The sequence below is a fragment of the Populus alba genome, chromosome 4 (assembly GCF_005239225.2).
Source record: "Populus alba chromosome 4, ASM523922v2, whole genome shotgun sequence".
Classification (NCBI taxonomy): domain Eukaryota; kingdom Viridiplantae; phylum Streptophyta; class Magnoliopsida; order Malpighiales; family Salicaceae; genus Populus; species Populus alba.
The window spans coordinates 10,851,202-10,923,290 of record NC_133287.1 but is presented as its reverse complement, the minus strand read 5'-3'; the positions used below and the strand labels follow the sequence as shown (position 1 = coordinate 10,923,290).

Here is a 72,089-nt window from a genome sequence, read left to right as displayed (position 1 = left end):
AATATCACTTTACCATCTAAATAACGTCACACATATTATTTTAGTATGATTTTAAAAAGGTATTCAATCAAATTCTTACTTAGTTTTTATAGATTTAAAATTGAAATATCCTCTATTAATTATATTTTAGTCGTTAATATCACACATGATTAATTATATATGCTAATTTAGATGAAAGAAGAGTTACCAAAAATATATATAAAAGAAACTCACTATTTTATAATAACAAGATTAACTACAAAACTATTAAGAACCCATCCTGTTATATACTATGAGATTCGATCATTTCTTTGGGTGATGCATGTTCATCGTGTTTTAAGAGAATAAAATATATGCATTGATTGGTTCGCTAATTTGTGGCCATGCTTTTCCCTTTCCCTTGAGCTTGCATATTTCGTCTTTTTTTTTTTTTTTTTTTTTTTTTTTAAAATTGCAAATTTCATTGTTTTATTTCACAGTTTTTGTGATGATTCGATGTACAAATGATCAACACACAACACTCATTTAAAAGAATAAGAACAAATCATTTTGATTTCTTTACAGGAGACGAGGAGATTTTATTAACAGATCATATAGCTAGCGAACAGATTAGCGGTGTGGTTGACGACAAAAGAGATAGAATACAGGCCAGCAAAAGGAAGAGTAAATATAAAGACGAATAAGAACATAAACAAGAACATTCATACTTGGTATTTCAGCAAGACCATCAACAGAAAATCTTCTTCAGACACTAATTTACTGGGGAGCATGGCCGATAATACACACGACTGTTCACATTACTGATAAACCAGAAACTAATGAGGATTTAATCATAATTTCTTTGTCGTGAAGATAACACCTGAATCTAAATCCGATGTGTTCTAATTCCCACTAAACTGTTTTAGAGTGGCAAGGAACATGCTTAGCAGAGACCTGGTACTGCTGTCAAGATAAATACCTAACTCATAGCTAGGGCAAGAGGTAACTAAGCAATGGAATTCAAGAACTCCAGAAACAGGACAGGTATATATCACCCCATAATACCGTATATAATACTCGATCTTGCCATGCTAAAGAGGGTAAAATGAAAAAAAAGAGAGAAAAGTAACAATCCAGAAACCTTTTCCTTTAGAGGCAGAAGGAAATCAAGCAAGAGAACAACGCTCTCTTTGTCTATATATAGTGTTCCAAAATTCATTTTACAGCGATGGTTTCTGCACCTCTTTGGTTATAATCAGCATCTGAATGATCACCAAATAAATTAATAGCCCGTGATGATTACTTCTCTCCACAAAATCTTCATTGAAATCACAATGTTCTTAATTTCCATGGTACGCACGTGAGATTAAGCTCTTGTTTATCATAGATTATTCTCAAATAACATAATTTCACCATAGACTACAATGATTTAATTTCAATTTTTAACATGAGAGATCCCATTAGTCTCTTTTTTTTCTTCTCTTCTCTTCCCTTCTTCCCAGAATCTCATTATTAAATTCTAGCCATGCACAATTTACACTACGAAAGTAAAATTCTTGTCGATCTGCATTCCATAAGTAAAGGACCAAAAAAAAATCGTCTTAACTACCGAATTATAACAGAATATGAACACTATATTATATATATTCATTCATTATAACAGAATACACCAATTAAGTACTCTCTAGATAAGAAAACATTCATTAATCTTAATTTGTTGGCTGCACCAGAAAGCTATTTTCGGCATAGGGTCACCCACAGCTAGATTTTATCTGCTTAAGTAGAAAACAATATGGTATTTTTGGGAGATGTTGATAACTACCTATATATTTTGCTACCCTTTCCTACAGAGTTAGATTGGCTATATAATGCCTTTTCTCTAAAATGTCTTCTCCGTCATCACATAGGAAAAAAAACTGGAATATATAAAACTGTAGCTAGATTTTGTTTGGGATTGTGGTGTGAGTTCTTGCATGCCCCGGTTCTCATCTACATACCGTTTCTCAAGCTCCCTTGAAGATGCCCTAATCCTAGGAGAGCTGGCTGAGAATAATACCTTAGCAAAGACAAGACCTAATATAATGGTGAGTTGTTTAATTGGACAGATAGTGTTTTAGTGTACAACACAATTTGATAAAAGTTTCGAGAAAATGATACATGATAAAAATATTTAGAAAACAACACAATTTCAATATACAACCACAATTTGAAATATTGGTTTTGTAATTGGAAATAATGGTTGTTTACTCAAGAAATTAAAAGTGAAATTAATTAACATACACAAAATTTAACATAAAATTATATGAAGATTCAATGGTTAAGACAAAATATTTAAGATTTAATAATCAAGAAATAAAAGGAGAAACAAGCTGATATGGTATAAGAGAGAAACGAGGGAAGAAAAAAAAGAGAAAAAAATGGAATAATCGGAGATACATTGAGACTCCTGTTTTTTACACACCTGATACTATTAAAAATATCTCGATGAGAAAATTCTAATTACACCATGAAAAACCACCAAATTAGATTATACTTGGTTAGTGATTTTGTTTTGGGTTAATTTTGGATTAAGATACTTTAAGATTTGGTTACCCCAAACAAAATCACTAACAAATTATAATATTGTTCGGTGGTCTTCTATGGTACGGTTAGAATTGTCTTGCCGAGATTTTTTTAATGATATCAAATATGTAAAAAACAAGGTTTCGGTGTGTCTTCGATGACTCATTCTTTCTTTCCTTTCCTTTTCTTCCCTCATTTCTCTATCATACCATATTAAATTATCTCTCCTCTCTTATTTTTTGATCATTGAATCTTGAATCTCATATGTTGACTATCAAATTTTTATAGAATTTTATATTGATTTTTGTATATATTAATTAATTTCACTTTTGATTTCCTGAGTAAACAACTTCTATTTCTAATAGGAATCGTTACAAAATCATTATTTAAAATCATGGTTACATTTAAGCTGTCTTATTTTTCAAATATTTTTATAACAAGTATTAGTTTTTAAAAAACTTTTACCTGGCCATGTTAAAATGGTAAAATACCCTCCTAGTCTCTCCCTCAATTTTGAGGACCACGTACAGATCTTTTCAGTTCATTGGATATAAGCAACTTTCACGAGCTCCTTTGATCATCTAAAGCTGCTACTCCTTCCATTATCTTGTTGGATCCTGTGCAAAGCTGACACTTATACTAGCACAATCATGTCTCATTCACTCACACAAGCAAATTAATTTTTTCTTTTTCGTTCTTTGAAATTACACAAGCTTAATTCAAAACCTATTTTTGGTTTGACTCTTTGCTAGTTTTTCCAGTGTTCATATCAGACTTCTATAAATAGCCTATCATTCTCTATTGATCTTTGTTTTCTCCAAGGTTTAATTTTCTTGCTTCAAAATTATGCTCATGGACTCTGAGTTAACAAGTATTTATGTATTTGTTGAGAAATCCGGTGTCAAAACTGCATTAACTTCATGAGATTGCAGACTCGAAAGTACTGAAGACTCCAAATCTTGTTGAAGCAAATAATGTTCATGGCTTTGGCATACAAAAAGTTGAATATCACATAAAGCATATAAGCTTAAGGTGTAAATAACCATCCTCTACAGCTTCCTCTTTGCACTTCATGCTAGATTGATCAACACAGCATATATAAGCTTTTATTAACTAAAATTCAGATGCAACATCAAATGTAACACATAATTATTAGGTCCATGACCTGTACAAATTGCTATCACTATGATCAATCAACTGAAAATCAAATTATTAAGATTATGTGGTTGTCTCACAAGTATCAAGCCATTCGTTCGACATAAAACACTCTCCTAGGACTGATGATCCAGACACCAAGATGCAAAAATGTGAAATCATACATGAGATTGTGACTATGAGTACCATTAGAAAAACTGTCTGCAAATAAACACACAGGACAGGTAGAAGTGTTCTAGTATAAGTTTTTAATAGAACAATACCTTTTCCTCTCGCCTGGGACACTAAATCAAACTGAAGCTTTCCTTGTTTTAGGAAGAAGGGCCATGTATTCTTCTTCTGCAATCCTTGCACTGCTTTCATGTCATTTACAAGGAAATTGGGGGTCCTTGTCCGGTGGACTTTCACTATTGTGAGAGTGGAGAACCCTAGGAGTCACACTGAAATACTGGGAAGGTCTCATGGATTGGCTTATAGGGTATGGACTTGGGGTAAGGGAGTTTGGTAAGAGATTTTGAGTGCTTGGGGTCAACCATTGAAAGTGGTTGATTTGTCTCGGATCAATCTCCATGGAAGCTGTGGCATGTGAAGGGAAATAAGACTGTGTTGTCCCAGGTGGACACACTAAAATTTGAGAGCCAGATGATAAAGACAAGGCAGATGACAATGGCACGACATTTAGGTTGTGTACATCTCCTGTTTGTGTTGCAAATCCATGGTTTCCCATATGAGATAATGGAAAACTTTGAGGTTCTAAATGAAAGAAAGAACCATAAGGCATGGCATTATTTGTCAAACCTGGTAAGGAAGAATGACTAGCTCTTTGTAAGAAACTGCTAGATAAAGCTTGCGCAGTATTCCCTTCAATACTGCCATCCTCCTTATCTTCTTCATCTCTCTTTGCCCAATTTTCTTTCTCATTCACTGGATCTGTCACAACCTCTTTCGACTTAGCCCTCGAAATTGCATCAGCATTCCAGAAAATCGGTCTAGTAAATCCACTTGTATCCTCCCAATCGATGCCGTTGTTCATCTTAAACACTTCTTTGCTAGACCGTGAGGCGCCAACTTCATTAGAAGAACCTAGCATTGCTTGATGATTCAGGGAAAAGTTCCCTGGTGGCATTGGGAGTGGAGGGAGTTCATCAATTTCATGCTTGGCTGCATTAAGCAACCAATCAACTACCTTGCTTGGTTGATTAAGGCCAAGTCTATCTTGAAGATCATACAACTGAATAGCAGTGGGAACCGAAAGCCTAACTCTCCTATCTCTCAACCCTCTAATGGTGCAAACTTTGCTATGCCTGTCTTTTCCTCCAAAAGCACGCGACACTCGCACAATTCTTGGATCCTTCAACCTTAACCATGGTGCTGAGCTAGATGAAGCCTTAGAAATCTTGCCATCATTTGAATCCTCTTCCTTTTTTGTTGGAGAATCCACTTGCTTTGAACTAGTAATCATCTTATGCCTCTCATCATCGGTAGTGCATACGAAATTGAACAAGCAAGTTGAACTCCTTAAATAACTGGAGGTTTGCACAGACTCCTTGTAGTGTCAAAGAAACCTTGCTGCATAAAGTTTCTTTGTGCTGCGGCTTCTCATGCTGATTCAGATCCATAAAAGGAAGAAAATGAGCAGTCAGATTAACATAACCACACAGCACAAGATCGGTCCAAACTGCAGTTTCCCTTAAAGAAAGAGTAAGTGGTTAAAGAAGATCGAAAAAACATTAAAAAAAAAAATAATCAAAACAAGCTATCTCTGCACAAGTAGAGGGGAATCTCTAGAAAAACAGTCAACAAAATAACATATAGAGTAAATATATATCAGAAACATTTTAAGAATTCCTTCGCAAGAATTCTTAACTAGCCATTTTTTTGTTCTGGAAGGTTTCAGTTGTGAAGAGAAGACAACAATATTCAGTATCATAATATTCTCTTACAATATTGTGCTCATCGAAGAGGTAATCCGAAGCTGAAAACAAGTAACTAGCTAGTATTGCATGAATAAATCAAGAAAAGAAGTATTTTTAAAGGAAGGGAAGGGTTTTAGTAGTCATAGCTAGGCATGCACCTAAGTTTGGGATTAGTTGCAGCACTTACAGTGTGAAGAAAGGTAATGAAGTCTGCACCAAGGTTGCCTGTGTCTGTATATATCTTACGCAATTTGGTATCAATATCTGGAAATACTTTTCCTTTGTTTCGATCACAGAGAATAAACTTATTGGAGAAGGTACGCCATTTTAGAAAGCTAGGAATTCAACCGACCATGCTCCAAGGAAGACGTAAAGATAAAGCAATGGCATCAGTGGAGCCGCGTGTCATATACCCCCCCCCTCGGGTCAAATAAATTATGCTAGTCCATATCTTATCATTTCGTTTGTCACGCATGTTGAGCAATCATTGTCTCAATGAATGGTCATTAGGACTAATTAATTTTCCCTTGGCTAGCTTGGGTAAAAATTTAGAGTGTCAATTTGTGGAAAACACCATGTTAAAATGTTGCGCAAACACATTGCATAAATTGAGTTGGGGACCATGCTGCTGCTGGACGTTTCGAAAAGCGGTGAGTTGTGCTTTATGGGCAACCACAAATAAAGGTTTTGTGGCTGAGTTCTGGTCACATGGGTCGATCGATATCAATGCATGCCTAGCTAGTACCGAGTATACATAATGATTCTAAAGGGAGCCAGAACTGGAAACAGCAGCTTCAAATTAGCTAGCGAGCTCATATCTGCTTCTCGTCTGATACAATATTATACACGGCAGCCCAGTTCCAAACCCCGGCACGTTTCTAACACTAATTTAAGTAGGAGTGATGACTTTGGTTGGTCTTTGAGGAAATTTGCCAGCAGTCCTGGAAGATGTCGTCCTATGATCCATCACCTAATAAAACAAGTTAAATGTCTCAATATAAGACATCTTGTCATCAATTCATGAGATTATGAGTTAGGGTAGAAAAGAATTCAAGGACAAAAAGAAATCCACTAAGATGAGAAGTGTATTCCTGGGCATTAAAAATTGTGGTCTACAGTACTCTTAGAGGCTTGTCATGTTGACGTAAATGACAGCTACACAAGAAGGTTGAGAGAGAGGGGGGCCGTATAGCTACCTTATAGGTGAGGGACCAACATCAAAACTCCCACTGAGATGAGGACCACACACAACTTTCTGCAGAGAGATATGCATGGAGCAAGTTGAAGTGTTGAACTTGAAACCAAACAGCTGACACTGCGTTAGAAACTCTCTTTTGATGGATAAAAGCCGACTTGTTAGATGGAAATTGAAACGTATTCAAGTTTATTTTTCTTTCCTTGACAGGGATATAAGGCCACGCTTTCTTCGTTTCACCTTCTTCATTGATAAGGCATGTGTGGAACCCAGTTTCTAATTAAACCCTAGCCGGAATTCACAGTGTTTGTGCTGACCGTGGACTTTTGCTTCGACCAATGCGTGGCTATTTCATCTTCTTCATCACCACAGCCTTCGTGTGTGGATGGCTTCCTGATGGAAATCTCTTTCAAGAAAACAAGACAAAATACATATATATAATTAAATTCAAGCCAAACTTTGAATTGCGAATCCATTAATATTGTCACGTTGGCTCAAGAACAATAAAGAAGCAGATTGTTTTCAACCCAGACTATGAAAATCTTGGAGCCTAAACACCTGTGAAGTTGAATAAATGAAGTTAATCTGGATGAAAAATAAGACTAAAAAAAAGTGTACATTCCTCTTGAAAATATGTATATGCTTCTTTAGCGACATGCATCCCCTAGCTACCCAACAAGCAATTGTCAATCCAGAGAGAGAGAGAGAGAGAGAGAGAGAGGCCCTTCACTGCTTGTGTTACAGGAGATAGGGATGGATGAGAAAACTTTTAGGGTTTTAATCTCTTAGCATCTCTCTCTAAACAAGCAGTGGCGGTGGAAGAACCGTAGAAAGGTTTCTGTACACAGTTCTGACTGACTGACCCAAAGGTTAAGTTATTGACAAATTAATGGTCCTCAGATCACAGACACAAACCACTGGTCAGATTAAGGTTGGTAACATATTTTTCATCTTTTTCACTATTAATTTACCCTCACCATCCCAATTCTTGAAGACAGACAAGTATGGTGACAAGCTTTTTTTTTTCTTTTTTGCCCAAACAGAGACATGCATAGCACACCATTTAACAAAAAATAAAAATAAAAAATGGCTGATTATTTCTTGCGTTTTTATCATTTTTTTTTCACATAAGAGAATAGGCTTTGATCACATGTAATATTATTGTTTCAATTGATTTTCAAGTTATGATTATTATTCTAGTTTTACAGCTGTTCTTGGATTTGTTTATAAATTAATTTAGATTAAGGTTTATTTTTTCAAATAATTTTAAAGACACCCCTTTGTATGATGTATATAGAAGTATATAGATTTTTATCGATATTAATCTCAAAATTTAGCCACTTCGCCAACAATTTGAGTTAACATATCATGATAGGTATCAACCAAATTATAGATATCAAACAAATTTACATTACTCATGACATTCGGTTTCATCAACATGTTTTTTTATTTCACAATTTTAAATGTATATCATCATTACCTATGCCTTCGTCTACATAACTCTTAATTACATCATTGCTTTTCTTGATATATTTCTTGAATTCATCTTTACACAAACTAGTCTTGCTAGTTTGTATCCACATGCATCTTTGTCTAATGATCATTCTTCAGGTTTAGATTCTACTTTGTTAGATTCACAGATCTCTACCTCTTTTGATATTGATACATGGATTATTTTAGTTTCCAACTTCCCTTTCTAGTATCTTGACATTATCTTCATCTGGATTAGATTTGGTTACTGACCTTTCATAATATTATCTTTAACAGGTCTTAATTCCAAATCAAACCTCTACTATTCCAACCCCCTCTAATGTTCAATGATCCTTATCCAAGAAAGCATAAATCAACAAACATGAGCTTATCTTTGGCTTTTAAAGTCACTTTACGGGTAACACCCATTTCTGCTAATGAACTCTTAACTTTTCAAGAAGCAAACAAATATGTGTCATGGCATCAAGTCATACATGCTCAAATTCATGCTTTACATTTAATTGTACATGGTTATTAGTTTCATTTCAACTTTCTATGAATGTTGTTAGTAGTTGTTGGGTGTATAAGATTAAGTGTCGTGCTAATAGTAGTGTTGAGAGATGCCAAGCTCACTTAGTTGCTAAAGGGTTCACTTAACACGAGGGTATTGATTATTCAGAAACTTTCAGTCTCGTGTTTAAGCCCACTAATGTTTGGTTAACTCTTACTATTGTAGTATCTAAAGGTTGGCAAATCAACCAACTAGATGTTCAAATTACTTTCTTAAATAAGATTAAAAAAAAAAAAAAAAAAAAGAGGTTTGTATGGAGCAACCTTCAGGTTTTATTAATCCTACTATTTCCTCTCATATATATCAACTTTATAAATCTTTGTATAACATTTTGAGTGATTATCTCCTCTTTTTTAGTTTCTATACCTCCAAAGTTGATACATCATTATTCATTTTGGTTGTTGGTAGTGATATCTTTTAACTACTTGTTTATGTAGATAATATTTGATTTATTGGAAGTAATTCAGTCTTACTTAAATTTTGATTACTTTACCGAGCTTAGTGTTCAAGCTTTAGGATTAAGGTGTTACTTATTACTTCTTGATGATTGAAGTTATCCCTATTTGTATGAGTCTCATACTTAGTCAACATAAGTATGCTCTTGATATTTTTCATAAAGTTATGTCATCTTGTAAACTTGTTGATGTTCCTGCTTCTTCATCAAAACTAGATATAATGTCTAGTGATTTTTCTTTTCTGATCCAACAAGATTTAGACAAATTATTGGTGTTCTTTAATATCTAACCTTTATTGGGTTGGATATATCTTATGTTGTGAAAAAGGTATGTCAGTTTATATATGCTTTTACTTTTTTTCATTGGGCTACAGTTAAACGTATTATGTGTTATTTGAAAGCTACAATCTCTTATAGTTTACATATCACTCATTGTTCCTCTTTGTCATTTTAAGGCTTTACTGATGCTGATTGGGCTAGTGGTGTCGATGATCATAAGTTGAATGTTGGTTACCTTGTGTATTTAGGCAACACTCTTATTTCATAGAAATTTGAAAAGCAATGCCCTGTTGCTTGTTGTTTTTCTAAAGCTGAATACAAGGCTTTCACTTATGGTACTGTTGAGATTTTATAGCTTTGTTTTTTTTTGTTAGACCTATGGTTTTCTCATGCTTCTGTTATTATATTTTGGTGAGACAATTATGGTGCTATCTATTTATCTACAATTCTTATTTTACATTGTAAGAACCTGATATTTTAACAACCTTATAAGGCTTGAACCCATAAAAAACATGGTAATATATATAAAGTTTCAGTAGTCTTTCAATATTTTTATAAATGTACATAATTTATTACAATTCTTATTGAAATTTACATCCACATTAACTATTTATAAGGTTTTTTTTCTTTCTAAAAATACAAATATGCTTTCTGTATAATACTAGGTAGCTTAGTGACCCTAAAAAATAGATATCCTCAAAGGAATTTACCTATGACATACACAAAATTACAAAATAAATCATATTACACATTTGCATCTTCTTAATTACCAACATTTAACAGTTATATGATCAAAATCAATTTCATAATTTTTTTTTGTAAAAACGTTGATCTTATATCAATTTCCAATATCTTACATTTTTCATTATTCCCCGATAAATTTTCTTCTCATCATTTTATTTATCACATTATCATCCTTGTATCACTAAATAATTTACTCCTTATAGTGTTAAAATTGACTAGTCTCCTTCAAACAATTTCATACAATGTCTCTTTTCACATCAAGGTTATTTCATAACTATTTTCACTTTATGAATATATTCAATTTATATTTATATATATTAATATTAATACTAATATTTCATCACTCATGGAATTTATCTTATAATTAATTTCCTTAACACATATTAATCATATGTAATTAACTCATTGCATAAGCATGTCTAATTCACATCGTTATTTAATTCTCAATATATTTAATTCATGTCGTCATTTTACGATCCTAGCATTTATTTCATCTATGATATACTGTACTTTAGTCTATGTAACACCCTTGTCATATTGAGAAATTTCTTTAATTCATTATTCATTTTACTTATTTCATGTCCATTTCTATTATTTATAATTTATCACATAGTTTTCTATTACTTTTATACTTACAAGATATGTTCAACTTATCTTTCTTTTTTGTTAGACTTTTATAGGGCTAAATGAATACCCAATCATTAACGTATCAACACGCAAACTCATATATACCTTGCTCAATTGCATGTTATTGTTAATATGAAATACATGATCTGCTAATCGATTGATTATTTGTTATTATTTTTTATATATATATTTACCACATCAATTACTAAATTGCTAATTTATTATTTTACTTTTAACCTTACAAATCAATACAATTAGCACAATTTAAGAACATGACAATGTTCTCTCTAGCCCAAACTGGAGGCACATGCCTTCCATTGATAATAACAACAATAATACTATATAATTTAATTATCATTATAATTCTAACAATTATAAAAGCATATAAAATTAAATAATTAAAAAGGTAAGGGAGGGTCAATCCCTTAACATTTATTATTATTATTAGGATAAATAGAAAGGTATGGGATAGTTAAATCTTGTCAGTGCTGAATTATAGGATGCATAGTTATGTAAATTGTATGTACCTTGTATAGCTTTATAGTTTTGATTTTGTGTAGTGTGCTATACTTATTTATAGCCCTCCTTGTATAAATAGAAAACATAGAATCACAATTGTTAAGCTTTCTATTATTCTCAAAATTCTATCTATCATGTTTTCATTTTGTAATATTTATATAGTTGTAGCTTTGGAAGCCAACACATATGTACCAAAACAAAGGCTTATGCTTATTACTAGGAATTCATGTTGAATATTGCTTTTCTCTATCCTTCAAGTCTATCAAGGAATTAGAAGAATCTAAGAAATAATATATCCAAACTCATTGGGCAAAATAAAATTTAGGTAACTAACTTGTGGAAGTTGAAAGGAAGAAAATAGAGAGTATAAGAGAAAGAGTTTTCGATTTATTGTTTATAATGATAATAGTAATAATTAACCGTTGCTGTTAATTTGTATTTATATTTATATTTCATGGCAGAGAGTATGTGTAGCTTACCTTCGATCTCTGCCCATCTTTGCATTATTCACTGCCTGAGCGCCTGCATTAATTTCTGCAGTGCTCACTGTTTTTTTTGTTGTTCTTTTTTCCTTTTCACCTTTCTTGTCTATCGTGGCCTTCCCTATCCTTTTTCTTTCATGGGCTAACAAACAACATTACTATACATAACTACATGACAGAAAGAAACAGCAATCCCAAGAAATAAACAAAAGAAAGGAAAAGCAGGGCCATTCAATGGAGATATTGAACAAAATAAAAGTGAGGGCACACGCTATATCCAGACCGGAATCCAGTAGACCAGAGACAGATAAGAACTACATATGGGTGCTAATATCTAGCAATCAGAAGCCTTCCTAACCTCTTCCTGTGCCACAAATCAGAGATAAATTATGACAGAAACGTTGATAAACATGAAGAGAGTGATGGAGATGGTGAGCAGCAGGTGCAGTTCCTGCAGGCCACCTTCTCTAGTCAAAGTTTGGGCACAATAGCTATTATCTACACATGTAAGAATGTTGTAACCAGCTTGTTCATGAAAAATGCATCGGGCCAATATAGCTATCATGTATAAGCAGTTGTTTTGAATAAAGTCAAGCCACCATCTTTTGCTCTTTCGGTACAAGAATGAAGCAAGTGCATCTTCCACTCCATTGACTGCAGCTATGGAAAAAAAGAGAACCAGGAAAAATAAGCATTGCGTCTTTTAGTCATTTCATTGAGTGGACGAGTTGTTGAACTAATTGAGAAAGCATACGCATGCTTGAATACCAAAACAATGAAAAAAAGAAGAGAGGAGACACTTGAAAAAGACTCCGAGCGCGCATGTTTGTCACCTTTTAGAAGGAACATAGATGCTTGTGTTGTCATTCAATGTTGTCTTATATTGAGATGGATGCCCGGAAGAATTTAGCTTTAGCCCCGTTTACAGGCTATATATGGATAAGGTAGATTTCAATACAAGGTTGTACTACTCGTCAAATCAATTTCAAATTTTATTTTTGTTTTCCCACAAAGTGAATTCTCGAGCTAATTCTTACATATTAAAATTAAGTTCATCTCTCCGATATAGTTGAGAACATACTACTATGGACGTTTAGCCTGAAGGGTGGATCTTCTTGGTGGATTCACAGGCACACTGGGGGGTTATGGTTGTTTCTACCTTCTTTAATTATTCTTAAAGAATTTTGAAAACAAATGAAATGATATATATTTCTTAAGAGAGGTGAAGCTTTTTTTTTTTAAAGAAGGAGGGTATCTGACCAGTTTATATGTATTTTAGCTAATATTTTTATGTGTATGTTGACTAATCTCTTGAAATCCTGAAATTAACAACCAAAAAAATTTCAAATGATTCTCAAACTAAAAACCTTTAAAAAACATTAAAAGTTGAGATGAAGCTCTTTGTTTCTTCTGGCAAGAGAAGGGAGTCAATGTAAGGGTTAGGGTCATTTCAAACCCATCCAAGGTCTGAAAATGAGGTTAAGGAGATGTGTTGAAAAAAGGTTGAAGCCTGAAGGAAAGAAGCCCAGATGCAAGCAAGTCGGCAACTGATTTCCAAAATAAACACTGCTGATTGGTGACAGACCACCACCGATCGTCGACCAGCAGAATCCTTTGGTGGTGTAAATTAGCGATGGCGACAACCAAGAGGCAGCTATTCCCGCAGTCATCTCCAAGTAAATATTTCAAGATTTGATGCATCTTCTCCATCAAGACTGGATGATCCCTTCATGATCATTTCAAGTTCTAAGAGCCTTTTCTTGGCTCTGTCACCAGGACAGTACTCATGTTCCCATACAAGAACTTGCGTATCTCAAGTTTGCCAGAAGAATATTGTAAAAAAACAATAAAAAGTTATGTATTAAAACATACATCTGATCCCTAATTATTATTACACCCTTGAGGCTGAAATTAGATGCTACAACTACCTCTGTCAGGTTGACTGAGAAATTTATGAAAAGTTTTATGTTCAGTTCTCCTTAAGGCTGAAATCAGACGCTACAACTACCTCTGTCAGGTTAACTGAGAAATTTATAAAAAGTTTTATGTTCATTAATCTCTCCGATTAGATCAAAGACAGTATTTGTGACGGAATAAAAGATTCGCCACAATTACAACGAGATTGCTGACATATTAAAGATTAGACTCACTTGGGCTCTACTGCATGAGGCCAGATAAAATATATAAGTGTTGTTAATATATTTTCTAACATTATCAAAAATCTTAACCATAAATATTGAAAAGTTCATGTGTATGTCTAATAAAATAAATAGAGAATCAAAGACACCAATAAATATTAAAATAATTGTTAACGCTATCTAAAAACTAAAACTAAGTAAAAAAAGATAAGAGACAAATGTAAATTATCTTATTTCTAGCCATGGAAAGCTCTTCAAAAAACAATTATTTAATAATATAGAAATAAAATTATTTTTTGCAATAAAAAATAATAATTTAAATTTCATAAAAATAACATAGTATAATTACTACTTCTATTATATATTAATATATTTTTTAACAAAAAAATAGTTTTTTGAGCTATGTCATTTATTCAATGAAAACCAAAAGTAATTAGAATAAAAAAATTGAAAAAATAAGAATAAGAAAAATATCTCTTTAATGAAAACTCTTCATCTTCTTAATATGCTCACTTTTTTTATATACCTTTTTCCACCATAATATTGTTTGTTAAATAATAGCTTATCAAAACCATAAAAAACATGTTTTTAATAATAAAAAAAAATGTTTTAATAACTTTGACGTGAATGTATTAAAAAAAGACATTAACATTCTGCTATCGCCTTGCCACGTGAACTTTTTTTAGTCTAGTTTTTTAATTAATCAATGATAAAAAAAAAAAAAAAAAAAGACATTCACATTAAAGCTAATAAATTAAATCATGGAGGAAAAACATATCATTTTTTATTTAAGTGATTTTTTTTGTTGTTTGGACAAAAGAAAATTATTTTTCTATAAATAGCGAAGCTTATTAAATAAAACATAAATATCATATATTTTTTTTTTGCTAAAACCATAATGATTTGAGTTTCATTTTCATAAAATATCCATTACAATAAACTTTAAAAAAGTCTTCATAGTAGGTTAACATATAATAATTAACGTAATTATTGCTAACATTACAAGAAAATGCTATAATTTTATTTAGAAAAATAAATTCCAAATAGAATGGTTTCTAATGAAATAATCAAGCAAGGCTATAATCATATTAAAAAAATAAAAAACTAAAAGGTATTTAATATAATAATATCATAAATATAATTTTAATTATTTCATTTTATTGGAACTGTAATTAATTTTTATTTTTTAAAAAAAAAAAGCCTTATAAAAAGAGCCCATACACTTAAACCTAAAAGTGTCAATTATTGGGCCAAACATGTGTAGGCATATAAGGTTAAACCCCACATCTAGCCATATATATATATATATATATGTTTGTTAAATTGGGTGAATGTCACATTGTTTTTCCTTTTAAAAAAAATTCTGTGTGAAATCAGAAAAAAAAAAATCATCATTTAGTTTTATGGTATCTAAAATCCTAATTGATCTTTAGATATTTTGTTTAAGGGATTGGTTATACTTAAAAAAAAAATTAAAATTACCCCAAAATATCTTAATTAAGATAAGTTGCTTCATGTTTATTTTTAATAATAAAACAATATCTATTATGCATACATGCTAAGATCTTAGTTAAAATCAAGGTTGTCAATTTCGTTCCGTTCCGCCCGGAATGGCCGAAACATTTCATACCAATTCAAAAAACGAAACAAAACGAAACAAATTTCATCTCATTTTAAATCTCGGCCCGTTCCGGAAATTCCGGCCGAAACGTTCCGGTTTCATTCCGGTTGTTCCGTTTCGGCCAAAAAATATTATTTTTAAAAAATTAATATATGGTTTATATTATTTTAAGTTAAAGATCTATTTAATCTTTACTATTTAAAAATATTTTAAATTTTAAAATTATATTTGTTTGGCATTATGTTTGTATTGCATAATTTATAATTAATTTATCTTGAATTTGAATTATGTTTGTGGAATATATATATATATATATATAAACAGTACAACCCCGAAACGGCACGCCGAAACACTCCGAAACTGAAACATTTCGTTCCAATTGAAAAAACGAAACACCTATCGAAACGGAATTGACAACCTTGGTTAAAATGGTATATGTGTTTTGGTTATTAAAATATGAGACCATTCAAACCTAGGATTATGATTTAGGACCTAGGCTTTGTAATAGATCTAATTCTCACTTTTTAAGTATGGTTGTTGGACTCAGGAGTATGGTTTTTATTAAGTTGAGGTTTGACTTTAAAGACTTAAAAAACTCATTTTTAATAACATTTTATTTTCATGAAAAACCTAAAAAAGCACTTTAGATATCAATAAACCCGTTTTCAACCTCATAGCAACCTATAATCATGTAAAAAAAAAAAACTCAATAAATAAATCATTATGAAATCTAATATATTTAATAAAACTCTTTTCATCAAATGAAATCTATCGACTCCAATATTGATTTTTTTGTTGCATGAAAATGGCCACCTAAGTACTTTATCTCTTTTTTTTTTTTTTTCATTAACTTTCCATCTCCTCTCTCAAACATAAGGACTTAAACGTGAATATAATGAAGCTTTGGATAAAAACCTTAAAATGTTAAAACTAAAACGACCAAAAAGGAGGTCAACATAGAATATGTGGACTAAATTGTACTTTTTCTAGTGATTTCAAGATAGGTCAAATTATTTTTTTTTATTTCTAAGTATAGTCCTTATTCTTTTAATTGTGTCTTTATCCTATAAATTAAAATCATATCTCATTAAATTGATCTTATCAAGCTCTAAAACCCTATACAAATAGTTCTCAAGCACATGCAAAGTAAAGAAACTATCAACTCACAAAAACCAACACATAAAAGGATGAAATAAAAAAAAATTAATAATTAAAATTAAAAGAATTCATTATTGAAATCCACAATAAATTATGAGAGATACATATGTATTAAAACCATCTCACAATTTAGTTATTAATATATAGTTGTAATTGTATGTAATTATAATGAAACAAGTGAAAAGCCGCACCTATTATATCGATATCCAATGATATCATAATCATCATAGATGTCATTCAGACTTGCGAAATTATCATTTTTCTTTTATGAATAGGATGGAACTTTATTATTAAGGACTAAGAGATATAAAGAAAATAAAAATAAACTTTAGCTAAACATTTGATCTAATGTCGGAGATCAATGCATCCACCGCCACATACTAATCATTTTCCAATTGTCTTGTACATTAAATTTTGAGGAGGATGATTAATAAATGCTACATTTATCTATTATTGGAATTTAATTACTTGGTTCTTTTTATTAGTAATAGGATTAATAAAGTCCTTTTATAATTCATTTCATTAATATTTCGACCATGGAATCCTTAATAATAATAATATAAAGTTAAAAACGGAGGCAATTGAAGTATTTTTGATGAATTTCAATCTCCGGCCTTGAAACTCAATGTGATATGTTTTTACTATGTAAAGTTAATATCTGGCATCAAAGATGTATTTCGTATCCTACCATAGTTCCATCGAGTACAAGGGAATAAGGGATGATAAAAACACATTTTTTTAATGTAAAATCAATTGTTATTGGGTTTTTAAAATTTAATTTAATAATTTTTCCATATAAATAATTAAAAAAATAAAAGTCACTTAGCATCATTGATGTTGAAGACAAAGCCAATAAAAATTAGTTCGAATTTTACAAATTTCATAATCATTAAAGACTTATATGGTCATTAACTTTATAGTCTATAAAATTAGTCGAAGAACACACAAGCTAATTTAGATAAATATATATATATATATATATATATATATATATATATATATTCTTGTACAGAGAGCATAGACAACTGTCAATCAAAAGAACAAAAGTAATAGTGTTTTAAAAGCAACAACGTTAGGCCTAACAAAGCCACAAAACCGGCTGACAAAAAACAAAAGTGAAAATGCAGAGAGGGTTGCCCATTTATCTTTGAAGGTGTTCTGTTCAATCCTGCTTGCCATTTCTTATAGCCTGCAACAAAGAAACGGAGCAAAAGTTAGCTGCAAATGTGAGAAAGTGATGCACAGTATGGTCCTATGAAGCCATGTTAAAGAAAAAAAGCAGCAATGGCTTGTTGAAAAATCCAGGGGAGAAATTAAGCATGCAGCTGCACCATAAATGCAGAGTGACAGTGGCACAGTTACAAATTTAAAAGCCCTCTTTTCCCTATAATGTAAGCTCTGAACTATGTTTTTTTGTTTACTCGACATGCAGGAACAAGCGAAAATTTATGAAAAAAGGGGATCAAAGACCCTTCTCGTTGCACATTCTTTGGTTATCCTTGTGGATAAAAAGGATACAATTTAGATAATGTTTTTTGTTTTTGGTCTCTCGTGATGTAATCTTTCATCAACATGTGTTTCCCTTTACACATACATCTCTTGCAAAAAAAACAACAAAAGTAGCTCTACCTTTTGCATTAAATGAGCTTGATACACAAACACACACACCTGAATCTTACCAACATGTACACGCCATCTTTCCATAAAATTCCAAGGTTTTATCTATGATTTACCGTCTTCATTGGCTCATTTTACGCTGCCTTCTCCATCAGCCAACTCAGGTTTATATATATCCTATTTCATCTATAATAACACACAAGGCTTATCTAGTACGTAGCCATTTCTTCTTCTGTACATGGGGCCATGTAATTTTTCACAGGATAATCAAGATCTTCGCTGGAAAGATGAAGTCATGCAAAATGAGATTCAAGCATTGATACTTGGACCCTTGAACGCCTTTAATCCTCAGAGAAAACATGCATCGACTCTAAATAGGTTTGCAAAATTAAATATAAAGCTGATGGAATAGCTAGTACGAAGATTCAAAGCATGTTTCGTTTCTAATCGATTCACTAAGTTGAAGGAGCTGACTACACAAAGACTTTTATTTCGATAGCCAGATTTACTACAGCTCGGTGATTATTGGTAGTGGCAGCTATTCATAACTGGAATTTACACACTAACTATTTGACCTCCAAAAACATAAAAAAAGGTCGATCTTCCAACATCTTATATTTGTTTTTTTACATGTGCTATGCAAACAGCTTTATTATTTAAAAAAAAAAACAGTAAACACACACAAAACGATGATGAATGTAAGATGTGCAGAATTTTAGAAAGCACATGTTTTTTTGTTTAGAAACAGAGGAAAAACACTTGAGAATAGTTTAGCTTCCATGAAAAAAAAAAAAAAAACATAAAACGCATATCTTAATTATTAAAAAGATTTAACCTTGAGTCTATATCATCACAAACATTTTTTAAATTTAAAAAATCAATATCAGGACTATCTAGGTGGTGGCCCAGTAATAAGAACTTGGGATCAAGAGGTTTACTCTCTCTATGGTCTCAAGTTCGAACCCTAAGTTGCTCATATGATGGTCACTGGAGGCTTATATGGTCGTTAACTTCAGGGCCCGTGGGATTAGTCGAGGTGCATACAAGCTGGCCCAGACACCCACGTTAAACTAACAAAAAAAAAAATCAATATCAATTCAAAGAATAACATCATTATCAAAATCGAAAAGAATATTATTAGGAGAGAAAGTTTCCTTGTATACAATCTCTCCTTTTCACCCATTCGTCACCTTCTTTAATTTCAATTGTATTATAATTTTGTATTTTTGTATACATTATCTTCCCGCAAAGGCCACTACAAGGGTATTTATATGTAAGTGTGTCCATAGTATTCACATCATGCATTCATATACAAATAGATCTTCTTACTTGAAATGATGCACTTTAAAGGCAGCGATGATCTAGTCAAAGAGAACATAACATAGAAAAAAAAAAGGGTGGATTTCTCTCATGGCATGTAAGATACTATCTTAAAGATAGTATGGCTATTCGACCAGTTGAAACTTGCATTAAATATGAAGCAGAGGCTGCTAAGGAAATCAAAAAGAATTACAATCATAAAAATAAAAATTAAATTCAATAAAAAAAAATTAAAATCAAATAATTAGAGATTAAATTAAAAAATATATTTTAATTAAAAAAATATTAAAAATAAAATATATAAAAATTAAAAGAACGAGGATCAATTATAAATAAAAAAACATAAAAAATAAAATTAAAAACAAATAAAATTAAAACCAAATAAATTAAATTAAATTCGATACAATAAAAAAAAATAAAAATCACTTTGCAACTTTCCTAGGCTAATATATTTTTTTAAAATAAAAAAATAATAATAATTTTACAGAGCTCCGTCATGCCGCGGATATTGGCACATGTCAACCGACTGTGTGGAGGGCTGCATGACTCTTCAAACACCGTTGTTGAAGATCACCAACGGCCACCAGAAAATGCCTCACGCACTGCTCAAAAGGCGCAAGGTGGCTGAGGTGCGCATGATTGAAGGGCGAGGCGGCTGAGGAGCGCATGATTGAGTGGGTATAGATCGTGGGTTTGAATGCTATTGGCAATAATATATCGTTCCTGTCTAATTCTTCTGAGTCAGGCCCTTTTATGTCCTATTCTCTTCTTCTTTTTTCTTTTTTTTTTTGGAGATCAAGATTTGTTTTACACTTTTGCTTATTTTTTTAGTTTAGATATAATTTTTAAATACTAATATAAAATTTCAATAAAATTTTATTTTTATTCTTAAAATTTTTAAATAGATTTTTTAATATAATTTTATCATATTTGTGATATTTTTAACTTTTAATCACATATAAAAAGCAAAATATATTATTTTAATATTTTTTAAAATTATTTTAACAATCATAAAATATTTATTTTTTTTAACAGAAACAATAATTTTAGTTAAAATCCTTGCATTCATTAATAAAAATAAAAATATATATTAATAAAAAATTTGATTTTTTTTTTTAAATTAGTATATTTTAGAATTTAATAATAATGCTAAAAAACTTGTTGCGTTGACATACATAGTTGCGAACGTTTTCACCGATCACCCTTTTGATTGTACCGCTTTCTAGGGCTCCGTTTGTTTGCAGGAAAGTGAATTCCTTTTGGAAAGTGAATTCCGGGGAAAGTGAATTCCTGGAAAGTGAATTCCGGGAAAGTATTTTCCGATGTTTGGTAGTGTTATGGAAAATGAACTGGAAAACACTTTCCAATGTTTGTTTGTGTTATGGAAAATGAACTGGAAAATAATTTATTAATGAATTAATTTTTTTTCAGGTTTATCTAATATATATAAAATATTTAATATAAATATTTAATCACTTACAATAAAAAAAATGAAATCTAAAAAGTATAATGATGAATTTTTTTTAGTATATCCTATATTTATATATAGCTTATTTTATAAAATATAACTATATATATCATATTATATTATAGAGAAATAAGATTGTGAAATTTTTTTTTACGTAAAACCTATTAATATATTATTTTTTCAATTTTAAAAGCTTAAAATAAGTTTTTTTTTCCATATAAAGAAAGCCAAATTAGTTTTATGGTAAGAGTTATATATTTAGGTTTTATACATACAAAAATATTTTTATGGGTTTTTGGATAAATATTTTTTTTGTACGGGTAAAGACAATTATCTCTTTAATATCCCTTTAATATATATCAAATAAACATCAAGATATAAATATAAATATCTAACATCAAACATAGTTATGCATAAATATTAAGTTTCGATGTCATATACATACATATTAGTTCAAATTACAAACATAAACATGCTAGACTGAATTAAACAAGTAAACATACTCGTTAAATAACAAACATAGTCTGAACTCAAATTTTAAACATAGTCAAACCATCTTAGCAAGCAGGCCTGTAGCAGTGTTGGTTCACAAAATTTTGAACCCAAATTTTCCTCAAATTAGCATTTTTTTGCTATAAATGCTTTTGCCAACATTTCATTTTGGACCAAATGATCAAATGCATCCCCAAGAGTGATCTCATCAAAGCCTTCAATTTTCATCACTTCCGTATATAGTGCATTAACATCAAGTTGATTTTTGCTGAGGCTTTGAATTGCAAATGCTACATCTCCAATCTGTTTAGACAACTTTTCAATACCATCATCTTCATAGGTGCGATTTCTCTTCCTATGTTGCCTCTTTTGTGTACTAGAGGAAGATGTTTCTTTTCCCTTATAACTTTCTTCATATTCACCTTCATTTTCAATTGAAATTGATTGCTCTTCAGTGTTCTCTTCCAAGTTGACATCAGCATATGATTTCGCATAATTTCCGATTGCCATGTCTTTTCCAACAACAATTGCCATTGCCTCGTACATATCAAGTTTTTTGTTGAGAAACTTGTCATGATTGGGATGTGCCTGTTCATAAAGTTTAGAAAATGCAATTTTTTAGTTCATTGTATAACATTTTAGAAACAAAAGTAAATATAAAAATTACAAAGCGTATAAAAATTTATCATACCTTAACTTCTTCATCATATACATCTTTCGAAACTGTAATCATCTTTAAACAATCATCCCAGCCAAAGCCACTTTTATTTTTAAGTTTGGTTATTATTCCCCATTCTTTTTTCACAGTCTTGAGATGATTGTCCACATGCTTAGGCTCGCATTGGACGTTGAACTTTTGACTGATTTCTGTAGCCACCTTAACAAAAGATTCTGCTTTAAAGGTGGAAGAAGGTTTGCTTCCTTTAAGTGCCTCCTCAGCTAATATCTCAAGCAACATGTGAGACATAGGCTTAGACCATGTGAAGTGCTTGCCCTTGCATTTTTCGTTCTGCGTGGAACTCATTTCTACAAAAAAGAAATTATAAATTTATACAAAATAAAATCATACAATATTTAGATTTAATAAATTTCATATAAAAACTACAATTACTAATTAAAAGAGAAATTATTATAAAGTCAAAATCTACTCCAAATACATAACAAAGATAACACAAACTCAAGCAATACATAATAAAAACAAACACATAATTAACACTCAATTAATTATTTCTTTGAGTGTTATAGTCATTCCACATGGTTGATGCAATCATTTCTCTTTTTGTTATCCACTCCCTATTCTCTTCCCTTTCCTCCCGTTGACTTAAGTTGATTGTTCGTCTAATTGGTTCACTATCCGAACATATTTCTTCCATAATAAAGTCATAAGGATCAACCCCCATTATATGATTATGAATAATACAACATGCAAGCACAACATCTACTTGTGTTTCATAGGACCAAAAAGATTTTCCATCAATTGATCTAAAACGACTCTTCAAAATACCAAACCCTCGCTCAATAGCGGTTCTCAATGAAGAGTGTCGAAGATTAAATAACTCCTTTTCATTTTCTGGTGCACGTTCTGTAAACTCATTCAAGTGATATCGAACTCCACGAAAAGGAGAAATGATTCCTTTTCGAATACCGTAACCAGCATCACCAAGATAATATTTCCCTACAAATTTAAAAAAAATAAAACCTATTACTATCTTTATCTGATAAGACATTTTATATATTTATTGCATATAATAAAATAATTTATTATATACCTTCTGGAATTTTTAGACCACTAGGTCTTGATAATGCATCACCTAGAACCCGTGAATCATGTGCACTTCCTTCCCAACCAGCTAAAACATATATAAACTTCAAATCAAAAGTTATAGCTGCTAAAACATTTTGTGTTGTTCCTTCTTTTCGACCTCGAAACTTTCCTTGAATCTCAACAGGAACATTTGCAGGAACATGGGTACCATCAATTGCTCCCACACAATCCTATATAAACATGAAAAAATGATTTATAAACTTTTCTTGTAGATGTAATTAATTAATGTATAAAAATATTGGTATTGTTCTCATACCTTAAAATAAGGATAGAATCTTCGATTATTCATTATCTCAGCTGGAACTGTATCCTCTGGATCTTTAATAAGGTGCTTGTATAGCTTAAGAATTGCTTTTAAAACAATTCTAAAGTAACGATGGATAGTTTCAACAGACCTATAATATATACCACTAATAACCCGAAATCTTTGGTTTTGGCCTATAATTTGTAAGAACACAATTACTTGCTCCCTAATAGACACATTTTGAGTTGATCGTAATAGATTACGATTTATGAGAACATCACACAATCTATATAAGACAACAGGTTTCATACGAATTTGTTCAATACAATGTCGATCACCTCGATTCAAAATGCTGTCAATATAGAATTCTCGTTGAGCAATTGCATTTATACGTGGTTCTCTTGGTAAATAAATTCTATTTCTTTCTTCTTCAATAATAGCTACCCCTGTAGCTATCACAGTTACAGTTGCTCCCATGCATGCTACATTAATTATCTTACTATCCATAACATGAAAGTGAAGTTTTCTGATAACAAAACCTAAAAAATATAGGGAAATAAATATTAAAAAAACATATAAAATACTTACACAATAAATACAATAAATTATGCTCAAAGAAGCTAACAATATACAATTCAGAAGTTCACAACGATCAATAACATCAATCATTTTAATTCTAAAAAATACTGTGATTATCGAATAATTAAATAAACATAAGTTTCGAAAATCACATCGTATGTGGCAACACAACACACAATCAAGTTCATGGCTAGGTTCAATTCTATTCTATTTTGATTTGTTATTTATAATCATGGAGATTGTTGAGTTTAGGCACTAATAGGTAGGTAAAGCTGGTCCATAACATTTGTATGATAAAAAAACTAATCAATCCAATCATTAGTCACAAATTAAGGAGATTTTATTGTTAATATCTATTTGTAGAGGAAAAATACCTATATTAGGCTCCGTTTGTTTGCAGGAAAGTGAATTCCTTTTGGAAAGTGAATTCCGGGGAAAGTGAATTCCTGGAAAGTGAATTCCGGGAAAGTATTTTCCGATGTTTGGTAGTGTTATGGAAAATGAACTGGAAAACACTTTTCCAGTGTTTGTTTGTGTTATGGAAAATGAACTGGAAAATAATTTATTAATGAATTAATTTTTTTTTCAGGTTTATCTAATATATATAAAATATTTAATATAAATATTTAATCACTTACAATAAAAAAAATGAAATCTAAAAAGTATAATGATGAATTTTTTTTAGTATATCCTATATTTATATATAGCTTATTTTATAAAATATAACTATATATATCATATTATATTATAGAGAAATAAGATTGTGAAATTTTTTTTACGTAAAACCTATTAATATATTATTTTTTCAATTTTAAAAGCTTAAAATAAGTTTTTTTTTCCATATAAAGAAAGCCAAATTAGTTTATGGTAAGAGTTATATATTTAGGTTTTATACATACAAAAATATTTTTATGGGTTTTTGGATAAATATTTTTTTTGTACGGGTAAAGACAATTATCTCTTTAATATCCCTTTAATATATATCAAATAAACATCAAGATATAAATATAAATATCTAACATCAAACATAGTTATGCATAAATATTAAGTTTCGATGTCATATACATACATATTAGTTCAAATTACAAACATAAACATGCTAGACTGAATTAAACAAGTAAACATACTCGTTAAATAACAAACATAGTCTGAACTCAAATTTTAAACATAGTCAAACCATCTTAGCAAGCAGGCCTGTAGCAGTGTTGGTTCACAAAATTTTGAACCCAAATTTTCCTCAAATTAGCATTTTTTGCCATAAATGCTTTTGCCAACATTTCATTTTGGACCAAATGATCAAATGCATCCCCAAGAGTGATCTCATCAAAGCCTTCAATTTTCATCACTTCCGTATATAGTGCATTAACATCAAGTTGATTTTTGCTGAGGCTTTGAATTGCAAATGCTACATCTCCAATCTGTTTAGACAACTTTTCAATACCATCATCTTCATAGGTGCGATTTCTCTTCCTATGTTGCCTCTTTTGTGTACTAGAGGAAGATGTTTCTTTTCCCTTATAACTTTCTTCATATTCACCTTCATTTTCAATTGAAATTGATTGCTCTTCAGTGTTCTCTTCCAAGTTGACATCAGCATATGATTTCGCATAATTTCCGATTGCCATGTCTTTTCCAACAACAATTGCCATTGCCTCGTACATATCAAGTTTTTTGTTGAGAAACTTGTCATGATTGGGATGTGCCTGTTCATAAAGTTTAGAAAATGCAATTTTTTAGTTCATTGTATAACATTTTAGAAACAAAAGTAAATATAAAAATTACAAAGCGTTATAAAATTTATCATACCTTAACTTCTTCATCATATACATCTTTCGAAACTGTAATCATCTTTAAACAATCATCCCAGCCAAAGCCACTTTTATTTTTAAGTTTGGTTATTATTCCCCATTCTTTTTTTCACAGTCTTGAGATGATTGTCCACATGCTTAGGCTCGCATTGGACGTTGAACTTTTGACTGATTTCTGTAGCCACCTTAACAAAAGATTCTGCTTTAAAGGTGGAAGAAGGTTTGCTTCCTTTAAGTGCCTCCTCAACTAATATCTCAAGCAACATGTGAGACATAGGCTTAGACCATGTGAAGTGCTTGCCCTTGCATTTTTCGTTCTGCGTGGAACTCATTTCTACAAAAAAGAAATTATAAATTTATACAAAATAAAATCATACAATATTTAGATTTAATAAATTTCATATAAAAACTACAATTACTAATTAAAAGAGAAATTATTATAAAGTCAAAATCTACTCCAAATACATAACAAAGATAACACAAACTCAAGCAATACATAATAAAAACAAACACATAATTAACACTCAATTAATTATTTCTTTGAGTGTTATAGTCATTCCACATGGTTGATGCAATCATTTCTCTTTTTGTTATCCACTCCCTATTCTCTTCTCTTTCCTCCCGTTGACTTAAGTTGATTGTTCGTCTAATTGGTTCACTATCCGAACATATTTCTTCCATAATAAAGTCATAAGGATCAACCCCCATTATATGATTATGAATAATACAACATGCAAGCACAAACATCTACTTGTGTTTCATAGGACCAAAAAGATTTTCCATCAATTGATCTAAAACGACTCTTCAAAATACCAAACCCTCGCTCAATAGCGGTTCTCAATGAAGAGTGTCGAAGATTAAATAACTCCTTTTCATTTTCTGGTGCACGTTCTGTAAACTCATTCAAGTGATATCGAACTCCACGAAAAGGAGAAATGATTCCTTTTCGAATACCGTAACCAGCATCACCAAGATAATATTTCCCTACAAATTTAAAAAAAATAAAACCTATTACTATCTTTATCTGATAAGACATTTTATATATTTATTGCATATAATAAAATAATTTATTATATACCTTCTGGAATTTTTAGACCACTAGGTCTTGATAATGCATCACCTAGAACCCGTGAATCATGTGCACTTCCTTCCCAACCAGCTAAAACATATATAAACTTCAAATCAAAAGTTATAGCTGCTAAAACATTTTGTGTTGTTCCTTCTTTTCGACCTCGAAACTTTCCTTGAATCTCAACAGGAACATTTGCAGGAACATGGGTACCATCAATTGCTCCCACACAATCCTATATAAACATGAAAAAATGATTTATAAACTTTCTTGTAGATGTAATTAATTAATGTATAAAAAATATTGGTATTGTTCTCATACCTTAAAATAAGGATAGAATCTTCGATTATTCATTATCTCAGCTGGAACTGTATCCTCTGGATCTTTAATAAGGTGCTTGTATAGCTTAAGAATTGCTTTTAAAACAATTCTAAAGTAACGATGGATAGTTTCAACAGACCTATAATATATACCACTAATAACCCGAAATCTTTGGTTTTGGCCTATAATTTGTAAGAACACAATTACTTGCTCCCTAATAGACACATTTTGAGTTGATCGTAATAGATTACGATTTATGAGAACATCACACAATCTATATAAGACAACAGGTTTCATACGAATTTGTTCAATACAATGTCGATCACCTCGATTCAAAATGCTGTCAATATAGAATTCTCGTTGAGCAATTGCATTTATACGTGGTTCTCTTGGTAAATAAATTCTATTTCTTTCTTCTTCAATAATAGCTACCCTGTAGCTATCACAGTTACAGCTGCTCCCATGCATGCTACATTAATTATCTTACTATCCATAACATGAAAGTGAAGTTTTCTGATAACAAAACCTAAAAATATAGGGAAATAAATATTAAAAAAACATATAAAATACTTACACAATAAATACAATAAATTATGCTCAAAGAAGCTAACAATATACAATTCAGAAGTTCACAACGATCAATAACATCAATCATTTTAATTCTAAAAAATACTGTGATTATCGAATAATTAAATAAACATAAGTTTCGAAAATCACATCGTATGCGGCAACACAACACACAATCAAGTTCATGGCTAGGTTCAATTCTATTCTATTTTGATTTGTTATTTATAATCATGGAGATTGTTGAGTTTAGGCACTAATAGGTAGGTAAAGCTGGTCCATAACATTTGTATGATAAAAAAACTAATCAATCCAATCATTAGTCACAAATTAAGGAGATTTTATTGTTAATATCTATTTGTAGAGGAAAAATACCTATATTTAGAGTTATATTACAGCACAATATAAACAAACTACAACATTGATTTATAAAAAAACCTCAATGTTCTCTCGCCTATCTCTATCTCCCATAAAACTAAACGGTTTCATTCCCCTTCCCCTTCCCATCATTCAGTTTCATTCCCATCATTCGAATTCGGTTTCATTCCCATCATTCAGTTTCATTCCCCCATTCGGTTTCATTCCCCTTCAGTTTCATTCCCCTTCCCATCATTCGGTTTCTCCTCAGTCAGTTTCATTCCCCTGTCATTCCCATTATCATTCGGTTTCTCCTCTGATTCGGTTTCATTCCCATCTCATTCAGCTTCTCGTTCCCCTAGCAATCAGTTTCTCGTTCCCCTGGCTGGCAATCGGTTTCTCATTCCCTTCCCAATTTGGTTTCTCAAATTCCTCATTCCCCTCTGATTCCCCTCATTCCCACTAATTATTTTCGTTCTCTCTCGCCCACACAGATCATTCTCTCTCGCCCATCACAGATCCTTCTCTCTCGGTCGTCTCTCTTCCCCTGTTCTCTCCCGGTTCTCAATCACAGATCCCCTGTTCTCTAAAGAAGCAGGACACCATCACATATTGAAGGGGCAAGGAGCAGGAGGCTACACCTCAAGGATCTGCTCCTCATCCCTCTCTCACCCGACAGTTTTCTCCTACGGTTTGCGTCTCTCTCTTCGTGCTGGATTCGTCACAGTATAGGGATGGTTGGGTGTTGTTGGGGATTTTTATCCTTTCAATAAGCTGCCGAATGGGCATGAAAAATGTGTGTTTTATGGCTTGATTTTGATGATAAATTGGTTGGGGTTTTCTGCAGATCTTGTAGTATTTGTAACGGGAGGAGATGAAGAAGAAAACTAGAGAAAACTGGGTAAATAGAAGAGCTACTAAAGAAAAGAGAAAAGGAAGGAGATATTAAAGGCAGGAATTGAGGATCCGGGAGAGATAGAAATAAAAAGTTTTTTTCGGAACAGATAAACAATCAACAATTTTTTGCTATTATTCTTGCAGATCTAAAAAATATGAAGAAGATAAAAACAAACGGAGAATATACATAAATAATACTGAAATAGGGAATAAATACCTGAAATGGAAGAGTGTGATTCTTCAACGTATGTGGACAGAGATGCAGAGAGGAGAACAAATCTTCTTGCTTTTTTCTGTTTTTGTTTTTGGACAGAGAGGAGAACAACGGAGCCAAAGTTTGGGAAAGTGTTTTCCTTTTGACAAGGAAAGGAAAACACTTTCCTGTGAGGAAAGTTAAATTTTTAGTTGACGGGAATTGCTTTTCCGTTGACTTATTTTCTGCATTGTCCCCAAACACGGGAAAGTGAGGAAAATGAATTCCTGGAATTCATTTTCCTTGAAACAAACAAAGCATAGGAGAGAAAAGAGAAATCTACCAGAACACACTCCTCGTTAACCATCTCATTTTTAAATTACCAAATTTGCCCTCAACACCTAAACATTATTTCAATGCCCAACATAGGACACCACTAACCAATGATTGTAAGGGCAATTCAGGTTGAGAAAGTGAAAGAAAATAAAAATAGATTTTGTTGTCATCGGAGGTGAACCTGTAATTAATCAGAGAGAATTAACAACTGAGGGAGAGAGAGGATTGACAACAAAAGTAAATTGATCTCGTAAGTCTTACTACGAAGTAATCACGTTAATCGATGATTAGAACTGTCTCTCTATAAAATCTCAGAATCTCTGTTTCTGCCTCTTTTTGTCCCTTTTTAGCTTGGTTTTGCGACTTTAGCGACAGATTCTCCCATTCTCGGTACGTCTCTCTGTATGTCTTCGATTGTAAGATGTTTGACTTTTTTTTGTTTGATTGTAAGATCTGTGGGAAGCTGGGGTTCTTTACTTGATTTAAGAATTCCATTTCTTGTTTTTTCTTTTCTTTTCTTTTCTTTTCTCTGTAATTCGAGCTTAATTTGATATGATTTTGATAATTTCCCATTCACCTTTTCATTTATTTTTTCTCTTCTTTTTAAAGTTGAGAGTTGTTCAAATTAGGGCTACGAAATGCACTGGCATGTTAATTAAATTGGGTGAAATCATCAATTAATTGAGTGATTAAGTTATCATGCTTGGAAATGTGAAATCTTGGGATTTATGAAATTCTTGGGAGTAACAATTTGGTAAAATTTCACCGCTTTGTAAAAATTGAAATGGGTTTTTGAAACTGTTTGTGATCTCAGCCATGCATGACTACTTATGGGTGTGCTTTTTTATTCATGGGGTGTTCTTGTTTCTTCAAAATTTAGGGAACTGGGGAAACTACTTAGACATTATAATTTATTTACGGTAGTATTAAGAGCAGTTGTTTATTAAAATATTTAGATGGATCTCACTGTTGGAGAAATTATCGTGGGAAATTCCACTGATGAGACTCACAGCCATGGTTTTAAATGTCAGTTAGGATCGCTATGCTGTGGCGATTGTGGGTTAGGTAATGGTAATGGCTGTTGTGCTGAGTTGTTTTAGTGCGTAGGTTTTACTATAAATGACAATTTTGATACTTTAAAAGAGTAAATACCTTAGTTTTCATGGAACATACGCATGTTACCTTATTACCTGATTATTGGCAACTGAGCTTAATACATGTATAGCTAAGAGATTCTTTCAATTCTCTCCCAGAAGTAATACATCGATAGTTTTCAAATGAAATGGCCACAACATGTTGAGCAATCAACGTCTGTTACTGGCCATCAATGGCTGTTAGAGGTGTTATTCTGAAATCGTTCCTCGTTCACTGAATAGTGGAATCCCACCCCTCTGATTTCCTTTCAAGGCAATTATTTGATTCCATGCTCACAACACATGGATTTTATCAACAATGAGATCTGTAGAGTGTACAGATAGTTGTTCTTGACGCAACTGTTCCTAGCATGCTACTAAAATTTCCATATCAGGTTTTCATAATTTATTTTGAGCAACCCATTGGGTTGTTGATTGTTTCATATGTGTTAGCATTAATGTCATTGCCTGGAGGAGGAGATTTCTATGCATGTATGAGATGTTTCTTTTAAAGCCACTTCTTTTATTAATAATGAACCAGTTGCCTTGAAATGCCATGCTGAAATGTTTGTATTTATGTTCCAGTTCTAAAGCCACCTCAACATGCTAGTGCATATACAACACTGATATATTTGTGTAATTGCTTTCACGTTTCTCTGAATTTCTGTTTTTTTCCATTCCTTTTGAATAGGCAAATGGATGGGTCATCTTACAGAGGCAGCAGTAGTGTGGATATGTATTTACCAAATTATAAGCTTGGTAAAACACTTGGAATCGGTTCCTTTGGCAAGGTGAAAATAGCAGAGCATGCATTGACGCGGCACAAAGTTGCCATCAAGATACTTAACCGCCGTAAGATAAAAAACATGGAGATGGAAGAAAAAGGTATGTATTGCCTGTGACTCTTTTTCTATCAAACAAGTAGATGTGATTGGGTAATCTGCTGTTCCATTAACTTCAATGATGGATGCTCCTATTTGTGATGTGAATGGATGATTTCTTTCCATAGTAACTGTAATAGCATTTATATGACTAAAAGGAGGCCATTTGAAACTTTAAATGAAAAATGCTCTGCTGAGACCATCAAGATTTATATATGAAGTTAGTTAAACATTTTTCTAGGGAGTTTAAGTAACGTTTTGTTCTTTTCCTTGTGGGTGATAGTTTTGTTCAAATTTTCAAGGATTGTTGCAACTCAATTTGATGGGCTTATGCCCTCTGTTGTCTTCCCTTTTGCAGTGAGGAGAGAAATCAAAATCTTGAGATTGTTTATGCATCCTCACATTATACGACTTTATGAGGTTATAGAAACACCGACTGACATATATGTTGTCATGGAGTATGTGAAGTCTGGGGAGCTCTTTGATTATATCGTGGAGAAGGGTAGATTGCAGGAAGATGAGGCACGCAATTTCTTCCAGCAGGTAGTATTGCCTACTAATATGCATCACAAATTGCTTATAATTTATCTTCATTTACAGTATGCCAAATTCTTTCTTGGTGCAGATAATTTCCGGTGTGGAATATTGCCACAGGAATATGGTTGTTCACAGAGACCTTAAGCCTGAGAATTTGTTATTGGATTCTAAATGGAATGTGAAGATAGCTGATTTTGGGCTGAGCAATATAATGCGTGATGGTCATTTTCTAAAGACAAGCTGTGGAAGCCCAAACTATGCTGCCCCAGAGGTATGGAGTTGTGGTATTACTTGTTAATGGATTTATAAACATTTAATTGATAAAAAGAAGACACCCTTCTTTTTCATGTAAAATACAGTTGTCCCTTGTATTGGTTTTAACTTTAAGGTTAATTTCTGCATTATTTGTTGATTTATTTATTTTGTAGGTGATTTCTGGGAAATTGTATGCTGGACCTGAAGTAGATGTATGGAGCTGCGGTGTTATATTGTATGCCCTTCTCTGCGGTACACTACCTTTTGATGATGAAAACATTCCCAACCTCTTTAAGAAAATAAAGGTATTGGGAATTCTTTTCACTAAGATCAGTGCATGCCTAATAATGACCTCTCACTTAATGCTTTTCATGAGTTTAGATCATCAACATCTTTGGAATATGGTCTAAGTAGTTTGTAGACTTATTTCTATTCATTACTTATCTTACAGATCCAGTCATGCATGCTTGGACTTGAATTTTGCATTTCTGCTGACTGCTCTGGATCCCAGAGTTCATTTCTGTTGTTTGAAACTTTTTTCTTAGATTGAAGACCCTGCAATATAATTTGCATGCATGGCTTCAATGGACTTCACTTGTTTTGTTGGTTTTTTTTTTTCCTGGATGGCATGACCATCTTACTTGAGCAGCTAGTTCCCTTCTCATCGTTTTTCTAATAACTTACTGTATAGTAATGTTGTCATTTTGTTAACTTTATTTACTGGTCTTGGAATTACTGATTTTCTAAATTATTAGGTATTCAGATAAAAAAATAACACAATTTAAAGTAAAGAGTATTGGCATGGGTTATAATGTGAAGGGGAAGTGCCCATCTTAAGCTTTTGAGTTGGTTATAAGTTATCTAACATAGTACACTGACTGTCAAGCTGTGACCCATGTCACATTACATGTTCTTTATGGCTTGTTCTGCCATGTAGATTCTCTTGCATTCGGTGGCTCACCTAGCACGTGCCAGAGTTCGATTTAAGAATATAAATCCCGTCTTGATAAGAAAAGTAGTGTGGCCATGGCTAAAAACATTGAGGAGCTTGCCATCTAACAACTTCCGTTAATGGGTGATCATGAGATCTCCAAGACTATGATCATTTTATCATATTGCAGTGGTCCATGGATTTAACCTATTGTGTCCTCTATCTATGTCTTTAGGGTGGGATATACACTCTTCCCAGCCATTTATCACCTGGAGCAAGAGATCTTATCCCTAGGATGCTTGTGGTTGATCCAATGAAGCGAATGACCATTCCTGAAATTCGTCAACATCCATGGTTCCAAGCTCGCCTTCCCCGTTATTTGGCCGTGCCCCCACCAGATACAATGCAACAAGCTAAAAAGGTTGAGTCTCTATTTTTATTGCATATGTATGAAGAGATTTGTCAAGCAATTTATTGAACCATTGACTGTCATTGCTCAGATTGATGAGGAAATTCTCCAAGAAGTGATCAAGATGGGATTTGACAGGAACCAGCTAATTGAATCTCTTCGCAACAGAATGCAAAATGAGGTTTCGTCCTTCTGAAACTCTGTGATTGGTCTATTAAAACTCTTTTTGTATACAATAATCGATATGGTCTCATCACTTCCCATGGATTTTTCAGGCTACTGTTGCTTACTATTTGTTACTGGATAATCGATTTCGTGTTTCCAATGGCTATCTTGGAGCTGAGTTCCAAGAAACTATGGTGCGTTTGGTTTCCCTAGTCTACTTTAGAGAAGAAGAAAATGTTTCCTCATTGTATTTTATGAATAGGGGAAGTCATATTGAGTCAATAATGATTTTTTAAAAGAGACTTGGGACCTCTAAATTTTGGCATGCCATATGTGGGTGTGATGGCTGAGGTGGGATAGTACTCTGTGCACTGCTGTTTCAATCATTTTTTGATCAATGGTTACATTTTTCTCTTAACAAGTTTTCCATTAGATTTGTTTTTCTTCACTTCCTTTTTTCATTTGACCAGGATAAAAACATTGGACCCTTTTTTGTTTCGATAATCATTTTGACCCTTTTTGTTCTGAATTTTTTAGGAATGTGCATTCAATGGAATGCATCAGAATGAACCTTCTTCTCCAGCTGGTGGACACCGCCTTCCAGGATTCATGGATTATCAAGGAATGGGTTTGAAATCACAGTTCCTAGTAGAGAGGAAATGGGCTCTTGGACTCCAGGTTAAGTTTCTTTGCTCTTTAGGTGTTTCCAATGGTAGAATGCTAAGAGCCAATTTCTAGTATGAATCAAGGGGGTTTGATCTGGAAAGAGTCCAAGGTCATATACAAGTGACATGATATTTGAGGAATGTGGAGTTTTACTTGTTTAGCCCTTTTTGTTTGGGAAGTCTAGGCAATTTTCAAGCCATGTAGTTTGTAGAAAATGTGAAATGATGGAGTGAACAGCTTTATTATGACTACCTGTGGTTATGTTACAATTATAATTGATCACATATTCCCCCTACACTTTGACAGTCTCGAGCCCACCCTCGTGAAATAATGACAGAAGTTCTTAGAGCTTTGCAAGAACTGAATGTATCCTGGAAGAAAATTGGTCAGTACAATATGAAGTGCAGGTGGATTACAGGCACTCCTGGTCACCATGAAGGAATGGTTAATGATCCAGTCCACACCAATCATTTCTTTGGGGATGAACCCACCATTATTGAAAATGATGGAGTCACTAATTCACCAAATGTGGTCAAGTTTGAAGTGCAGGTAATGTTAACCATTCTGCTTGCTTCTTTGACTATTGCATTTGTGCACTGCTGATAAAGGATCATTTTTCATTTCAGTAGCTTTGTAGATTATTGTATTGAGCTGATTTCCTGAGTTTGATGGCTAAGATTGAAGGTTTTACTAATATTTGTGCGATTACAATGGTTTTGAACAGCTATACAAAACTCGTGATGAGAAGTACCTGCTGGACTTGCAAAGAGTACAGGGCCCGCAGTTTCTCTTCTTGGATCTTTGTGCAGCTTTTCTTGCCCAGCTCCGGGTCCTGTAGGTAGGCTTTTGAGAGGACCATTGCCCACGGATCTCTTGTCATGCATGTGAATAGGAATTCACTCGTGATGTATATAGCTTCTCGGCCTGAGCCTGTCTTTACCTTTAAAATTTTCCCTTGGTTTTATGTGGGTAATAGTTGTTTGAGGCCAACATCCTGCTGTGCTGTGGGTAAAATCACCAGTAGTCTTTGTTACATAAAGTGGTTTTATCTTAACTAGGGTTTCTCTCAAAGTTATGTGACCAATGAGGAATTTTTCTTTTTATAATTTCTAGGAAAGGATTAACCAAATCTAGCTGTTTTCCATGAAGTTATGACATTATTGTAACAATAACTGTGCATGCAATTATTTTTTCGAAGACTTTGAGGTCCTAGTTTCATCACCCTAACTTCAGTGCAGGATGATGGACAAAACGCCTGAACGAGCATGCAAATTTGGGTGTTTTGCCATGTCCAAGCCTGTAAAGTTGCGAAGTTTTGAAAATAGGGTTTGATTGCACTTGTTAATTCTTTTTTGCCTGCGGGTTATACAGTTCTTGTGCTGCTGCTGTTCCAGTGAAATGCAGCATTCACTTAACAATTTTACCTTCTTCTCGGTGTTTTCTTTTTCTATCCTGTTGCTTTATGTGTTCGGATGACAAGAAATACTTTCTTATAATCATGGTTTGTCAATCCAAATGTTCCATCCTGCCAAAAGAAGATAGTGGAGATCATACAGAATCGGTTTTGGTAATGGCTTTTTGTTTTCGTCAGTTGAAATAATATCATACACTTCATTGCTCTGCTATCTTCTTAGAAAGGGAATCTGCCGAGGAAAAACTAAGATCCATAGGCTTTCCTGAAGGATTCAACTTCATGCTCGTAGCTTCAAATTCTTGCATCTTGATGTCAAAGCCAAATCCTTATTAAAAAGTTGAAATAGCTTCATGTTCAAGTGCTGAAGTCCAGATTCCTGAACTCCTGCGAAACGTTTTCCTTTGCATCTTTAGATTTTTCTTACTAGACAATAAGAACTAGAATTCATGACAGTTATCCCACTAATCCTTTCGAAGTTATTATCACCGGTTAAGAATTAAAAGAGCAAAACGGAGACATGGTATATTTTGCTTACTGAAATCTGAATGATGCGATCAAGCCTCAAATGCTTCATAGCTCTATACATCTGAATTTTCTTTAACTGTTAATGACTTCTGAAATTGATGTAAGATACTTTCTGTTGATGTCCAGAAAGCTAATATTACGTCAAAGAAAATCTGAAGCTCAGCACTTGCCAGAATGGAACGTTGTGTAGTTAATTAGAGCATGAAATGCGTATGGAATGAAGATCCTCGACCATTTAGTTGATGAAACAGATTGGAGGTAGATCAAGAGTGCTTCAAAGAGAATTCCCCATCATTGCTCAAAGAAGAGGAAGAAGAAGACCCCATTTCGATTGAGATTCGCAAGTATTCATCCTGTTTCTGCATCATTTCCATGCTTTCTTCTTTTGATCTGTTCTCCTCTTTCTTCTTGTTAAATGCATTCCGAATTTTAGCTAATTAACCTGAATTTCCTTTCCCCTTGGCATTTCCTGTTCCGAGTTCCAACTTTAAAGAAGCGTTCAGGAATTCCATTAAAAGAGTGAAGAGAACCTGAGAACTTCCTCTCATACTTCATTCTCTTCATGGCTGCTTTCAGAATTGAAGGCTCGTCTGTTTAGCACTCCGGCTCCACTGGCTCTTCAATCTCTTCAGCAATCTCGAAAGGAGAGTTGTAACAATAAAACTCAACATTATCAACAAAATGGAAATCCAGAGCTCTGATATCGGTCACTTCTTACCCTTCTTCTTCTCCTTCACCATCTTCTTCGCCTTCACCACCCAAGTTGCTGCCATCACCGCTAGAGGACTGTGCTACATCATTCCTGTTATAGTCAAAGCCAATTCCTTTCCCCTACCATCTTCTTTCTCTTTAAAGCATGACTCAAGAACTGTAGTCGTGCCACCAATTGCACTTCCATTAGCGATACGTATATTATCGTTGTACATGGTTTAATATTCATGATCATCAAGGAAATCGGAAAATTGGGTGTCTGAGAAATCAGTTGATGGGTTCTCTATATTCCACAACTTGCTTTTCATGCTGATCGTGGGGCTGAGAGGTTGCTGAAGGAGAACAAGAGTTGTTTCTTGCTTTAAGCCTTTGGAGGAGAAGGTTAGTAATCTTTGATAGAAGATCTGGAGTTGTCAAAGTCAAAGAAGTTGGCGAAAAAGGCCAAAAGTATTTTCTTGTATTGGCACTGCGAAACAAGCAAGTGACTTCCATTAAATAAATTTAATTTTTATTTTTGTTAGAGTTTCAAAATTTAATCAGACAAATCTAGTCATTTAAAGTTTATATAAAAATTACCTAATTTTTTTTTAATTTTAAGTAATTGATTCAAAGATAATTTTTTGCAAATCACTTACCATTCAAGTGTCAAGTCTCTAATATTAAATCACATGAACCACCGATAAAAATTCTTTTAAATTTTTTTTTACAAGAGGATTTGCTAAGTTTTTTACGGCTAGCTTTTTTTTTTTTTTAATCTCTCAAGTGTTTTGTACTATACTATTTTCTACCAAAAAACAAAAGATATAGCATTTTATTTATAAAGAAATCTAAAAACCTTATAAATAATAAAATATCAACTTTCCTCTTGAATAATATCACATATAATATTTCAACGTAATTTTAGAGATTTATTCAATCAAGTCTCTACTTGATTTTTCTAGGTCTAGAATTGTAATTCTCTATATAAATTACGTTCTAGTTCTTAATTTCTAAAACTTATTTACAATCAAAGTCGCACTTGATTAATTATTTTATTTTAATTTCTGACCAATTGTTTTTTTTGTGTGTAACCCATTAGGTTTCCTAATAAGTTGATCCAAATATAAATTACAATCATAAATAAAAATAAAAAACAAATTAATTTACTATCAATTTAACAATTGACTGATTTATATTTAAAGATCAAATACAATGTTTAATAATTTGTCATGATTCCCTAAATATTGAGAAAATCATAAATAATTTGATTTAACTTTTTAATGATCAATTTCTTAGTGTAATTATTATCCCCCAATTCTCTAGGAACATGTAGGAATAATATTGTGATGCTATATAAATCTCATAATTATAAACATTATAATTTTTCTCTATAAAGTATTTTTGTTCCTAGAACTTTATCTTTACTCTAGATTCATTAATCATTAGATTCAAATATTTAATGAATATTAAAGTCTTTATTAAGAATTAAATATGTTTACATGAACAAATTCAATATCACATGTAACCAATCGATTGGTTATAAAGCATATATACCAATAATTTTCCACTTGCATTATGCCAATTACACATGTATCAAATATCATATCGCTTTACTTGATGATAATGTTTTTAATGGGATAGTGATTTAATAAGAAGATCTACAAGATTTTTTTCACTGGGTACTCACTCTATCTTTACTTTTTTTTTTTTCTTTCTATGATTCTCTAATAAAATAAAATTGTCTAAGTATATTTTTCTATCATTAATAAGATTTTGGTTTCTTTACCGTGTATAATGGCTCCATTATTATCACAATATAAAGCTATAAGATTAATAATACTAGAAACCACACCTAATTTAATAATAGACTTTTTAATCTAAACAATCTCTTTTATCCCCTCAAATGTAGAGATATATTTAACTTCAGTTATAAAATCTACTTTAATCTCTTATTTAAAACTCTTTCAACTCACCACTATTATTTAAAATAAAATATAACTCAATTAGATTTTGTTTTCAATATCTTATTGAAAACTAGCATTCAAATAATTATTAACTACTAGTTCATCTTCTCTCTTAAGCCTTCGATTGAAGTAGTGATCCACATGATCCCTGTAATTCTTTTCTCATGACAAATACCAACATTGGAAATTTTAAGCTGAATAATTTTTTTATAGTGGATCAAACACTACACAACTCGGAATTATTTGATATCAACTTGTTGACAAACATAACAAAACCAAAAAAGACAACCAATAATAATAAAAAATAAATAAAAAAAGCCCAAGACCAAGATCCCTATGTATCTAAATGAATTGAAAAATGAATCCACAGCCTTGAAAAATGATGTAAAAACAACACATGGGCTACCTTGTTAAGATAAAATAAAATAAAATAAAAACCCACACACGGAGAGTTCAAACTTCAGTACTGTGAAGTAGGGGAGAAGTGTCACTGTCAGAGCTTCTGGCATGCTGAACTGGCCTCAGAGCTGGATCTTGATATGCAGTGACTAATTTATCATAAAACTCGGTCATGCCTGCTTCATTCAGGTCTTTTCTATCTTTTTTTATCAAACACTGCAGAAGCAGAACACATAACATTTAGACATCTGGATGGCAACTACATATACTCTCATAAAGGAAACTATCAGAACTACATATACTCTCATAAAGGAAATTATCAGAACAGAATATGAAATATTGGAGCAGTCAGGATGTGTTGCTATATAGCAATAACTAAGCAACTTTGTCAAACATTAAAGGTCTCATCAAAGAGGAATCCTGTGAGGGAGAATTTAAAAGTCCTATCTTCCAATGTTGAGAAGTGGCGCACTGTAGACTACAACATCCTTGTTAAAATACCTATTCTCTTCATGCATTGTTTCCCTTTCTTGGTTTAATGCCAGGCACAAATTCATCACCATATAAAACGGAAAGCTAGAAAGGTAAACTCAGCACAGGGAACAGAATTCATGCAGGTTCAATCATGATGGTTTAGGGTCGTAACTAATCAAATATCAAGACCTCTAAGAACTTAAAAATGTGTGTTTTGAAGAAAGAAGCCTATCGGTGTCTCTATAAGATATTGCAAGCAAAAAAAGATGAAAATGATTAAACTAGAATGGTTGAGAAGATCAGAGGTTAGTCATGAAATTATTTCGTTTACCATTTAGTCATGAAACCTAATCTCTGCATTGATTCAAACACAGGATTTACATAAGAATTGAAAAGTTGGCATACTTTTAGCACTCAATATGTGACAATTTTTGCAAAATCAACTTAGGAGTTTTTTTTTTTTTTTTAGACAAAAACATGACATAAGGAAACTGAATTAACATAATCACTGTGCCATTCAATTAAAGAAAAACACAGAAAGTACGGAAGGGGATGTTAAAATTTCCCCATCTATAAGACATGAAACATAAACTGGTACTGTAGTTGTGTGATGGAAGTGAAGGGGAAAAAAACCCAAGCAATTGAAGAGAATACCATGAAAGCATTAGTAGAGAATACAAGACTGTTAGAACCAGAAAAATAACAGATGCATACGCCAATGTACCTCAGTAGGATAAGCTTTAAATAAAGGTAGGAACCGGTTCTGGCAGTACGCATTGAAGATAAGAGTGAGAACGGGAAGAGGAATAATTAAACTAGATGCCAAAGGTAGCTTCTTAAGCCCAAATATTCCAATTGCAATAACATGCATCAGTATCAAGGAAAATATTGTCGAATTGTGCACTATAGGCCAAAACATCCCAGCTGTTTCATACTTTGGGGCATACACATTCAACAGCTGCAAAAAAGTAAAAATAAAAATACAACGAAATATATATTAATATAACTTCCTTTAAGAACTCAATTTGGAAATTTTTGATAACACAATATACTAATTAATTTTCACAAATCATGTTTAGACCCAAATGCACTAAAATTTGTAGTCCTGAAGTGTCAATTATATTAAGAATGTAAGATACGATAATACGGGTCCAGCAACGCTGTTAATTTGTCATTGCCTTTCAAAGCCAGAGTTCTGCCAAAACAAAAGTAACCAACTATCGAATATGTTGATTTGACTTTTGAAATAAGGCTCTAATAATCAAGACTTCAAGAGAGAGGCTATAGTTTTATAGCATCATGGTGGATAGGTGAGGGCAAAAGAAAGTGAATTGAACTGCTCAGATATTCACTGCAAGCAAGGTACAGAGCAAATTGCTACTACACTAGCATTACCTTAAGTCACATGTATATTGGCATCTAATTGTTAAATTTCAGAATGTTAGCATCAAATGGAAAAAAGTTAACTTTACATGTCAGCCAAGTCCACATCCAAATTAAAAACCTGGAAGGATCGAAATTCACTTTTGATCCATTTTATAGATAACAGAAATCTAAGGGTTTTCTAATTCAAGATCACATGTCATCATGAAAATTAAGTCTTCAGGAATTGTTAATACTCTTAATGCTGGCTGCATTTGAAGCCTTGATAATCATCTAAATTAATATCTAACATGGAAAAACTAATTAATGAATAAAAAATAAAATAAGAAAGAAATGTTATGCATACCTGGTTGCGAAAGATGATGTATCCAAGGCAAAAGTAAACCAAGAGAAATGGCAGAATTAGGGGAGAGAGGAAAAAGTACGTTATACCCAGAAGTCCAAAGAAGAGAATAGTGGGGATATCATTATAGTAAGGAATTGATGGAACTTCAAATTCATCCCCATCTTTTCCTGAAAATAGTCTTTTCCAAAAACTGCAAACCAGTGGAATCAATCGGAAGAGTTCTGATGATAGATTGGTCCACCCAGAAGTCACAACATATGAAATGAAGAACGATGCCTAATAAAGCCAGAATAAGGAATCCATTATACTTGTGAATGTAACTTGTAGCATAAAGGAATTTAAGGTTTGTTCAAAATCACAAAACTGAGAAGAAACTGCACATATAAGGGAGAAAAGGCAAAAGTTGTAAAAGAATATATAGAACAGAGATGCATTCCCACCTGACCTGGGACAGCTTCAGCTAGCACCCTGGGAATATTTTTGGGCTCAAGGAAGACATTGACTAGATAGAAAGCTGACCCTGACAGTACATTTGCAAAGAAGATGTTCCATATGATAAACCATAGCATCTTGGAACAAGCACTTCTTTCTATTTGACTGCGAGAAATGTATCCTTGAATGGCGGAAAATGTTAACATAATTGGTGGAACAAAAGAAAGAAATAACTGCAGAATGAAACTTGGAAGATATCCTGTAATTACTTGACTGACAACAGTTCTGCAGCTCAAAAAATTGTGCATATTAGTTCCATGTCTTAACAATTAGACTAATCAATGATTTCAAATAACTTAAAAACTTCAAGGAATTTGAAAAACTTGAAATCAGTAATTAGTTCTTTCTAAGCTTCTCTAGATCTGCAACTTCACACAAAACCAACTAGGCACAATCCATCTCTATTTTCTAATCAGATCAAGATGCCTGATAACTATCTGAAGTTGAAGTTAGGAACAAAAACAAAATAAATTACAATCTCTAATTTCACATTAACTTCAATGTGATTGCCAGGAAACTGATACTCAAAATCAATAGATCTGGATTGAAGCTGGAAGGAACAAAACCTTTATTTATGTTGATTATTCATTAAGTTATTGCGAATATTTGCAAGTTTTCTTGGTAAGGACATGCATTGCAAGCATATACTTGATAGGTTCTAAATATATAATGATAGTTTTTCATTAACATTATCATATTACCATGGCCATTTTATAGTTCTGACACAACAATTTTTATTCAAATTTAAAAGTTACTTCCCCGCATAAAATATTCAATGTCTAGCCATTATCTATGTTTTTTGTGGTCCTAAAGTTTTCCTTTATAAAAATTTTCTAGACTAGAAAAAGGGGTCAAGCAGGCTATTAAATGAAAAATCAGGACACCACAGAAACAAAATTATGACATGGTTACAACCTGCTTCCTCTTCAGACATTAAAGCATACAGTTCAACAGTGAATGCCACATCACTAATTATTGTATATAATGCATGCCAAGTTTTAGAGACAAGAAAAAATGTTTTTACATGTATCAGATTTGACCACACAGTTTTTCACCTATATGCATTAGGCCATCAGTAGTGCTTCCCCTATTAATTGAATTCATTAATTCGTATATTCAAATATATCTTAAATCATTTTCTGCATGCTCAAAGTTTTAATGGCAGGTATGCAACTTAACAAGGTAGTTAGAATTTTATAACATATATCTACATAAAATACCCTCAAATAGCCTCAAGGGAACCCCATGATCGGCTTTGGGTGGATTATATCAATGAGAAATTACAATTTTCACTTACAGGCTCAGTATGCCTTTCAGAAAAGGAAACCATTTTTCCAACTGATCCAGATTAGCAAGACCTTGCACTATCACAACTGGAATAAGAAAAAGAACAATTAGAGCAAATGATGCAACAAGCACCACCAATTTGAAGATCCATCTTTTAATGAATGATGCAGAAAAGAAAGCCCAGTGAACATCCTGAGGCTCAGGAGCTCGCTCAGTGACCCATTCTGTGGGATTAACCCCCTGTTGGATGTGTAAGGCTACTGCAGCACCAAACCGTGACTTGAATGAAACAAAAGCGGCTGGAACTTCCTGAAAATTTAGAAGCGTATGAAGTAAGAGCAAAAGGTTGCATAAGATGTCACCTTTGCATTGACATCAAATGCATGAAATGGATCCTGTTACAATAGAACGTGAAGAAGGGTATTTTCCACACTTCCAGAGAACAGATGATCAGAGTTGAACTCAAAACAAATGAGAACTTTCATGTGTCTTGTGCCGTGTTCTATATTCATCCATCTATATGCAACCATACTCTATTACTATTCCCACAAGTTCTTCTGAACAAAAGTGCATTTTATTGGCATGAATAGATGCAGGAGCTTTTTAAGCAATAACATCCCAAATCTAGAGTCTTAGATTATAAATGAAGAGCACATAATGATTTGCTGTTCATCCTATAAACTGAAGTAGCTGCCCAATCTCAAACTCAGTTATTCCAAAAACCATCAAATTCATAATCCACTTTATCCAAAAGCTTCTGAAAGCTAGAACTATACACAGATCACCCTCCTAGAACCCCCTCCACAAGACTGGTAGTGGGAGTCAGCATATATGTTTTTAAAGTTAAGAGATGATTGACACAGAAAACCTGAAAGGTGTTCCCTTGTGTGCCAAGAGTTGCATTAATGGTCAAAGAAAACTTGCGCAGATTAAGTGGACACTATTCTCCACATAAATATAACTAGTACCATTTGAACGTCTCATATAATTATTAAATTCAAATACTGAGAACTGATGCCACTCACCTCTCCAGCCAATAAATTTTGCTCCTTCCTCACATTATCTTCCAAATCTTCCAACTTCTTTTCATAGCGGTCTAAAAGATTAACTTTGCGTCCAGTGAGTCCTAAAAAGCCATCACGTCTAAAGTTTTGCTGAGAATCGTTGTTTGATTTCATGAAGCCAAGCTTTCTATACAATTTGTCCGCATCATTCTACCAAGGATAACACATTTTGTAAACAACAGTAAGAGATTCAAAATGGTGACAATCAGATATATAAACAATGACCGCATATCATGTCAGTAAGGTCAGTCTTCTCCATGTTCCATGAAAATATTGAAATTTACATGATAACAATATATACAAAGCTTTCTAGAACATTTCAAAAGTTATGTTTGTGCATGAAAATAAAACACACAACTTTCATGACCAGTTCCCTTTTCCAAAAGAAGCTGATTTGATGCATTAATGAAAGGATGAACTTTTTTCAGGACAATCAGGCTTGAATTTTCAATTGTAAACATTGTCATCTATTTTAATCTTATGTCAGCCCCCAGTTTTCCAAGGAGGGTATCTTCAGGGATAACTAAGAGAGAATAATTAACAGGTCCAAAAACTGTTAAGCAACACATAAATACAAGAAAAGGCATAATTCAAATAGAAAAAAAAGTTAATAACTATGGTTCTGAAGCGTATGTGACCACAATGGCCTGAAATTAGTTAAGTGGTCTGCATGTTCACCTAGAATGCTTACAATGAGATCTTGAATTTTGCTTGTTCGATGAACCACTGAATGTGAAAGATAAGTAGAAGGATGATACTCAGTGAAAAAACTCTCAACAGTTTCACTAAAGTTTCTTCCAGATGAGGAAGGGATACTGCGGACTAATATTGTAAACTGATGAGGCTGCGGTTTGGATGAATAGAAATAAGCAATCCTTTTTGCTGAAATATAGCTATGCTCCTGCACATTGTGTGATTAACAAGTCAGAAATTCTCTGATTACTTTCATTTTTATGAACCAATAAGCCCGGTGGCTTTTGCAGAAGAAATAATAATAGTGCTTACATAATACAGCAGATAGCAGACAACTCCAGTAAAAATATATGCAGCAGAAAAGTGAACCCATAACCTTGAGAGAAACCAAAACTAATAATCAGGGTAACTTCAACAAAGAATAGCTAAATGATTGTTTGATGCAATAAAGAATCATGCAAACCATGAGAATCTAACAGCAATATTTAGATGAGGCTATTTCAACAAAATGAAATACTCAACTTTACAACCAATATGAAGTCGGTAAAAGCAGTAAAAAAGAAGAAATAAAACTTTAAGACAGCAGGATAAAAGAATAAGAATTTTTATTTAAGGCAAAAGGAGAGCTATGAGAATTGGCACAGAGGTAGGGTGGAATGCAGAAGTATCAAACAATATGTCAGCAGTAACATTTTGTTATATGAAAATAAATTAAAAAGAGCACAATTACAGACTAGAACATATGAAATTAAAATGAAGTTCAATCCATCTCAATGAATTTTTCTTAACAATGCCCATAGTTTGAATGTACTTGGGGCGATGGCCATTTATTGGAGTTCTATCCAACCAAAATAAGTCAATTGCCGACCAAAGTAGAAGTTATCTTCAGAAAAAGTGGCAACTTATGGTCTAAAGTGAGCTGAAATGACCTTTCCAGATCAAATTCAGAAACTTTATTTTCACTATTATGTTGGTACATTCCAGGTCATGTTTAATCCACATCTCAAACCATTATCCCCATTCCCAAATCAGTTAGCATAATGATCTGATTACAGGTCATGACATAATGGAAAAACCAAACCAGCATGATTTATAACAAGTTGCCTAGTACACCTGGATAAATGGTCAATTTTATTCCCTTTATTATTTGCATGGTTCAAACAGCAAAAGAATGGGGTTCCTGCATATCTAATAGCCATTTGAATAAAAAGTAATTATCCCATTTATAGTTGCCAGCTTGCAAGATAATACTCACCGACTACTAAGGGCTTTGGAAGTCTGATTTAGGGAAACTTTCTATGGCTGGGAGTACTACAAATTACTTTTCATCATTGAGGAAAACATAGAAAAGCTCAAGTTTCTGGAAAGATGAACATTTCTGCTGTTCTGGGCTTCCTAGGATTCTATACTGAGCTTCAAATTTAAGAGGGCAAGCTACGAGAGCATTACAAAGAGTAAGCAAAGGGCCAATGAGAAACTTTATCAAATAAGAGGTGATTATCGCATCATAATTTAGTATAACAGTCCGTTAGTAGGTTGCAAGACAGACCTACTCTCAGAAAAAGTCAACTTATACATAGACAGCTTCACTACCTCTGTTAGACAAGCACAAGGAAACAGAACCCGTTAGAAACTTGATGCCATTTCCATATCAGAATTTACACAAACATTTCTTGCAGCAGAATAGGTTATTTTCGATTTTCAGAGTTTTGGGTGTTCCCTGCATCTTAATACCTAGGATGCATTGCTATTAATGAAGTACGAGGTTTTTAAGAGGAAAAGGGGAGATTGATGTTCTTTAGTGATGCCCAGTGTTTGTAATTTATTTGGTCCATTTGAGCTCACTCAAGAGGCTTTTAAGACAGGCTTTTACATGTTCAGCTACCTAGGGATAAAGTAAGTTTCTTGGCTTAAATATGGTGCACCCTCACAGGAACCTTTGGAAAAGAATATCTTTAGCAGACATGCAACGAGGTCAGGAGCTCTTTTGTATTAGTATGATATTTTTCCCTTTCTATGGAGGTTATAAATCCTTGAATTGCACTGCCCTCATTCTCCTCACTTAATATCATTCTTTCTCTATAAAAAAAAGATAAAGAAAAAGAAAATAGACGAAACATTTCTTGCTCACTTGGTTACTCCTGGGGTCCCTCCATGCACAAATTTCAAATTTTCAAAGAGCACAGAGAATGCATTCAGCTAAAAAGGTGAAAAAACAAGAAACTTGAACTGTAAATTGAAAAAAAAAATACGTTGTTACTAGAGATCTTCTCAATGGAACTTTTCTATCAAAAACATTTGATGATAAGTTTAATATCATATGGTTTGATCTTGCACAATTGAGCAATGACATTCTTTTCATCTAGCCAACTAATGATTACCTGTTTGAACCGTCATTGACATTTGATATACTAAATGAATCCAAAGACTTGTTTGGCAAATGACTAAAATCATCACTTAGCTGGTTCCCAAAATAATTAATTGGAAGAAGGATGGAGATTCCAATAACCCCAGCAATGGTGAACACTTTCAAGCTGCATTAAAAGCAGGATATGAAAAAAAGGCTGAATGAAAATAATGCATGAATAGAATCATTAGGCACAGTAATATACTAATTGATTGTGATAGGAATACAGGCTGGGCCTGAATGCATGGCAAAGAAAGTGAGGCTTTTGTTACAAGTGGAGAGAAGAAATGCATAAGTGTAGCTTCAGATAGTATATACCTCATTAAAAAGTACGATTCAAAATAGAAAGCCAGAAAGTCCTGTATGAATTGAATCTCATCACACCTTTATGGACTCTCCTACTGTATCTTGCCACTAATTTTTTTTCTCACAACCAGACGTCGAAACCCCAATCATACATGTAGCCTATCAAATAAAGTTTTCAATAGAGTCCATGACAGATGATTACTTCTGTTAAGTTGAAAGTTGTTCTCTAGAGTCTAGACAATCTAGACATTCTTTTCCAGCTTTGTACTATGCATTCTGCTTAAGTGTAGCCTAATTAATTCCTCTGCTTAGGTTGTAGAATTCATCCTCAGCCAACACAAGTGATAAAAATTTGTTAAGAAAAAAAAACACTAAACTTTACTGATCCTTAACAAGAAATTCACCATCCTTCTGTCTTAATACGAAACTTATAAGATATTCTCTCTTTTGTCTCCGTTATTTCTTTGTTTCATTATTTCCATCAAACCACATACAATTTTTCATCTTGAAATCCACAAACAGGGATCAGTCAGACATCTTTATTTTTTTATTTTATACTACTCCACAATTCATTTGATGATCATTGAGTCTCTCTTATCTATTTTATATATAAAAAAAAAAAAGGTTGTGAATTTTATAGACAATTCACATACAAAAAGGAAACACTCCATCCTTTTCAAACCCTGATTAAAACTTGAAATCTTTTACACAACTAAATGACATTTGATTTCCTTACCTGAAGGTGAAGATCCGAGTGAACACGAGACCATCTAAACCCGAAATTGACAAGATTTGATCTTCAGAAAGCTGCCAAGCATTTCTAACCCAACTAGCAGAAGGCAATAACCTTTCCAAGTCAAAATCATCACTCTCCTGTTGCTGAGATTTCTCTTTATCGACCAAACGGGGTGCATACACGTACAAATTACCAGGTTGCTTCCTCAATATTGAATACAAAGTGAAAAACAGCAAACACAGTCCAAGATTGATTCCAACTGAAGTTAAAAGAGCTGAAAGTATCATTTTTTTTCTTCAAAAGAAGCTCACAAATCACACCATCAAACAATTATAAGAGCTCAAGAATCCATCAAAGAACCTGGAAAAGGTGCTCCAAAGTTGAATCCTCTTAAAAGAAAAAAACTGTACCCAGAATAGTAAAATCGTCATTAAAATTTCAAAAAGGAAGCAAAGGAAAATGCAAACTGTGGAAGATAAATACTCTTTCTGTTATTTTCCCTTCATTTATAAGTCAACTGTCAATAGAAAACATGAAAAATAAGTGGAACAAGAGAAAGAGAAGTGAAACCTGGTTAAGAGGGAGGAAGATGAGAGGGAGTTGCAATGAGTAAGGCAGGACTCGGTGAGACGGTCGAGAGAGGGAAAAGGGACAAGTTGGTTGAAGATCCCAAGTTTTTGACAAGGCTAAATTGCAAAATACCCTGAACTTTGTTTTTTGAAAAAAAAAAAACAAATACCCCTGAGCTAAAAATCTCTGACTTTCTACACTAAACAATATGATTTTTTTTTTTTAATATGAGGGTTTTGTTGGAAAAAAAAATAGATATATAGTATTTTTTTTTCTTTAAAAAATATTTTATTTAAGAAGTTATTACTAATATTGTGATATTAGAAATTCTAACTGATCAATATAGATTCTAATAGTATGGGATTGATTATACGAAAGGAAAGATGTTATCACTCTTTAAATGTTGTACCTAAAGCAAACTGCATTATAGATTTTGTCTAAAATTGCTAAGAATATGTTCTTCTTGTTCTGTTTCTTTTTTATTATTATTATTCTTATCATATTCCTGACTCTAATGTTAGTGAACAGTTCATACGAATATTTCCAACTCTAGCATTGAAAATATTGCGATATTCCTAACTCTAGCGTCAATGAATAATTTCATAAAAAATTGAATTTGAAGAAAAAATTTTCTATGCCATTTTCTTTTTGTTTATCCTTTATTATTATTTTTTCCCCTTTTAGATGGAAATAAAAGAAACATTGTATAACAGATTTTGCATTAACAATAATGATCCATAGATTGAGCACACATCAGAAAAAAAAAAATACAAAACACAAAGAAAAAAAATAAAACAAAGTGTGAGGGGGCACAAATGAATCCAATGATCCCCAAATATTTTCAGAAGTTTCTAATATTTCTGGCCAAATATCAAAATAGAAAAGGAATAAAAAATGGAAAAGGTTTTTTTACCAAACACACCCTTGGCCAAACAACTTGGGCTGGTTGCCAAAAGCCTAGCCAATAGTTCACTAAACTAGAAGCAGGCCGATTTATTTAATTATTTTTAAATTAAAAAAAACCACCATTCAAAAAAAGGAAAAACCAAAAATGTTTTTTTACCAACACACACCCATAAATGCAACATTCAAAACAACTTGGTTGTAAATCCATGAGTTTGGTCGATTATGCTTAAAGAAAATGACAAAAAAAAAGCCTAGACCCGACCCAGGGCTTTTGAGAGGTAAGGATTGTGAAACATGGGTGGCGGCTTCCTTTTTTTACTTGAACCGGTTCGGTTTGGTTTATTCGGTTTTAGCTTTTTAAAACCGAAACCGAACCGAACCGGCTTGTTTTTTAAATTTTCTAATCGTTTTGATCGGTTTTTTTATATTCGGTTTTTTCGGTTATTTTTTTTTCGCGGTTTAATCGGTTTTTTGGTTTTTTTGCTCACCCCTACTAGTAACTGGTTGGTTTTAACCTGCTAGCATGCATAGATCCATACATGTCTGCCATAGTGACTATGTAATTAAAATGCAGGAGAGGGAAAAATGAAAACTTACCTGCTGCTAGACTGTTGTTGCTAACGTCCTGAGCAAAGATTGATGAAGGCGCTTGTTGGTGGGAAAACTATGATTCTTCTTTCTGCTTTTGTTTTCCTCCCCTTTGTTCCTTCTTCTTGTTGCCTTTTGTGTTGTGTGTGTTTTTTTAGGTCTTTTTCTCTCTCGTTCTTTCTTTGTTTTTCTGCTTTTTTTTTTCTAGATTTTTTCCCTCCCCCATTCCTCTCGAGAGCTTTGTATTTATAGGGAACATCCCTAGTTCTCCCTCTGTGTACGGATTTTCTCTTGATAAGCATGGCTGGGAGCCTGGGATGGAGGTGTTGGTTTTTTGCTGGGACTTTGACACCTGAGGTTCGATCCTTATTTTCTTAGGGTAGTAATCTTCATGAAGATAAGATTTGCAATTTGTGTTTGGGTTGGACTAGGATGTCAGCATTCCACAATTTCTTTCCCTTCTTTTTAGACGAATTTGCAACGTTAGAAGAAGAAGGCGAAGAATTGTCAGACGTCATTTTGGTTTAGGATAACCCTTTTTAATTTGGTCCTTGAAAGTTTTGAAATTTTGCATTTAAGCCCTTGATTTTTTTAATTTTAAATTTAAGCCACTTTAAAATTAGATTAAAAAAACAAATGAATCAAAATTAAATTATAACAAAAAATGTGAAAAAAAATACTAGTTTATAAAAGTTATAGGTATGTGATGATAAAAAAAAACACAACTATAACGATCCAAAGCAATGCAAAGGGCTCAAAACTAGAAATAAAGATGAAACTAGCAAATAAAAGATAAGAAAACAAATCTAAAAGATAGAATTTAAGAGCGTGTTTTGGCAGTGTGGTAGCGGTTGCTTTTCAAATAGCTTTTCGTGCCGAAATACATGCAAATGATGTTTTTTTATTTTTTAAAATCATTTTTGACATCAGCACATCAAAACGATCCAAAAGTAAACCAAACTCAATTTTAGTAAAAAAAAAAAAAAAAATTAAAAGAGTTACAACGCAGAAACAAACACTTTAGTATTGTTTGAAATGGTTTATAATAGAACATGGGGCCATTAAAAAACAAAGTAATACTCTAGTTATTTTTTTTAAAAAAAAAGCAAGAGTAAAAAAAGAAAAGAAAAACAGGAACTTATATATTTTAAAGGTTTTTCATTTTTTTTCTTTGTTAGTTTTTCTCTCCTTTCTATATGAAAAAAAGAAAGAAAAATACAATATTTTTCTTTTATATACAAACAACAAGGTAAAACATTAAAATTATTGTATTTTTATAATTTTCATATTTAAGTAGTTATAAATTTATATAAAATAATTGTAACCTTGACATGTTTTTCTTAATTTTTTTCAAAAAATATTCCCCTATATTTTCAATAAATAAATACATATTTTAATTTTTCATAGAAAAAAATGGAAAAGAATATTTTTTTTCTTACCATAGATATTTATTTAGACAGAATGTGGTTGAAAATTATTTTTTTTTTTTTTAAAAAATAATTTTTATATATTTTTAGATTTTTTTAATATACTAATATTAAAAATAATTTTTAAAAAATAATAAAAATATTATTTTAATATATTTTTAAATAAAAATATTTTAAACCACAATCATTATTCTAATTTCAAATTATTGTTTTAATACCTCGAGCTGAAGAGAGGTGCTCATTGGCAGGCGAAAATCTAATTAAACTCACGATTAATCAAAAGAAAATCATAGGGAAAAGAAAAAAAGAAATCAAATTCCAATTTACCATATGATTTTCAATTTACCACGTAAATTTAGTACCTTCCTTTAAAATGCACCTGTAATAGACCAAGAATTGGGCCATATAGAGTTTACTTGTAAAGCCCTAATGACAACTCCAGCACCCTATAAATACCCCACATTCACTTAACATTAGTTCACATGAGTGGCGGCTGCGCTTAGAAACTGGTAAGTTCTTCTAACCTTTTCTCCTCCCCTTCCATCTTTTTGGCTCGATCGCATAGCACTGAAGGTTTAATTTGTTCAGATTTCATATTGCACATGTACTGAGGTCTGGGATCATTGAATTATATTGATTTTCTGACCTAAACCATAATGTGCAAATAATGAACACAAGGGACGCGCTTTGCAGCTTGAAGATTTTCATGTTTTTGCTGCCTGTAATGCCCTGACATTTTTGCAAGCAAACTCAAAACATTAGCTACTCACGAGGAGTCTGAGTTCTTGGGTTGTAGCTTAACTTCAGTTTTTGCAGTTACTTTGTTGCTAAAGATTTTAGATACCAGCTAGAAATATTAGGATAATAAAGTTTGATGCTTTGTGGCGAGTTTGGCCAAAAATAATTAAAAAAATACTGAGAAGAACCCGCATTCTTGTGGTTATTAATCTTTCTCAAGGGTGAGGACAATGTTGAGAGGAATTATTAGAACTTTGCCTGCTTTTATTTTATCCAAGTGGGAGAGTAATATCCCAGAATAATTGCTCAAATTGCTGGTCCGAACACTTTAATCTTTTGAATTAAGAGACTTTAATCAACTTTTATATTCGGAATATTTTTTAGCATCAAGAGTTGAATCCTAAATAGAATTGATCCTTTCGAACTCGTACAAAAATAAATTAGATCCTATTCCCTGTGATTTGTCAAGTAATAGTGAGGATTTGGTAGGTTTTTTTTTTTTTTTTTTGAGGTTTCTTTCTAGTACTGTTGGCAACGGGGTTTTCAGATGAGAAAGAGAACAGTGCTGTAAATCTTTAAGAAATAAGTACATATTTAAGAAATGACCCAAAATAGAGCCTAAAGTAGTGATAAATGATTCCATGGAAAATATGCCCAAATTCAATTTGATCCAAGCAGTTTCGGCTAGAATCCATTATTTCAGTTGAATTAGTACTTCGAAAAGCATCAATAAAAGCTCCAATTATGTGTACTTGCCACAACATTACGAGGAAATATGATGATAAGGAGCTCACATACTACTATAAAATTTAAGATTTTAGGGTGAAGAATCTTAAAATTAAAAGAACAAAATAATAATAATTTTTTAAAAAAACCAACATAGTTTCTTCTACTTTAAATACAAACCATAACTTTAAACAAACACGGTAAAACTTGAATGAATAAATTGATAGATATAACCACTCAATTTATTTTTATATAATAAAGAATTTTTTTAACTTGTACCGGGACCTTTTAATTAAATCAATTTTATATTTAAATATATATTAATTTTCTAATTTCTAACTTAGAAAAAAAATAAGTCATATAACTAGAATCCTCAGTCCCAATTTAGGTATATAAATAAAATGCCAAAATTATTTATAATAAAAGAATCTAAGAGAGGATAATTATTTATTTTGTAATGATTGTCTCTCTAAAGGTATTTATTATAAGACACAAATTGAGAAAGTGATAGAAAGGACACCCTATACTTTGTTTATAGTATCCATCATGTATGTTATATTATTTACAAAACTAGATGTATAAGCATAATGAGTAGATATTGTCGTAACTTATAAATCCCTAGTCTAAAATCAATAAAATTGGTTTAAATAGAGTAATTATAATTGTAATTTGATAAATTTAGGAGAAAAATTTTGTGAGTTGGGTTGAACATTCTCAGTAGATTAAGTTAAATTTCGAATCAGATAAAAATAATAAATTGATAACGTGAAATATTAACTTGAGATAAATCATGTGAATTTCCTGGTTAAGAAAAAAATTAATGATTTGAAAGAGGAAATTTTGGTGATGTTATTTATAAAATAGAAGGAATTTTTAAATAAATCAATCCATGACCCTTGCAAGAGAAGCATTAATTTTCGATATAAACCCTGAACATAATTGTGTTATCATGACTAAAAGTAGTAAAAAATCTAAGAAGAATTTTATGGTAATTATAAATAAGAATCTCTACCAAATTATTCTAAGACCCAAAATGATTTAAGTAAATCATATGACATGTGAAATTCAGATTTTTGATGTGAAATTACCAACTATCTAGTTTAATAATATTGAACATATCTTATAATTTGACTGTTGGATCATACTAAAATATCATGAGGGGTTTTCTGACATACCTTTTTTATCTTGGGTTAAAATTTAAAGACAATTAAAGTTTGAGAAGGTCCTGAAAATAAAGATACAGTGTCGAGTTAGTACAATAAACTAGAATCATGAGGGGATAAAGAAGGGTATAATAGTAATTGACCTAAAAAACCTAATATAACCACTATACCTACTACTGCTCACGCTAAACAGTAGCTAAGAAGAGAGAAAGAGGCTTCACTCTTTCCTCTCTTCAAAATCATTTGAGAAATCCTTTTAAAATTGTGAGATTAGTGCTTGCAAATATGTTTGTAAGTAGAGAAACACACTTATGCTAAAATTAAAAGGCTTGTTTGGAGGAGAGTAGCTTGAGAGACAAGTAAGGGGATGAAGATGAAGAATAATTGAAGAAAAAATTAGTAAGAACTCTTCAAATTGAGCTTGAAATTGTTGATAAAAATGTTCTTCTTTAGTTTTCCTATTTGATTTCATAGTTAGTAAAGAATAATTGAAAAAACTTCAATGTTATGATTCCCGGGTTCTTGAAAATATATAGGAAATGGGGTTTATTTTAAGAAATGTGTTAAAATTGCAATCAAAAGGCATAAACCAAAGAAATGATGGGAAAAATGGAAATATTTTAGGAGAAAACCTTACCAATAGGCCTTGTCAGATTTGAAAGAAAATGAGATGTGGAAGTTTGAGTTACAACTTGTAATAAGAAGTGTTTGAATAGGCTATAATAATAGAATAATGCATTAAAAATGAGTTTTGTTAAGTGAACAAAATAGATATATTCTTGTGCATAATCAAGAATGAATATTTGAAATGCTAGAATGAGAAATTATATGGATATAATGTTAAAATGAAAGATTAAATAGATTGTGAATAAGTTATGTGTATATTTGTGAATGAGATATAGGATATGCATTAAAATGAGAGAAACAATTTGGTAAAATACGACTTGTATAAAGCTGGCCATAAGAACATTTTGTAGGAAACTGATTAGTTGATAAAAATTATTATAGATTGTAGTAACTAATAGGGTGTAATTACTGTTTTGATAATGATAAAAGAACATTAGTTGTTAAGGTTTATTACATGTTTAATTATAAAAGGAGAAAGTGGAAAATGAAGAGTTTATTGTTTTGTTTTGTTGTGTTAATGATGCTAGATTATGTTAGATAATATTGTTTATGTATAAGAATAAGTTGGAAGTTGAAATGGGTTTTTAAAGGATGAAAATCCTTAATGTCCAAAATTTTAGTTGAAAAAGAGGGGCTACAATAATGGGTAGTATTATGATTAGTATTTTCCACTTAATATTATGGTCACTAAAAAACCTAATGATCTGCGAGAATTTGAGTAATAAGATTAATTGTGCAAGGAAAGACACATTATTCCTAGTACACTCTACCTATAATAAGTTGTATTATTGATTGATATTTTTTTTTTAAGTTTTGTTTCTATTCATTAATCCATCTAAGCTTAAAAAAAAGATTGTTTTCAATAAGAAGGTCCCTATCTTATTAAATTAAAACCTAACTATTCTAAAGTCTAAAATTTAATGATGCATATATATATATATATATATATATATAATACTTAGGGATACATTTTACAATGTAATTTTATACCTCAAATATTAAAGTATATAGTTAATTTCTAACATTTTATTTTTTTCAATTCATTTAATTTAATTCCAGGAATATGTATTATGTTGTAAAATTCTTACCTTGAATATTAATTAAACAATTTTTTTTTGTGATGTTTTTTGAAATTTTGGTTAAATCTTAATAAATAATCACGAATTTGTTGTGACACTTATTGATTGATTTTTGTGTTTTTCAAAGTATGATAAAATACATATTTTTGTATTTTGTATAAATAAAAACATATTTTTATAGTTTTTAAATAAGGAATTGTTGGATTTTTTTGTATTTTCTAAAAGTTTAAAGAAAATCATATATATTTAATACAAGGTCAGTATTATATAATGTAAGTTTACAGCTCAGAAATTAAATAAAAAGGTTGAAAAACATGCGAGGGTCACAAATAATTTTAAAATAGTCACTTAATTTTTTCAAAATTTTAAAAAATCATTTCGGTTTATTTAATAAAAAAAATTAATTCTAAAAAAATTATCTTAAGATAGTGTTTTTTTATAAATACATTTTAAAAATATATATTGACTAGTTAAACATGTCCTTAAAATCCTAAAGGTTCATCCTAGTTGCGAGAAAGGAGCTGTACCTAATCCAAAACCAGTACAGGCCTTGTTCAGGAACAAAAAATACGTAGCCCTATTTCTGAAGAAAACCCTAGCCTTAATGGAAAGCATGACAGGCCAAGAGAACAGTCAACCAATTTTTTTTTTTTTTTATATAAAACCTGACATGTATGTAATAAAAACCTCAGTGTCCTTCGTATTTTCCAATAACAAAGACATACTTCTCTCCGATAAAGATCAATCATAGGTAACATTATTAACTAAATCTTTGCGTTAAAGAAGAAGAAGAAGAAGAAATGGATGCAAGTTTAGTCCCTCGTAGATCAGTATAGTAGGCATGTATGTTTCTTCCACTCTTTTATGTTTCAAGATCAATAGGACCACAATTATCAGTGGTCATTAAACGCCAACGTAATGACTATTTTACTCCATTGTTTCCATACATATAAATTACATCAACACAAGTTATACATTTTTTCTAAAAGATGTTGTTGAGTTTTAAATAATTTTGAAAAAAAATTAAAAATTCCAAAAATAACACAAATATCTTAGAAATATATTTTTTAAATTTGTTTTGTTATTTTTCACTATTTTTGAATTAATAAAAAACTATTAATAAAATAAGGTTAAAAATCAAGTTATGACAATTATGGTCTAATCATTCTAGACCTTTCCTCAAACTCATTCACAACATTATCATTTAAAAACAACAATTCCATAATGCATAAATATAGAAGTAATTCAAACAACATTATCTTAACAATCTAATCATAAATATCACTAGCCCCATTAAAGTTGACTAGTCTAAACATTTAATCTTGGTCATCCAAACATGAATATCACTAGTCCTATCAAGGTCAACTAGTCTACACATTTAATTATGATAATCCAAACATGGATGCTACTAGCCTTATCAAATTACTTCTTTCTTGAATTCTGCCCCCTATGCTTTAGGCCTACCTCGATTGCCATTGACCCTTGATTGAGCAGGCCTTCCAAGTCTATTCACAATAACCAAATGTGTTATTGGCTTTGTGCTAACCACTCTTGTCTTGTCCTTGTATTTTTTTAATAGCTTTATAAGGACAGTCTCTCTTGAAATGTCCTATTTCACAGAAGTAGTGACACCCCTAACCAAAAAATTATCAGGCCCTCCATATATGCACCTCCTGCGTGCAAATATAACTCCACCTAGGGATACTGAACAATCCTCTAGGTGCCTCTGCTCACATCATACACAATAAGGATAATTGATAGTCTTTTGAACAACAAAGCCTCTTGTATAATTAACCCTTGGGTGTGTTTACCCTCTAGACAATCCTCTACCCGTTCATTGAGAGAATCCACATGAGGCTCCTCCCTGAATAAAACTCCCTTGTTTCTTTTTAAATTGGCTATATTATCCTTATTTGTCCTTCTTCTAGACATGAGGTCTACTTAAAAAGAATTCACCCTTATTCCTCTTATCGATATCTTCTAAGAAGTAATTTAAGTAATATTATCCTAACAATCTAATCATAGATACCGCTAACCCCATCAAGGTTACCTAGTCTAAACATTTAATCCTTGCCATCCAAACATGGATGCCACTAACCTCGTTAAGGTCAACTAGTCTAAGTAATTTAAGTAATATTATCCTAACAATCTAATCATAGATACCGCTAACCCCCATCAAGGTTACCTAGTCTAAACATTTAATCCTTGGCATCCAAACATGGATGCCACTAACATCGTTAAGGTCAACTAGTCTAAGTAATTTAAGTAATATTATCCTAACAATCTAATCATAGATACTGCTAACCCTCATCAAGGTTACCTAGTCTAAACATTTAATCCTTATCATCCAAACATGGATGCCACTAGCCTCGTCAAGGTCAACTAGTCTACAAACTTAATCCCAGTCATCTAAACATGGATGTCGATAGCTCCATCAAGATCGGCTAATCTAAACACTTAATCTTGGTCATCTAAACATGAATGTCACTAGACCCATCAATGTTAGCTAGTCTACACATTTAATCTCGATCATCCAAACATGTATGTCACTAGACTTCTCTGTTATCATCAAGGTTACCTAGTCTAAACATTTAATCCTTGGCATCCAAACATGGATGCCACTAACATTGTTAAGGTCAACTAGTCTAAGTAATTTAAGTAATATTATCCTAACAATCTAATCATAGATACCGCTAACCCCCATTAAGGTTACCTAGTCTAAACATTTAATCCTTGTCATCCAAACATGGATGCCACTAGCCTCGTCAAGGTCAACTAGTCTACAAACTTAATCTCAGTCATCTAAACATGGATGTCGATAGCTCCATCAAGATCGGCTAATCTAAACACTTAATCTTGGTCATCTAAACATGAATGTCACTAGACCCATTAATGTTAGCTAGTCTACACATTTAATCTCGATCATCCAAACATGTATGTCACTAGACTTCTCTGTTATTGTTATAATTTGAACTTGAAAACGGCCTTTTTAAATCTTAGACTCCATATGAAAGTTTTAGGCCTATGTCTTATCTTTTCATCCATATAAAACAGACCTAAATCTGAGATCTACAACTCTAGATATGACTTAATTACTGAACAATGTTCCAGTTTAGACTAAACCAACATCACTTTTCTTAGCCTCACCCTCTCTTTATCTTCACAATTTCAGTAGTTGAATTCATCAATCAATCCTTTAATTTATGTGATAGGCCTGCATTTAAGATAAACAATTATCATATACTAAGGTATTTTATAGTATCAGACTTGTTATTATAAAACATGCTTTAGTTAAGAAGTTATTGATACTTCAAGTGCAAAATGATGATATAAAACCTTGATAAAAATGCACTTTTAAGTACTAATCATAAATCAATCATAAAAACAACAATTTAACTAGCCAAGATTCATAACTCAAGATTCCTACCACATTAACATGCCCAATATTTCATATATCACAAAATCAATCAAATTGATCATTTGAGATGAGTTTGTTATCTTAGTTAGATGTTTAATTCAAGTGTTAAATGCAAGAATAACCCTAGTTTCCTTCACCCTTCTTTTTCTCCTTCAAAACTCTCCAAAACCCTTATTTTAATCTTTCTTAATTTCTAGCGTTAATATGTTTTTCTCTCTCAAAATCCTCTCTTTTTCACTCCTAACCATCATTTCTCTAACCCCTCAATGTAACAGCCCGACCAACTAAAGGATGTTAAAATAAGAAATTTTACAATAGTTCTACACATTTCCATCGAATATAAGCCTTTATTAACAATTGTATAAGATTTTAGTAAATTTTTCTCTATAACTAGACATACCAAGTTATCAACTACTTCTTCCATATCACAAGTCATTATCATAAATATGGTCTAATTGTCCTGGACCTTATTTCATATCATTACAACTAAGAATAGACCACACCTATTCTTTTAACCCTCATTTTATCATACACCATTCAATAATTACATCATATTCATTCCATAATAGTTTAATTATAACTAAAAGTTGAAAGAGTAATAAATTATATTCCTTTCCTTACATGCATTCATTCTCTCCCTTGTGCCTCCCATATTTTATCCCACAAGACTGGTTGTTGCCTTAAACTAGCCAACAATGAACCCTTTTCCCCTATATCCAATTGAGCTTGCAGTTTCCCCAACTCCAAGAGGTTTATATGATCTCGTATTATTAGTTCATCAACCATTTCCTTACATTTTCTACTCAAGAAATTTGCTACAACATTTGTTTCCCCTCTAGTGATAATCGATTATACAATCATAATCCTTGATTAGTTATTCCTATCTTTTTTGACGCATGTTCAACTCCTTCTACGCCATCAAGTATTTAAGGCTTTTATGATTTGTAAGTATTCACACTTGATTAGTGATGGGGTATTTTTACTTCTCTTTATTCTATTCCTTTCCTTACATACATATACTACAAACCCTTTTAACCCTTTTAAAAAAGCTAACATTAGAGCTGATGTCAACCTTCTTTTAAGTTTTTAAAAACTTTCTTCGCACTCCCCTTTCCATTTGAATTTGACTCCCTTACGGGTCAACTGGGTCATTGGATAGGTTGTCCTTGAAAACCCTTTAATGAATCTTTGATAATACCCTACCAACCCCAAAAAGCTTTGAATCTTTGTCACATTTGTGGGTTGTTTCCTTTTCAACATAGCTTCCACATTTTAGGGTCCATATAAATCCTTTTCGTAGATATAACATGGCCTAAAATCACAACTTCAGCTCATATTTGCTTAACTTTACACATAACTGATTTCTCCTCAACGTTTGTCATACTACCTTTAAATGTTGTTCATACTCTTCTCATGAATGGGAATAAATTAGGATGTAATTGATAAATACTATCATAAACTTATCCAGATACGACTAGAAAACATGGTTCATTAAATCTATAAAATCATTGGGGTGTTTGTCAATACAAACGACATTACAAATAACTTGTAATGCCCATATCAAGTCTTAAAAGTTGTTTTTTTGGATGTCTTGCTCTTTAATTATTAACTTTTAGTGTCCAAACCTCAAATCAATCTTCAAAAACACTTGCCCCCTATTGATCTGATCAAATAAATCATCATTCCTAGGTGACATATACTTGTTCTTGACTGTTATTTTATTCAATTGCTAATAATCTATATATAACCGGAAAGTCCAATCCATCTTCTTCATGAACAATACAGGAGCTCCCAAAGATGAGTTGCTGGGTTGAATAAATCCTTTTCCCAATAACTCTTATAGTTGAGCCTTTAGTTTCACTAATTCAATAAAGGCTATCCTATAAGGAGCTTGTGAGACTATGGTCATAATCGACAAAACTTCTATTGACACCTCAATTTTCCGCTCTAGAGGTAATCTTGGCAAGTCTTTTAGAAACACTTTTGAAAATTCTCGTGCTATTAGAATCTCCGACAAGCTCACTTATTTCTTCTCTATATCTATTACATAAACAAGGTAAACTCACCTTTTTCCAATCAAGTATCCCAAGAGATACCACTTTAGTGTGACAATCTATATTAGAATGATATGTGCTAAGCCAATTCATCCCAAGGATCACATTAAAATCATGTACCTCTAATGGAATTAAGTTTACCCTTAATTTATACTTTCCCATGTTGGAGTACAAATTATTAAGCCCTTATTTAATCTACCAATATGTATTTGCAATTTATTTACAAATTTATATGCTACAAATGAATGCATAACCCATGGGTCTATCAACACATAAACCCTCATAAGCATTTATTAAAGCTATAACTACCACTACCTTGGATAAAGCTTTAGCCACCTGCTGATTTAAATGATACACCTTACCTAGAGCCCTATCTCCTCGACTTCGACCCCGTGCTTTACTTACACTCACACCAGATTAAGTTAGCTATATTTGCTCTTTGGCTGGCCCATCCACGGTGACTAAGTGCTACTAGCTTTGAGTTTGTGCTTGGTTAGGGAAATTCCTTTTAAAGTGCTTATATTCCCTGCATAAATGACACCTATCCTCTAAATACTAACAATCCTTCCATTTATATCCTTCTTACTGACAAATGAAACATCTCTCGGACATCACTTTGCAATCTCCTAGGTGAAAATGGTTGCAAATCTCACATCATGGAAAGGAAAAAGCTTTCCGACTTGTAATTCCCAATGAATTGCTACCCCAAGTCGGCCTAAATCTACTGCCACTAATCCTATGTTCATTCCTATTTGATTGAGCATATCTATTTGAAGATCCTACAATGAAAGGCTATCTCCTCTCCTATAACTCTGAATCTAGGGCTTTTCATTGCCTCCTTTAGGAAAGAGAAGTCTACCTGAACCAAACATAAGTTCATTTCTTTTCATATTCTTTACCCCATCTTTTCTTACAGTGTGGGGCTACTCCTTATTCAACACTACCTTTAGGGTTTGAGCAACCTCTACCAATTCTTTTGTGGTGTGAGGTTGGAAAGTCACCAATCCCTTTCTCAACTCCCGTCAAAGGCCATTCTAAAATCTCTCAATTTGGTGTTGTTTTGTAGATAATAATACACTGGAAAGGTGGAAAGGTATTCAAAATGCCTTTAGTATTGCCCCACAATCATAGTTGTTTTAACCTATAGAACTCTTGTTTCTTTTTTCTTTAATGTTGTCGGGAATAATATATGACTTTAAAATCCCTGTAAAAATCAACCCAAACAAGTGCTTCCCCCACCCTAAAGGTCTTCACTACGGTCTACGAAGTTCGAGAACTGTCAGCCAATAATTATGCCATGCAATTTACTCTCACCTTTTCAAGCACTAGAATTTAGGGAAATGACTCTTCTATCTTTTGAAGCCACAGACTTGCAAATTTTGCGTCTTTATCCCTAAAAAAGACAAATAACTTATATCCTTCATAATCTTTTTGCAGTGGACCAAGGTATAGTAGTCTCCCTACTAGTCGAACCTGTAGTTCCTGTTATACTCGATAGAATCACTCTAACAATTTGCTCAAAATAGATGAGGTCTAATAATACAGGTGGTGCCTCTAGTGGTGCCACAAGTGGAGGTCCCTCTGGCTAAGCTGTCATAAAAGGTGTCTCTTATTATGACATCTCTAATATAAAGGATGAAGAAGCACCCCTTAAGATAAATGGCTCTCTCTATGCCACTTGGGCTTGGCTCTTCGGTGAATGAGATGTAGTGTCATCCATTGAGTCAGCCTCATGATCCTTAACCTCATCACTAGAATTTGTATGTTCTTGTCCTGAAGATGGCCCAACCATCGTCCCTCGACATATATATACCATCCTGGAATCAACATTTAGCTTTCCTTCAATAATTCATATATTCATCATCTTTATACTATTATATTTTATCATGATATCATTCCTAGAACCCTAGCCAGGCTTTGATACGAATATGTAATAGCCCCAGTAACTAGAGGATGTTAAAACATGAAATTTCACAATAGTTGTACACATTTCCATCGAATGCGAGCCTATATATATATAACGCTTACTTACACACGTAGTCATGTTTCTAAATTTATTAACAATTCTACTGAAATTTTGGCAAAGTTTCCTTTATACCTAGACATACCAAGCTATTGAATACTTCCATATCATAAGTTATTATCTTAAATATGGTCCATTTTTCTTGGACCTTATTTCATATTATTACAACTAAGAATAGACCACACTTATTCTTTTAACCCTTATTTTATCATATACCATTCAATAATTACATCATGTTCATCCCACACTAATTTAATTATAAATAAAAGCTAAAAAGAGTAATAAACTCAAATCTTATGCATCCATATTTTGATTTATAAAAAAGCACAATCTAACCACATGTTTTAAACTTTTCTTCCACTATATATATATATATATATATATATATATATCTTATTTATTCTCTATTTAATCCATTTGCTAGCTTGTGTATGTGTGTGTATAGAGAGAGAGAGAGAGAGAGAGATGCCTTGTATAGGTCCTTCAATTCACCCTCCATATCAAACCATCTCAAAGTACACAATCTACCTAGCCCATCTTTGATGATTTATCCAATCAACAATAAAGATATGTCTTCCTCGTCTATTGATGTGGGAAATATTCATACGAGCAGTTAAAAACTTTCAAAAATGCAAAAACTCTTGCAATCCATAAACACATCTATACATTATTCTTTGACCTTCCCTGTATCAACATGCTTTTATAGATAGGACACGATGATGACCTCACATGAATCAAGGTAAAAATAAGATAAATGACAAGATTGCTAACCGTTCGAATACCTTGTTAGTTTGCCAATAAGACCCCTAGGTCTGGATGAATATTTTAAGCATTTGAAATAGTCATTTTCAAGACTCAAAGGATGAGAGAAACAAATACATTCAGTACCCCTAAAGAGCTAATAACCTCCCACCAAAGCTTATTTACATGGATTAATCTCTATATCATATGAACAATAAGTTTATGATATGCATAGATGATTAAGTCTTATTTAGTGGAAGAACCAAAGAGACCAATAAATGTATACATCTCGAGCAGAAATAGGTATGTCCAGCCAAAACTTGGATTGCTTAACTTACCTTCTATGAACCATAAATACATATAATATGTTCATTAAATGAAAACATGCGCTAAAAATTACCTTTGCCTAAGAGACAATGACAATGACAATGACGTCAAAATATTGGCCTAATAGTATCATATCCACATCCACATCAAATACACATATCCCCTTATCAATCATTGGTATAATTTGGTGGCATGAAAATAGACAATTCTACCCCTCTTAACATCCAATAAGACAAGACATGCAATACATAAAAAAGTCCAAGACTTAAGTTTTAGGGTGTGTTTGCTTTTATAGTTGAGATTGAGTTTTATGCATAATTGGATAGTACTCAACCTCAACTTCAACAACAACCACTAAACACAAACATACTCTCGGAAGCAAATACTCTCTATTCTTGTACCTCACACCATCAAATAATCTTCCAACCCACTAAAGTGGCTTGTTTTATATGTTTTTTAACCATCTCAACCCTTGAGAGGCACCTAATGGTATCCATTTAGTTGTGAAAAAAGCTACATCCTTATTAAAGTTTTTAAATTCATTAATTTAAAGGCCTTTTTAGTCTCATTATTTACTTTTTAAAAATATAAAATGTATATGTTCTACCATCGCCACCATATATATATATATATATAATTTAATAGAGATAACTTTCTCCTTTAAGTTTAAAATAAAATGAAGATATTTTAATTTAATTTCTAAATTTTAATCTAAATAAATATATGCATATTCATTTTTTATTAGATAGATAAATATATATGTTTTAAAACAAATAATTAGACTCAGCTCGAGAAAAAAAATGCAAACACCTAAAAATAAATTAAAAAATAATCCTACAAAATTTAATTTAGTAGTAAAATAATATTACCTGATATTCCTCGCTTGGACGGAAGCAAGTACATTAATCTCACCCATAAGAGCACATAACACATACAATAAAGAGAACACAGCAAACATAACACAATCAAACCGACACGTGACCCTGTTGTCCCACGCAAAACGTGCATTGTCGGTTTGAAAAAAAACCGTCGCCGCCGATTCGAGAAGACCAGGTTAGCCGGATCCGGCAACTCTCTCCTCTGATCATACCAGGTAATTGAAATTCCGATCGTGATTCATTGGTAGATTTATTGATGGAATTGAGGATCCGATTTCGTTTGGGTTTTGATAGATAGAGAGGTTAAAAATTGGAAAAGATGAGCGGCATATTTGACGGATACGAGCGTCAATACTGCGAACTCTCTTCTAATTTATCCAGAAAATGCACCGCTGCACTTTCTCTTGATGGAGGTACCTAATCTCAATTATATATTTTCATTTTTGTTAATTTTGATTATTTTTTATGCATTTGTTTTTTTTTTTTTTAATTTTTTCCAGAGAAAAAGAAGCAAAAGATTTCCGAAGTAAAAGCTGGACTAGAGGATGCTGAAGCTTTGGTACCTAAAAAAATATCCTAATTCTTTCATTGTATTGTCCTCAGAATTTTGTTTTTATTTATTCTGATTTTTTAGATTCGGAAAATGGATCTGGAAGCGAGAAATTTGCAGCCAAATGTCAAGGCTGTTCTTCTGGCTAAATTGAGGGAGTACAAGTCAGATTTGAACAATCTCAAAACTGAGGTTAAAAGAATTGGTTCTGGTAATCTTAATGCAGCTGCTCGCGATGAGCTCTTGGAAGCTGGAATGACTGATGCCTTGATGGTATGTCACTCTCCATATGTTACTCACAAAATTATCGTGCGCTTCATTGTTTGTTCGGTTGGCTGGTTTTTCCTTGCTGATTAAATTTTCTTGTATTGAAGAAGAATTGGTGATGATTCTCGTAAGTTGAGACATCCCTAGAAAATCTCTGTTTAGCAGTTTAACTTTTTTCGTCAATGTGGCTTACTGTGTAATATTTTTTGTGTTCGTATTTTGTTGCTTGAAATGCAGAAAGGATATATATTGCGCCTTGGTTTTCACTTTGATTTCCCCTTTTGTTATGTTAGATTCATGCAGGAATAATATTTTCATATATGTTGTCTGGAGTATTAGTATGATATAGATGGGCTGTCTTCCATTGTGATGCGTGCCTCGCTTCTGCAACCAGACACCACAATAATCTATATATTGGTGCAGTGTCAAACCTCAAAAGTGATCTTGCTGTTGCTTGTTAGAAATGGCGATTTAGGTGTCTATTGTGAGGAATGAATAACATGTGAACTAGAATTTACATGCTTTGTGTTCTGAGTATCATCATTTTCCTTTGAAAGTGCTGAGAATATTTGACAATTATGGTTTGTGCAACTGGAATAGGCCTCAGGAGATCAAAGATCAAGATTGATGATGGCGACAGAAAGACTAAATCATTCCAGTGACAGAATTAAGGATAGTAGAAGAACTATGCTTGAAACAGAAGAACTTGGTGTTTCAATTCTTCAAGATTTGCATCAACAGCGACAGTCTCTCTTACATGCACATAACACGGTATTCCTGCATTGAATTTATTGATTTTATTTACATCAAACCTTCATTACCAATCATTGTTTACTTTCATCCAAGTTTCAGTATGTTTTCTTCTCTATTTAAGAGTGATATTTGAATTTGCTATATAGTTATAGTCTTACTGATCCTGATGCATTAGCTAGGGTCGCACACTGCAGTTTCCTTCTAATTCTTTCTGGTTTAAACCTGTATTATACTGAACAAAGTTATGCTTGGTTGACCTTGACTATATTTCACTCAGTTTGGGAATGGAACTACTTATTTTATGGTTCTTCCTGTATTGTCAGCTTCATGGAGTGGATGACAACATCGGTAAGAGCAAGAGAGTATTGACTGCCATTTCGAGGAGGATGAACAGGAACAAGTGGATGATCAGTGCCGTCATTGCTGTCCTTGTTGTTGCCATCATCTTAATCCTGTACTTCAAACTCAAATAGGCAAGATATCCCTTGTTCCAGTGTTTTTCCAAGACATAACTTGAATTTTTTTTCCTTTTGACTTCGATTATGTATGAGTTTGCCATCAATTGCTGATGTGAGTGAAGAATTTGATTTATATATAGTCTTTGTACTTTTTATCCATTTTAATTATATGGATTGAACTTTGGTGAACTTCTACTCGCATGGTATCTTTTCCCCATTATAACGTTCCTTACGGACACGATATTAATTCAGGAATTTACCAAACGTAGCACCCCAAAGCAAACAGTCATTTGAGAGTGTAGTTGAAATGAGTCTAGTCTGCTAAATCGCGGCTGCAAACTGATGTTGCATTCTGCGTTCTGGTTCTTGTATTGGTTGGCCCAAAAATTGTAGCCATTGTTGGGTCCAAGTTTAGAGTCGTTGCCTTATTGTCAAGAATTATATGTTACATGACTCAATGATATGAAAACTGATGTGAAATTGGAGGGTAAAAACCCTAAAATCTATAGTTAAATTGAAAGTTAAAAACAACCTAACCAGTGATTAGCTAAGCCAAATAAACTTTAAAATCAAATTCAAAAACACAAAGAAACTATAAAGCTGAAATCAAGAACACTGCAGCAGGGACTCAAACTCAAGATTTCAAACTCGTAACGTTCCAATTTAAGCAATACTATTGTTTAAACTTCTTTCATGCATACACATATATTATGTTTTTCTTTTGCCCATACAATCACTCATATTTCTTAAACAACATAAAGGAACCAAAGAAATCTAAGAAAAGACTTTGAGAAATCGAGCCACAACAAAATAGCAGACAAAGCAGTCTCACCATTTTGGGAAACTTACTTAAATTGATTTAGCTGTTTCTTAAAATTGCTAGCTCATTTTTGGTTCACATTTCTGTCAGCAATTTCAGACACCAATAACTAACAAAAGAAGAATATTAAAGCCAATCCCAATCCCAATGGTCAAGTGATAGTTCATAATAATAATACGCATAACATATTTAAATATAAACTTCATCTAATGGTTACATTACCAAAAAAATGGTATTTAACCGAATTGACCTTAACAATTGCAAACCTACTTTTTAGAGAAAACAATATTTGTTTGGAGTGATTGTTTTTTATCACCACCGTCTGACTTTAGATAACATTAGGATGAAAAACTTATCCAAATTACATCCTAATTTAACTGTTGATGGAGGAGAAAACATCTGGTTACTACGACTTTGCAGAAGAGTGTTTTCTCCATAAATTATCCATCAGCCATATTTCTCAAATGGAGCCTGACATTGAAATCCCTCTAATTAACCAATTTGTAAAAGCTTGTTTTCTCCAGAAATTATTCACCAGCTATATTTTTGTTAATGTTGTTAGAGTTGAGATTATCGTGCTGGACCGGGAAGAAGAAGTTACTAATGTAAAGTTTAGAGTAGGGGAAGATGGAGAGTTTTTATATGAGCTCTTTTTTTTGTTGGATTGGTAGTGATAGAGAAATATTTTTTGTGTGGGGTCTTTTCTGTTATTTTTTATTCTCCTTTTTTTTTTTTGGCTAATACTCTCCTTAAATTTCTCTCACCTTTTGTGTGGTACAACCACTTATTTGTAGGAAAAAAAAATATTTCATTTCCTATTAATTGCTTAGTCCCCAAGCAAAAATAAAAACTTTGATCCCTCATTTTTGTTTTTGCAGTTTGGTCACCTTGTTCAAATAGTTTTTGGCTTTTTAAAAAAAGTTAGGAAAAAAAAGATAAAAAATTGGGCTATGACATTACTCATGGACAACCTTAAGTTTGATGACCATTCCATATTTTCTTCAATTTTTAATCCATTTCCACTTAATCTAACTTCTATTCCACAGTTTCATAATTTCAGAAGTCAATTCAGTATTTTTTCTCCTTTAACTTCAATAACTCATAACTCATGTTACCTTCACAACCTTATAACATCCATAACATTTTCAAACTAAATACTTATTCTAAATCATGTATCTCATGCATCTACATAAAAATAACAAACAATTTCACACAACTTTAGCTTAGTTCTTTCCTTTTCCAAATCCCCTCTCATGGTCGGCCCTAGATTTAGGGTTATCCATGACTCCCCTTTAATTTATCTTGATTATCTTACTTTATCTAGTACTTTATTCCTTGTTGATTGAAGCATTTATTATCAAAACACCCATTTTCCCAAAATTACTCAAAACCATAACATTAATAAATTAGGGATTTCTTCCCCTACACATGGAAAGACAAATTAACAAGAAATTAGGCTTCTAGAACACTTTACCCAATGATTTGGAACAGAAGTAAGGAATTCCTTGCAACTTTCTTCTCATTTCCTCCTTTCCTTTTCAAATTTTCTTGTTTCTCTCTTTATAAATTTGATCTCTTGAGTTCCCTACCTTTTAAGCAATTTGTGTGTGATTTCCCTCATAATTTTTAATTCAATTTACTCCCACAACCAATTCTGACCATTAATTTCTAAGAAAGAAGAAGAATATGAAGTAGAAATGAGCTCTCTCTCTCTCTCTCAATAATAATAATGTTGTTGGCCTTAATAAATAGGGGAGGAATTTGTTTTTCAAATTTATAGAAATTCCACTCCTTTCAGCTTTAATGTAATTTTTAAATAGTTACTTGTCCACCAATATTATTTTATGTTGTTTATCAACTAAATTTTTCACTATTTTGAAATTAAACTTGCAAGAACACTTCACCTTAATTTATGGCATATTTATTTATTTTTCTCATGTTAAGAATTTTCACTTAAATATACTAATTTACTAATTTTAGATTGGGTAGTTCAAAATCATTTTATTTAATTTAAAACTTATTTATACATAGTTTAGTGTTTTCCACATATGTTTTAGAATTTCAATTTAAGGGTTTACATTCTCCCTTTGTTATGAAATTTTGTATGTGAAATTTACAACTTTAATTTTCTCTTGAGAATAAGTTAGAGTGCTTTCCTTTCACACACATATCCCTTTAATTAAAATGATTTTTTTCCACATTTGATCTTTTCCTACTATCAGTAAATTTCTTTTCCTAGTTGCCATTACCTAACACACTTATCCTCATGTCCGTAGAGGATATTTTCTTTTTGAATTGGGAATTTATGTCTCCACATTTATAACTATATTATCATCATTAATTATATCATATAAGTCCATAAATTTAGTTGTGATACCATTACTAATCCAAATACCATTTATTTTAATTTTTTTGAATTTAGTATTTATCATGCTTGGCATCATATCTGGCGGGCTCCTACCATCATCCTAATTTATACTATAAACTCTTCTTTAAGTTCTCTCCTCTTGTACCCGGGGCCAAACTCCTATAGCACTCGTCCTAGACTAAAAGCATGTTTCACCGTACTCCAAAAAAAATTGATTTTTTTTGCTTAAAGTGAAACTCTTTTTTTTTTAAATGTTTTTAGATCTTTTTGATGTGCTAATATAAAAAATTATGTTTTAAAAATAAAAAAAGCTTCATTTTGATGCATTTTTAAGCAAAAAACACTTGAAATCACCACCGTTACCACAATCCCAAACAAGCTTTAAGTGGGTCCTAATGGTTTGTCCACAAACATTGATTAAGGTTGACTCTAGAGCTTGCCTTTGATTTGAAAATTTTTCCTGAACCCATATTTTCCAAACCAATGACACCCCTCTATATATTTATAATCCT

At 32.2% G+C, this 72,089-nt stretch overlaps 5 protein-coding genes and 1 long non-coding RNA gene across 16 annotated transcripts; 3 read left to right on the top strand and 3 right to left on the bottom strand.

Moving 5' to 3' along the window:
• Nucleotides 1–510: 510 nt before the first annotated feature.
• On the bottom strand, nucleotides 511–5,967 carry LOC118055048 (transcription factor TCP13). Of its 6 annotated transcripts, XR_004688600.2 has the most exons (4): nucleotides 5,779–5,965; nucleotides 3,939–5,279; nucleotides 2,986–3,137; nucleotides 511–2,031 (listed from the first exon to the last, which is right to left on the bottom strand). XR_004688600.2 is itself a non-coding variant. In XM_035066834.2 (3 exons), the coding sequence occupies exons 2-3, from the start codon at nucleotides 5,135–5,137 to the stop codon at nucleotides 4,040–4,042; spliced, it is 996 nt and encodes a 331-aa protein (XP_034922725.1). In that variant the 5' UTR covers nucleotides 5,138–5,279; nucleotides 5,779–5,967; the 3' UTR covers nucleotides 3,597–4,039. The 6 variants fall into 6 exon arrangements, 3 of the variants coding, with proteins under 3 accessions (XP_034922725.1, XP_034922723.1, XP_034922724.1); XR_004688599.2 differs by having other exon boundaries at nucleotides 511–3,147; XR_004688598.2 differs by having other exon boundaries at nucleotides 511–3,137.
• Nucleotides 5,968–7,275: 1,308 nt separating this feature from the next.
• On the top strand, nucleotides 7,276–13,031 carry LOC118055154 (uncharacterized). Its single transcript, XR_004688607.2, has 3 exons — nucleotides 7,276–7,717; nucleotides 8,554–8,674; nucleotides 12,112–13,031. It is a non-coding gene; the product is annotated as an uncharacterized lncRNA (long non-coding RNA).
• Nucleotides 13,032–21,586: 8,555 nt separating this feature from the next.
• LOC118055158 (uncharacterized) lies at nucleotides 21,587–22,783 on the bottom strand. The gene is made up of 2 exons (XM_035066979.2): nucleotides 22,438–22,783; nucleotides 21,587–22,334 (listed from the first exon to the last, which is right to left on the bottom strand). The coding sequence occupies exons 1-2, from the start codon at nucleotides 22,768–22,770 to the stop codon at nucleotides 21,873–21,875; spliced, it is 795 nt and encodes a 264-aa protein (XP_034922870.2). The 5' UTR covers nucleotides 22,771–22,783; the 3' UTR covers nucleotides 21,587–21,872.
• Nucleotides 22,784–30,057: 7,274 nt separating this feature from the next.
• Nucleotides 30,058–36,113, top strand: LOC118055121 (SNF1-related protein kinase catalytic subunit alpha KIN10). Of its 5 annotated transcripts, none has more exons than XM_073408789.1 (12): nucleotides 30,058–30,189; nucleotides 30,290–30,355; nucleotides 31,764–31,957; nucleotides 32,312–32,496; nucleotides 32,579–32,761; nucleotides 32,919–33,050; nucleotides 33,912–34,097; nucleotides 34,177–34,266; nucleotides 34,361–34,444; nucleotides 34,788–34,928; nucleotides 35,223–35,465; nucleotides 35,641–36,113. In XM_073408789.1, exons 3-12 carry the CDS (start codon nucleotides 31,768–31,770, stop codon nucleotides 35,752–35,754), a joined length of 1,548 nt encoding a protein of 515 aa, XP_073264890.1. In that variant the 5' UTR covers nucleotides 30,058–30,189; nucleotides 30,290–30,355; nucleotides 31,764–31,767; the 3' UTR covers nucleotides 35,755–36,113. The 5 variants fall into 5 exon arrangements, with proteins under 5 accessions (XP_073264890.1, XP_034922829.1, XP_034922828.1 ...); XM_035066938.2 differs by having other exon boundaries at nucleotides 30,059–30,189; nucleotides 30,290–30,329; XM_035066937.2 differs by having other exon boundaries at nucleotides 30,067–30,329.
• A 3,621-nt stretch (nucleotides 36,114–39,734) lies between these two features.
• Nucleotides 39,735–49,794, bottom strand: LOC118055124 (CSC1-like protein HYP1). Of its 2 annotated transcripts, none has more exons than XM_073408785.1 (11): nucleotides 49,667–49,794; nucleotides 49,097–49,485; nucleotides 48,029–48,181; nucleotides 45,960–46,023; nucleotides 45,646–45,855; nucleotides 44,916–45,104; nucleotides 43,901–44,199; nucleotides 42,552–42,828; nucleotides 42,112–42,387; nucleotides 41,107–41,340; nucleotides 39,735–40,124 (listed from the first exon to the last, which is right to left on the bottom strand). In XM_073408785.1, the coding sequence occupies exons 2-11, from the start codon at nucleotides 49,381–49,383 to the stop codon at nucleotides 39,963–39,965; spliced, it is 2,151 nt and encodes a 716-aa protein (XP_073264886.1). In that variant the 5' UTR covers nucleotides 49,384–49,485; nucleotides 49,667–49,794; the 3' UTR covers nucleotides 39,735–39,962. The 2 variants fall into 2 exon arrangements, with proteins under 2 accessions (XP_073264886.1, XP_034922832.1); XM_035066941.2 differs by having other exon boundaries at nucleotides 49,097–49,500; nucleotides 49,667–49,788.
• Nucleotides 49,795–66,469: 16,675 nt separating this feature from the next.
• On the top strand, nucleotides 66,470–68,578 carry LOC118055170 (vesicle transport v-SNARE 13). Its single transcript, XM_035066987.2, has 6 exons — nucleotides 66,470–66,576; nucleotides 66,656–66,774; nucleotides 66,862–66,920; nucleotides 66,996–67,184; nucleotides 67,779–67,949; nucleotides 68,255–68,578. The coding sequence occupies exons 2-6, from the start codon at nucleotides 66,681–66,683 to the stop codon at nucleotides 68,402–68,404; spliced, it is 663 nt and encodes a 220-aa protein (XP_034922878.1). The 5' UTR covers nucleotides 66,470–66,576; nucleotides 66,656–66,680; the 3' UTR covers nucleotides 68,405–68,578.
• The last annotated feature ends 3,511 nt before the right edge of the window (nucleotides 68,579–72,089 follow it).

Excerpts from the sequence above, each read along its gene's own strand:
- LOC118055048 (XM_035066832.2), bottom strand. The coding sequence starts at position 5,137 with ATGATTACTAGTTCAAAGCAAGTGGATTCTCCAACAAAAAAGGAAGAG.
- LOC118055158 (XM_035066979.2), bottom strand. The coding sequence starts at position 22,770 with ATGAGTTCCACGCAGAACGAAAAATGCAAGGGCAAGCACTTCACATGG. Across the intron at positions 22,335-22,437 it reads TATATGATGAAGAAGTTAAG|GCACATCCCAATCATGACAA; the intron begins GTATGATAAATT and ends CTTTATGAACAG.
- LOC118055121 (XM_073408789.1), top strand. The coding sequence starts at position 31,768 with ATGGATGGGTCATCTTACAGAGGCAGCAGTAGTGTGGATATGTATTTA. Across the intron at positions 32,497-32,578 it reads CACGCAATTTCTTCCAGCAG|ATAATTTCCGGTGTGGAATA; the intron begins GTAGTATTGCCT and ends TTCTTGGTGCAG. Across the intron at positions 33,051-33,911 it reads ACCTCTTTAAGAAAATAAAG|GGTGGGATATACACTCTTCC; the intron begins GTATTGGGAATT and ends CTATGTCTTTAG.
- LOC118055124 (XM_073408785.1), bottom strand. The coding sequence starts at position 49,383 with ATGATACTTTCAGCTCTTTTAACTTCAGTTGGAATCAATCTTGGACTG. Across the intron at positions 42,388-42,551 it reads CTGAAGCTGTCCCAGGTCAG|GCATCGTTCTTCATTTCATA; the intron begins GTGGGAATGCAT and ends TGGCTTTATTAG. Across the intron at positions 41,341-42,111 it reads ACATCATCTTTCGCAACCAG|CTGTTGAATGTGTATGCCCC; the intron begins GTATGCATAACA and ends ACTTTTTTGCAG.
- LOC118055170 (XM_035066987.2), top strand. The coding sequence starts at position 66,681 with ATGAGCGGCATATTTGACGGATACGAGCGTCAATACTGCGAACTCTCT. Across the intron at positions 66,921-66,995 it reads TAGAGGATGCTGAAGCTTTG|ATTCGGAAAATGGATCTGGA; the intron begins GTACCTAAAAAA and ends CTGATTTTTTAG. Across the intron at positions 67,950-68,254 it reads TCTTACATGCACATAACACG|CTTCATGGAGTGGATGACAA; the intron begins GTATTCCTGCAT and ends CTGTATTGTCAG.